Source organism: Megascapheus bottae, chromosome 9 (genome assembly GCF_031878675.1).
Source record: "Megascapheus bottae isolate mThoBot1 chromosome 9, mThoBot2.hap1, whole genome shotgun sequence".
In the NCBI taxonomy this organism is placed as follows: domain Eukaryota; kingdom Metazoa; phylum Chordata; class Mammalia; order Rodentia; family Geomyidae; genus Megascapheus; species Megascapheus bottae.
In genome coordinates this window covers 2264595-2336683 of record NC_143517.1, presented here as the reverse complement: position 1 = coordinate 2336683, position 72089 = coordinate 2264595, and positions in this window count along the sequence as shown.

Below are 72089 nucleotides of genomic sequence, written 5' to 3'. Positions count from 1 at the left end.
AGGCACCACTTCCAGCTCCCTCACTATATTCTAAAGTTCTGGAGAATATAATTATGATTGACATAACATTTTATACTTACTTTTCTGCCTAGCCTAAGCCTTTACATATAGAAAGTGCACAAAGAGAAGAGACTAAAACTTAATTTTCAATTGCAGTTGTTTAGAAATTAGGATTTATTATTGATAAATATGTGCAAACTTGAATAAAATGTGACATGTCATTTAAACCATAAAATGATGTTGGATTTTATACAGATTATGTACATATATTATACATGAAAACATTTATCTATGTAACCTAAATTCAGTTTACTGAAAATTGAAAGGATTGATGATAGTATAATCTTGACTGGGCTTGTACTTTATAAAACTTTATTAAAAACTTATAAAAGCTTTTCAAGTACAACTCAGATTTCAAATTTGCTTAATAAATGCCACTATGCACTGATACATCAGCAAAAACTTAATCTTAGGTTGATGTTAAAATTTTGATTATCTTTTATATTTTTACCAGCGTTTAGGCTGGAATTCAACTCAGATTCATTCCTATAAGCACATATTTGAAAATAATTCTCAAAGTTTGAATGTCTCTTTAAGTTCTTCAAGTTTTCCAGCTTTACACAAAACCACTCTGTCCTGGGAGTCAAAGGGACATGAAAGGTGATAAGAAGGGAAGCTCAGTTTTATGTGTGATCAGGGTAACAGGCATCATGTCCCTGCCTATGCCCTGGGTCTATATCACTGCATGATGCTGTGCCTCTCAGGGTTCCTGGTCCTTAACTATGAACTATTGCTGAAATGGGAGGAGAACTCTGCCTATCATATTTTCTTCCAGGACTGGATTTCTAAAATGTTCTGGTTAATTTGGGTAAGTTTTGTTAACTAAAGTTTCAAAGTTCTTGGAAAGAGACCTTGAAATATACATGGGGCATATTCAGTCCATCATCTCTATGATTCATATCACTAACTGGACGAGTGAGACAGGGTGAATCTCCTGGGTGCCTCCATGTACACAGTTGCTTTTCCTCTGTACATTTTCTATCTTTTTTGTTTTAATGTTAGTGTAATATAGAGAACGATTACAGTTATATTCATCAGGTAGTGAGTATATTACTTCTTGTTTTTCTCCCACTTTGTCCTCCCCCACCCACTCCCACTCATCTTGATTTTCCCTCCCATTTCCTTTTTCAAATAAAAAAATAAATGTGTAAGCAATATACCATATACCAAAGTCAGATACAGTAATGACATGAGATAAACCATAAGAGGAATAAAAGAGAAAATAAATAACTTCACATCGTACATTAAGAAAAACAATCACAAAGATAAACCTCTTGTTGCCATATCCTGGAGTACATGTCATTTAAACTCATCCTAAATGGTCATATGTACACAGCTTTTAAACTCTTATGATCCTCTGCTAGGAAAATCCTAGATATACACGGATTGTTGCAAATGAGGGAAACCCTTGAGCCTATGTTTCCTTGAGTCTGGCTTACTTTGCTTAATATGATTTTTCCAAGTTTTTCCATTTCCTTACAAATAGGGCAATCTCATTCTTTTTTGGTGGCAGCATAGAATTCCATTGTGTGTATATACCAGACCTTCTTGATCCATTCATCTTCCAAGGGGCATCTAAAGTGGTTCTACATCTTAGATATGGTGAATAATGAACATGGTTATGCTGGTATATTTGTATTCTAGTATTTTTTCCCTCTTTCTTTTGTATTTACTGTTCCTTAATCTCTATTTTCTCCTCCCTCCTCCTCCTTTCACTACTTCCTCCCTCTTCTGCTTATTCCTTAGCTAGAAGTGATGACCTACCTGAGCCATACTTCTAGGTATTATTTTTTGAGGGAGGGAACATTGTAAGTTATTTAGATTTATCTCCAGGTTCTCTCATGGATTTGGTTGTTTTACTGGCTTTGAAGTGAAAACTTCAGATCTCAGTAGCCTGAGTAACTAAGATTACAGGTATAAGCCACCAGGGCTCAATTAATTATGCTTTCTTCTTGCATCGGTATTTAAGCGTTATCTGTCTTATCAACAACAACAAGAAGCCTGGCTTTGAAACTTCATTCCCTTCCCAGTCTCTGTTCTGATTTTCTCATTTTCTCATTCTTAGAAAAGACAGTCTACTAATATTTAATATAAGCTAGTATGAAAAGACAAAAGAAAAAATTTAAAAAGAAAGAAGAGAAAAAGAAAAATGGGCTAGGTGTGGTTCTATAATCTTAGCTACACAGGAGGCTGAGATCTGAGGTTCACAGTTCAAAGCCAACCCAGACACTGAAGTCTATGAGATTCTGACTTCAAATTAACCACTAGAAAACTGGAAGTGGTGCTATGACTCAATGGTTAGGGCAGTAGCCTTGAGCTGAAGAGCTCAGTGACAATGCCCAGGCCCAGTGTACGAACACACAAAAAAAAAAAAGGAAAAAAAGGAAAGAGAAAGGAAGCAAGATACAAAGAAAGAAAGAGGGTGAGGGAGGAAGGGAGGAATGGAAGAAGGGAGGAAGGACTGTCTAAACTGTTGGTCTTTCAACTTTATAGTCCTAGGTTTCCTTATACACATTAAAATTATTAAAATTGAACATTAGGAACCAAAAGGAAACTTATTTACCTGAGCTATAGCTACTGATACAGATTTAAAATTTACAAACTTATGGTGTGTGTGGGCAGAAGATGGCAGTGGTTCAGTGACAGTTGTTCTGAGCTCCCACCAAGATACAAGTACTGGCAGCGTAGGGGACAGTTCTTTAAGAAAAAATAGAAACATAAGCCATATTATGAATGATTGTTGTTCTTAAAGTACTATGTTATCTCTCATCTCTTTTGCTGTCCCTTGGTTATCTCATATTGTTACAGTATCTCACTTTGTTACCTGATATACTGGATGTATTTGTATTTGTTTATTTGAAATTGGATAGGGAACAGGGAAAAACAAGATGAGGGGTGGGGGTGGGGGGAGGGAAATGGGGACCAAGACATGTGAAAGGGTATCATTGTATGGGAATTAATGCACCATCTATCTGGCAAATATCATGTAACCCTTCTATTAATTACAATAAAAAATGGTAACTAATCACAAAAAAAAGAAAGAAAAATTAATCCTAAGTAAGCTTTAGCACCACTGAGATCTCAGTCACAGAGGAAAAAGGCAGAAAACCCACTCGAGAAGACAGAGTGGAGCTGCACGCCAGCCGCGGTTTGGCCGTGGAGACAAAGCTTCTCTTCTGAATCAAAGCAGCAGTGCTTCTTGGCGGCACAGACCCGCTGGCTGCAGACAGAGCCACACAGAGCCTGCGCGAGCACAGAGCCAACACCCGGCTGTGCACAGACCGCCAGCTTCACGGGACTGGAAATCCAGCAATTTGTGAGTATCTCTGAGGAGAAGTTTCCACTTCTGCTAGTGGAATGGCATTTGGAGGGAGCCTCTCCCCCACCAGCTGAGAGCAGCACCATCTTGACCGCTGGCAAAAACCCGGCCAAATTAATTGGAGCCTGAGAGGTGGCGCTGGCAGTGCCATCATTCTAAAGGGCAAAGGATTTCCCAGAGATCCCTTAGCCAGAAATGCGGCCCCAGTGCTGCTGAAATCTATCCCCTATGCCGAGCCACACACCTGGTAAACAAAGCCAAATGCAAATCTTACAGCTTCGTTTTTCCAATCACGCAATCTGATCCGAAAAACCACAAAGCCAAATAGCAAGAGAAAAAGACTTTGTGGAGTGTTTGGATCCTGAATTTAGTGGAGACACAAGTATCCTATCTTGCCCCCCCCAAAAAAAACTGAAAAATACCCTTTTTTGTTGTTGTTGTTCTTTGTATTTTTTTTCTTCTACCCCTTTTCATTTGCATTTTTAGGTGTTCTTATGTTTTCTTTCCATTTTACCTACATTTTTTTTAATGATATGATTCTTTCCTTTTTTCCCCCCTCTTTCTTTTCCCACATTCCTTCTGTCACTGTGGTCGTTCCTAGAAACACAGTGACAGCTCTGGGGACAGTCTGAATAAAAATGATTTCAATATTGATACAATTGCCAGCTTTTTAATCTCCTAGTTGTCAACCCTAGTACTTCTTGGGTAAAAACGCACAATAGTGAGGAATCTCCCCACAACTTTTTCTGTTGTTGTTGTTGTTTTTTTGTTTATTTGTTTGTTTTTTATTTGTTTTGTTTTTTGTTTTATTTTGGTTTGTTTTTGTTGTTATTGTTTTGTTTCTTATTTCTTTTTAAAATTTTTATCATAAAATCTGCTATATCTACTTCCCTCTTTTCTCTATATATTCTCCATCTTAGATTTGTCTGTAAGTGCACACAAAGAGAGAGTGATAATACCAATCAAAAATTGTGAACATCTATTGTCAGTCAGCTAAACAGGCCAAGGTTGGTTATATCTGAAAAATTATAATCTTCTTTAGTATTAATCTTGTTCCCATTTTCAAATGGGCAGAACAAGAAACTCAAGAAAAATGTCAAATCAAGGAATAGCATCTCGCACTCAATATAAACAGGCAATGGAGCAGTCAGTGTCAAATCTAGAGGAGAGTCTTCCAAGTGCTATACAAATGCAATTGATAAACATCATTAATGAAAAATGTGAAAATACAAAGAAAGAGATAAGGGAGGAAGCCATAGCTAAACAAGAGTAAACCATAAGCAAGGTGATAGGTGAAAAAGGAGAAACCATGAAGAAGGCCATAATAAAGGTTTTTCAAAGAAAAATAGACAAAATCATAGAATCCACAAAGAAAAAGATGACCGAACTCCAGCAAATGTCCAAAGAGAATAAAGCTGCTGAGCTAACCACTCAAATTGAAAACAAGGAGTTAAAGAAATCCATACATGATCCAAAACAAGAGATGCAAGGCATCAAAAACGAGCAATTAGAAGCAAGCTAGATAAAGCATAAAGTAGTTAGCTTTGACAGGTTAAACAATGCAGAAGAGAGAAATTCCGGGGTTGAAGATAATTTATTTATTATAGAGAAAGAACAGAAATGAGTCAACCCAAATCTAGGAAATATATGAGAGAATTCTTCAGGAAGTCCAAGATACAATTGGAAAGCCTAACAAAGGCTAATTGGTATTGAGGAGGGTCTGGAGAAAGAGGTCAATGGTATTGGAAATATACTTCAGGGAATCATCTCAGACAACTTCCCAATTATCCAGAAGGGCAGGCCCATCCAGATACAAGAAGTTTTTAGAACCCCAAACAGACCTGACCAGAAAAGGACATCCCACTGCCACGTTATAATCCAAACAGAATCAATGGAGACCAAAAAAAGGTTCCCACAAGCAGCCAGGGAGAAGAGAACAATCACCTACAAAGGCAAACCAATCTGAATAACCCCAGAATTCTCAGCAGAGACCATGCAAGCAAGAAGAGATTGGAAGGATATATGTCATTCCCTGAAGTCAAATAACTACCAACCAAGAATACTGTGATCACCTAAGCTCTCATACATAACTGAGGGATCAAAACATTCCATTCATGGAAAACCTGCAACATTACATAGCAACCAAACCAACAATACAGAAAATTCTCAAAGATGTTGTGCACATAGAAAACCAACACAAATGTAATACAGAGAAAGAAATGACACCTAAAAATCATACCATCTAAGTACCACAAGAACTATCAAGACACAGACCCTAATGAAAGCTTTTAAAAATGGCAGGAAGTAATAAATATTTCTCAATCCTGACTCTCAATATCAATGGACTTAACTCTCCAATTAAACGGCATAGACAGTCTAGTTGGATCAAAAAGCAAGGTCCACCGTTCTGCTGTCTTCAAGAGACACATCCTGCCCAAAAACACAAATATTTTTTGAAAGTGAGAGGTTGGAACAAAGTTTATCAAGTTAACGCCCCCCTATAAACAGGCTGGAGTTGCCATCCTCATATCAGATGAAATAGATTTCAAACTAAAATTAGTGAGAAAAGACAAAGAAGGTACTACATACTACTAAAGGGATCTTTCCTCCAGGAGGACATAACCATACTAAATATCTACACACCTAATCCTGGAACACCAAACTTCATCAAGCAAACTCTACATTCACTGAAACCATACATACATCAAAACACAGTGATTGTTGGTGACTTTAACACACCACTCTCACCTATGGACAGATCAACCAGGCAAAACTCAACAGAGAAACCTTAGAGTTGAACTGTTGCTCCTCTCGGGGCAACAACACAGGAACGGGGAGGGACACACAGGGCCAGCCTGTAGTCCCCCGGGAGCCGAGCGAGATGGTAAGTGTCGAAGACCCAGCCCTCCCCCAATCACCAGGGAAGAAAAAACCACGCTGAGTCAGAAGCAGTGTTAACCATGAAAGCGCATCAGATCTCTCTGCTGATCTCTGCTGATCTCTGATGCTCTCTGATGCTCTCCTTCTTTATTGCGTCCGACAATTAGTTATATACTGTTAGGGTAGGAGAAGGTGGGCACTGGGAAGCTAGCCAATAGGAAGAGGGCCCCTGTGCTACCACTAAGGGTCTGGGTGGGGCTTTCAGGTAGTGGGCAGGACAGGTGCAGGAAAGCGCGCGAGACTTGAGCTGCTGCGAGACCCGCGAAACTGCGGGGGGTTCAATCGAGTCACGTACACAGAGATGCCTTAAGAGAGGTATGCAAAAGACCGAATGCCTGGACAAAGCCCTTTAATTGCAGCTGAGCCAGAATCAGGCCTCAGAGATGGAGGCTAGGCCCCAACAATTCCCCCTTTTTTGTTTATTAGAACAGGGGGGGACAAGCGCGCAAAACCCCTGTCTTAGGTCGTCCCCTTCAGGGGATCTTACCCGTCATTGAGCGCTCTGCGGCCTTCTGTCCCACAGTACAGATCACCCCCGGGCCTGTCTTAGGTTGTCCCCGCTCCAGAGATCTTACCCGTCATTGGCTCTCGGGGAGACATCTAAGGGGAGTCGAGGGATCCCTCCTTGTCATTGGGCTCTCCTTGGTCATAGCGGTCATTGACATTGGTAGCAAGCCTCTGGTAATGCACCTGTACGTTCATCAACTGAATGGATTCGTTCATCAACTGAATGGATTCTATCCTGCTTTGAATGAATTGTAACCTTATTGATAACACAGGGCCCAAAAGTTAAGAGTAAGAAGAAGAGGAGTATAGGGCCAAGGAAGGACATAGGGTAGCCATCTGTGCAGTCCGGTCCAGAGGATGTTGATGATGGGTATCTTGACTCCAAGAAGAAACAGGATCAGCACTGTAAGGTCCATCATTTATTCTGAAAAAGAAGAGAGAGAGAGATATCCTCAGGAGGCAGAGAGCCTTCTGGGTGTTCATCAGTATTATTGGGGTCCCTCCATATTTGGGGACAATATTTAAGATCCCTTGTAGGGACCCAAATTGGCTTTGTTTCATCAGTGGGGAAAACACAACCAAATCCTCTTCCAGCTGTAATGAGGGGGTCAGGGCCCCTCCACTCCCCATTAAGGGGGTCCTTCCACCGGACATAGACAGTTCGATAGGGAATAGAAGTTGTCCAATGTTTCTGGAAGGGTGAGAGATGTTCCCCTTTGGCAAAATTTAAAATATTGAGAGTAAACAAGGCCATCTTTAGCTGATCATGGGGGGGGAGTGTATTCCCCCTTTTTTGTTTTATTAATTGAGATTTAAGGACATGGTTATATCTTTCTACTATTGCTTGTCCTCTGGGATTATGAGGGATGCCAGTAGTATGGGTAATTTGCCATTGTTTAAAGAAGTCATCAAGAGACTTGCTTACAAAACATGGACCGTTATCGGTTTTTATTTGGTCTGGCAATCCGAGAGTAGCAAAACATTGAAGAAAATGACTGATAGCATGTTTAGCTCTCTCCCCGGAATGGGCTGTAGCCCAACAGGCATGGGAAAAGGTGTCTATTGTTAAAAAAATGTATTTAAGTTTTCCAAAAAAGGGAAAATGTGTAACATCCGTTTGCCACAGATTATTAGGCCTAAGACCTCGAGGGTTAACACCGCCCATTTGGAGCGGTGGAACCTGTAAGAAAGGGTGACATGATTTGCAGGTTCTAATAATCTTTTTTAGGTCCTTAATAGCAACTTGGGGAAATCGGTGGTGTAGTCCCCTCCAGTTGGCATGCGTGAGCCGATGGAAAGAGATAGCCTCCTGTAAAGTGTAACATTCAGGATTAGAGGCTAACTGGTCAGCGAGGGCATTGCCTTTGGTCAAAATACTTGGAAGGCTTTGATGTCCCCTCAGATGTTGAATAAACATAGGCGCAATCCTTTGTTTGAGCAAATTTCTAGCTTGAATCATCAAAGGAGTGATGGGGTTACTATCAAGTTTAATATGAGCTTCTATGAGGTTAGGTAACAAATTGACCACATACAGGCTATCTGAGAATAGGTTAAGAGGACCAGTAACCTCATATAGAGCTAAGACCACCGCATAAAGTTCCTTAAACTGCGCTGAGCCCTGTATTTCATGAGACAGGGTCACTGCAGGAGAAGAATTGCCTTTACCTGTGGGGAAAATAACAACAGAAGCCCTCTTCTTGCCTCCATCCGTGAATACGGTGGGGAAGGAGGGATCAGCTTCACCTAGAAAAAGTTTTGGAGGTCGCCACTCCAGCTGACTAAAGGAACGCATCCATTTATGGGGACCATAATGACAATCCACTTTACCTGGAAAGCCTTCCATGGCTATTGCAAGTCTAGCATTATTTCTTTGTAGCCAAGAGAAATCATTAATCCTAAAAGGGACGATAAGAGAGTGGGGTTCACTCCCAAAAAGACGAGTGGATAAGTCTCGTCCTTTGACAATGCAATCTGCCATCTGGTCAGTCATGGAGTAAACTCTAGGTGTTCCTCCGACTGACAGGTGAATCCAGTGAAGAGGTTCCCCTTCCTGGCCTAAAAGGGCAGTAAAGAGAGTCTGTCCTGATAGGACATAGAGCGTTAGGGGCATAGCAGGATCATACCTCTTTAAGGCTGCTTCATTGATAGCTAATTGAATTTTATTTAGAACCTCTTTATGATCAGCTGACAATGTTACTATGGAGGTCAGATCAAGAGCCTTTAAGAGATCAAAAAGAGGTGTGAGGGTTGCAGTGGTTATAGGGATCCATGGTCTCATCCAATTAATTTCACCAAGAAGTTTTTGAAGTTGGGGCAGGGTATAAGTATCTTGGATAGATAATTGGGGTTTTAAAGGAGACACAACATCCAGTGTTAGGACAGATCCCAGGATTTTAAAGGGGGGTATCTTTTGGATTTTTTCTGGGGCAATCTGGAAGCCATTAACTTTTAACAGTTGGAGACATTTATTAAAAAGACAATCTAAATGCTGAGTGTCCGGGCTTCCTATAATGATATCATCCATATATACATAGAAAAGTGAGCCTGTCTCCTCGTTAAGAGGGGATAAGACTCTAGACATATAGTCCTGACATATAGGAGGACTATTGGCCATACCTTGAGGTAGAACTGTCCATTCAAAACGTAAATCAGGGCCCTTATAATTTAATGAAGGAAGGGAGAAGGCAAACTTCTCAGTATCTTCTGGGTGGAGAGGAATAGAAAAAAAACAGTCTTTGATATCTATGACTATGAGATATTGGTCATTAGGAATGGCAGGTATCCAGGGCATCCCCCTTTGGGGGGGTCCCAAAAAGTTCCATCCTCTCATTTATTTTTCTCAAATCTTGGAGTAGTCTCCACTTGCCATTAGGCTTTTTAATCACAAATACTGGGGAATTCCAAGGGCTCAGAGAGCGTTGGAGATGTCCCAACTGGACTTGTTGGTCAACCAAATGGTGAAGTTGCTCTAATTTTTGGCGAGGCAACGGCCACTGCTCCACCCAGACAGGGGGACCCGAGATCCAACGTATTTTCGGTGTCCCCGGAGGAGCAGTGGCCCTTAGGATTGGGGGTGAGGCCGAGAGCAGCAAAGTAGTTGATCCCTTCTGGCCAACCCAAATGTAGGGTGGTTTTTATAACTTCTTTGATCTTCAAGAGAGTATTGCCGATATTCCTCATCATCCAGACCATTATCATAAGAGGCTTTATGGTCAGTGGTAATAAATGCCTCTGCTTCCCCTAATACATCTTGACCTAGCAAATTGGCGGTTAAGCCTGAGGCCACTAGGGGGCGAACTTCTCCTGTATTGCCATCGGGATCCTCCCAAGTTACCCAATCAGCTGTCTGCTGTGATCCTGTCTGTCCTCCAACCCCCAACAGAGGTGGGCCGGCAACCAGCTTCCACTGAGCGGGGATCTCCTCTTTCCTAAGCACTGTCCGATCCGCGCCTGTATCAATGAGGCACTTGAAAGGCTTTCCTCCTATAATGAACACCATCTTAGGCCTAACCCCAGACACGAGAGGCACCGTCCAATGCGCACGCGCTGGAGTTTTCCCCTTATTTAACGGGGCTGGGGTACGCCCCCGTTGGAGTTTAAAGGCCTGCCCTGAATATCAGTTTTGGATCGGCAGTCTCTAGCCCAGTGAAATCCTTTTCTACACCTAGGACAGGGGGTCCGAGGCAAAGTGGAGTCTTGTGATCTATTAAATGGAAGCGGCGGCGGTGGCAGCGGAGGCTTATTGGGACAGTCTTTCTTAAAATGTCCCTCTTGACCGCATCCAAAACAAGTACGCCCTCTCCCAGGGAGTGCCTGCCTGAGGGTGGAAGCAAGGGCGGCCATATCATCTCTACGGGAGGCCTGAAGCACAGCCGCCATCGTCTGTGCCTGGTGGGAATGAGTACCTATGTCCTGGGAGGCCACGATCCACCTCTCCATGGATCTGCCTTTTAATCCTGAACAAGCCATCTTGTGCTCATTGTTCATACCCTCCCAAACCATCTTAACAAACTGGTCCCTAAGATCTCCAGGAGGGAACTTTCTTTTTATACTCCCCTCAACTCTATCAATAAAAGTGGACAGGTCCTCTTCTGGTCTTTGGTTAATTCCTGCTATTGGAGACTCAGAGGGACCCTCCTCCAGTTTTCTCCAGGCCACTAGGCCCAAAGCTCTAATCTGATCCTGATAGGGAGGGGGGATGGCAGCCTGCTGGACCCCCGTAGAGTATTGATCAGAGGTCCCTGTCAGCATCCCTAGAGTAATGGGGATCATAGGTTGAGCATAATGGTTCCTCTCTGCCTGCTGGCGGCCTTCTTCTTTATACAGGGCGCACCACTTAATGAAAAGCGAGCCTGGAAGGACTACCTTGGCCAGGGCCATCCAATCGGCCGCGGTACATGGTTGATGAGCAAGGCCTTGGAGGATGGTTTCCATCCAAGGAGCATTAGGGCCATCCTCTAAAACAGCCTTCTTGAGTTCCTTAAGGTCGCTAGGTTCCCAGGGATACCAGGCTGCAGGGCGGTTACCGCCTGGGTTGATATTAACAGGGAAAAGCTGGCAGTACTCTGGGCCATGTGGTGGATAGAGCTCTGGCACCGAGGGGGTTGGGGAACTCGCAGGGCCGCTCAGGCCCAGGCCCCCCTGGGAGACTACAGAGGGCTCATAGCCTGGGTTTAATGGGGGAGGGGTAAAGGGTGGCTCCTCATCTCCCTGAGGGGAACTTGGCCTTTCAATAGATAATGAGAGACTAGCATCTCCGCAGGGAGTAAGGGAGGCATCTGGCCTCTCTTGGTTAACTGTGTCCCCAGGGGACCCAGCCCTGTGGTTGGAATGCCCAGGAGAAAAACTAGACTTTAGAGCATACAAGACTGAATAAACGCCTCGTGGAGGAATCTCCCCTTGATTAATCTGGGCTTTTCTGATTAGATGCTCAATTTTGTCCCAAGTATTCCAGTCTACCAAGTTGCTAGTTGGCAGCCACAGGGCGATTTTAACTAAAGTATCCCAAACTTTACATGTCTGTGCAACTAAAATCTCTAACCCTCGACTTTTAAGGAAGAGCTTAAGAGAGTCGAGGGAAGGGTCATTCTTAGAAAGGTTCTTTCCCATATTTGATGGGAGTACACTTACCCGCAGTCCGATTAGCTCGTCGGCGGTGAGTTTCTTGAGCACGTGGAGCCCTCACACGGGCGGCAGTTTCCTCACACAGGGCACCAGCTGTTGCTCCTCTCGGGGCAGCAACACAGGAACGGGGAGGGACACACAGGGCCAGCCTGTAGTCCCCCGGGAGCCGAGCGAGATGGTAAGTGTCGAAGACCCAGCCCTCCCCCAATCACCAGGGAAGAAAAAACCACGCTGAGTCAGAAGCAGTGTTAACCATGAAAGCGCATCAGATCTCTCTGCTGATCTCTGCTGATCTCTGATGCTCTCTGATGCTCTCCTTCTTTATTGCGTCCGACAATTAGTTATATACTGTTAGGGTAGGAGAAGGTGGGCACTGGGAAGCTAGCCAATAGGAAGAGGGCCCCTGTGCTACCACTAAGGGTCTGGGTGGGGCTTTCAGGTAGTGGGCAGGACAGGTGCAGGAAAGCGCGCGAGACTTGAGCTGCTGCGAGACCCGCGAAACTGCGGGGGGTTCAATCGAGTCACGTACACAGAGATGCCTTAAGAGAGGTATGCAAAAGACCGAATGCCTGGACAAAGCCCTTTAATTGCAGCTGAGCCAGAATCAGGCCTCAGAGATGGAGGCTAGGCCCCAACATTGAACAACTGTATATACCAACTAGATCTAACAAACATCTGCAGATTATTCCGCCCAACAACAACACAATATACATTGTTGTTGTTGTTTTCCACAGCACATGGAAAATTTTCGAAAACAGACCATATTTTGGGCATATAACAAACCTGGGCAGATTCAGAAACACTGAAATCATTCCCTGCACTCTCTCAGACCAAAAGAGCATCAAATTGGAACTGAACCCCAATCTCCACCATCGAAAATCCTGTAACTCATGGAGCTAGAACAACACATTGTTGAATCACCAATGGGTCATTGAGGAGATCATAACAGAAATCTAACAATTTATGAAATTTAACAAAAAAAGAGCACACAAAATACCAGCTCCTTTGGGACAAAGCAAAGGCAGTACTCAGAGGAAAATTTGTAGCTCTGAATGCCTACAATAACAAATTGGAAAAATAACAAACCATCAATTTAATTTGATACCTTAAACTCCTGGAAGAAAAGCAACAAACCAACCCTAATCCCAGTAGAAGGAAGCAAATTATTAAATCAAAGCAGAATTAAATGGAATCCAAAAAAACTATAGAAAGAATCAACAAACCAAAGAGTTGGTTCTTTGAAAAAATTAACAAAATTGACAGACCCTTGGCAAATCTTACCAAAAAAACAAGGGAGCATACCGAAATAAACAAAATCACAGATGATAAAGGTAAATTACCAAGATCCAGAGTATCATGAGGGAATACTTTTCAAACTTTTATGCCAACAAGTTTGAGAATCTAGAAGAAATGGATGAATTTCTAGCCAATATTAACATACCCACACTGAACCAAGAAGAACTAAGCCAACTAAACAGGACTATTTCAAGCATTGAAATAGAAATGGCAATAGAAAAGCCCAGGGCCAGATGGATTCACAGCTGAATTCTGTAAGACCTTCAAAGCAGAGCTCACACCAATACTCCTCAAGCTCTTCAACAAAATTGAAAATGAAGGTTCTTTACCAAACTCATTCTATGAAGCCAGTATAACCCTCATCTCCAAACCAGACAGAGATTCATCAAAGAAAGAGAACTATAGACCTATTTCTTTGATGAACATCGATGCAAAACTTCTCAACAAAATATTGTCTACAACAACTCATCAAAAAAATTATACACCATGATGAAACTAGATTCATCACAGGGAGGCAAAGCTGGTTCAACATATGCAAATCAATTAATATAATTCAACACATCAACAGGAGCAAGGATAAAAATCACATAATTGTCTCAATAGATGCAGAAAAAGCGTTTGACAAGATCCAACACCCCTTTATGCTAAAAATTCTGGAGAAACTAGGAATCCATGAACATTCCTCAGTATAATTAAGGCTGTGTATCACAAACCCACAACTAGTATTATTCTTAATGGCGAAAAGCTAAAGCCATTCCCTCTAAAATCAGGAATGAGACAAGGATGGCTTCTTTCTCCAATCCTCTTTAACATAGTATTAGAATTCCTAGCCATAGTAATAAGGCATGAAGCAAGCATAAAGGGAACCAGAATAGGGAAAGAGGAAATAAAACTATCCCTCTTTGCAGATGACATGATTCTGTATTTAAAGAACCCTATAGACTTCACTCCCAAGCTCTTTGAGCTGATTCAAAACTTTGGCAAGGTAGGAGGGTATAATATTAACTCTCAAAAATCAACTGCCTTCCTCTATGCCAACCGTGAAAGGAATGAGGCAACTATTGGAAAGCAACTCCTTTTGCAATAGCCTCAAAGAAAATAAAGTACCTAGGAATTAACTTAACTAAGAATGTAAAGGACCTTTTTGATGAAAACTTTAAAACCCTGAAAAAGGAAATTAAAGCAGAATTAAGGGAATGGAAAAACCTCCCCTGCCCCTGGATTGGAAGAACCAACATCGTGAAAATGACAACTTGCCAAGTGGTATCTACGAATTCAACGCAATACCCATCAATATCCCAATGTCATTATTTAAAGAAATAGAAGAGGCAAATGCAGATTTCATATGGAATAATAAAAGACCCTGCATAGCAAAAATACTTCTTAGCAGAAAGAACGGGGCAGGAGGAATTTCAATACCAAACTTTAGACTCTATTACAGAGCTATAATTATCAAAACAGCTTGGTACTGGCACAAGAACAGGCCTAAAGACCAATGGAATAGAACTGAGGACCCAGATATTAAACCACAGACCTATGGCTACCTAATCTTTGACAAGGGAGTTGAAAAAATAGAATGGAAGAAAGACAGCCTCTTCAACAAGTGGTGCTGGCAGAACTGGTTAAGCACCTGCAGAAAACTAAAGTTGGATCCTTTTTTGTCGCCCTTCACTAGAATTAACTCCCAATGGATCGAAGACCTTGAGGTATGAGCTGACACAGTGAAAACTTCACAAGAAGGCACAGATGGAAACTTCCTCAACCAGGACCAAGCAAAACAACAAATCAGAGAAAGTCTGGATAAGTGGGACTGCATTAAACTGCAGAGCTTTTGTATGGCAAAGGACATAGCTAGTAAATTAATTAGGAAGCCTACAGAATGGGAGAAGATCTTCACTAACCATACAATGGACAAAGGCTTCATATCTAAACGATCAACAGCTCAAAAAATTGAATCAATCCAAAACTAATCTCCAAAGAAACAACCATCCCATTAAAAGATGGGCCAAAGACTTAAAGAGTGTCTTCCCTGAAGAAGAAATAAAAATGGCCTATAGACACATGAAGAAATGCTCAACATTTCTGGTCATAAAAGAAATGCATATCAAAATAACTCTAAAATTCCACCTCACTCCAGTTAGAATGGCCAGGATCAAGAAAACTAATAACAACAGATGCTGGAGGGATCACTACTACACTGTTGGTGGGAGTGCAAACTTGTTCAACCACTATGGAAGGCAGTATGTCAGTTCCTCAAAAGACTAAACATAGAGCTCCCTTATGACCCAGCAATTCCACTACTTGGCATTTACCCAATCATCCAGAAACAAGGGCATACTAAATCCACTAACACAATGATGTTCATTGCAGCACTATTTACCATAGCAAAGATATGGAACCAACCCTGATGCCCCTCAGTTGATTAGTGGATCAACAAGATGTGGTATTTATACACAATGGAATTCTATGCTGCTGTCAGAAAGAACGACATCGACCCATTTGTTAGGAAATGCAAAGACTTAGAAAAGATCATGTTAAGTGAAGTAAGCCAGACTCAAAGAAACATAGGCTCAATGATTTCCCTCATTTGTCATAATCAGTAGAAACCTCTGGCTCTCCTAGCAGAGATTTACAATAGAACAAAATCTAGAGACATTAGGCCAAATAATATGACACTAAATATATGGAACTCCAGGATAAGGAAACAAAAGCCATATAATGAGTGACTGTTGTCCTTAAGGTCCTATGTTATCTCTAATCTTTTTTGCCATCCCTTGGTTATCTCATATTGTTACAATTTTCCACCTTGTTATCTGATATATTTTATATGTGCTTAATTGGTTTTTTGAAATTGGATAGGGAAGGGGGAAATCAAGGTAAGTGCGGGAGGGGGGAGGGGAAGTGGGGCAGGAAATGGGGACCATGTCATGAGTAAGGGTATCAATGTTTGTGAAGGGTATCAATGTTTATGCACCTTCTATCTGGTGAATATAATGTAACCCTTCTATTAATCACAATAAAAAAAAGAAAAGAAAACAACACCAAATTTACATACTGCTTAAGCAATTGTAGGCCAGGTATTTCTTATCCAAATCAAATTTCACAGGGATGTGTGGCCATTTCAGATCTTTTCTTACTGGTGCTGACAATCTTCTAATGATGTGTAGCTTATGTCTGCATAAGCAGGAGCCACAAGAGGCTTATCATGGACTCCTACCACAGCAGCAGCAGAACCAGTGCTGCAGGGGTAAACAAAACAAATCCATAGATAAAGCCTACTGATTCAGAGAGTACAGAGCAAGACTTACCCCGGGAGTTATCAGGGAAATGGTGAGGTTTTGCGCCTCTATTTGTTGTGGACCATGAATGAAGAGTTTTCTGCAATCTAAAGCAATGTAGAAGATACAGCTCATACCTTTAATTCTACTTTCTCAGGGATCTGAGTAAGCAGAGATCTGACCATTGTAGTGTGAACTTGGTCAAGGGAGACATAACCAAGAAAAGCTTAATCAGCAAAATATCCAAAAGTTTAGACATGACTCAAATGAGAGAACAATCTGTGAATGAAGCAAGGTTCTGATTTCAAGCCATATTACCAGCACAGATAACACACACACACACACACACACACACACACACACAAAGGCTCAACTATTTTAAATGGGTTCTTCTTTTGATCAGTAGCAGACTTTTCTAAAAACGCTGCAATAGCCTAAAAATAAATCTAAGATTCTTATTTGCCAGTACAAATTATAATAGCTAATGCTAGTAACAAATGTTTATTCTGCACACTGGATATCCACCTCTGCCCTAGAGCAGCATGCAGTATTCAAAAAGAGCAAACATTCAATATATTATATACTTTGTGGAAAATGAACTATACAACTTGTAGGCAGGGACAGGATGGAGGGCTGGGGAAAATCAAGGGAATTGGTGACACTGTCCATAAAGAATTGTACTCATCTGACTTATGAAATGGTAACCGTTCTGTACAACAGCTAACTAACCACAATAAAATTATGTAAAGCCTAGTAAGCAGAAAAATGTGGCTGAAGGTACATGCAGGGTGGAGGGAGGAAGTAAGAAGCTATGACATCCCAGAGTCAAGTGCTCCATAGAGACCATATTGTGAGAACAGAGGATCACTCAGAAGGTTAAGATTACAGAAGATGTAGAGGTACATTTGGATAGAAGAAGCACACTACATTTGGAATCAAACATGTTAAATAAGGTCATTCAAAAAGAAAGAAAAAGTCATAAATGGAACATATGTATGTGACATATTTATAGATGAAGCCCAAATTTTCTTTCTTGAAGCACTAAAAATAGAGAGAAGGAAAAAACAAACCTAGGGAATCTGCTGTGATCCTGTGTACAAATCATATTCCAAAGAGTGATGTAGAAAGACAAGCTAACCTATGGGTAGATGGTCGACTTCACACTTAAAATGCTGCAAGGTGCAATGATTTGGGGGAGGAATCTTGGAAATGGAAATGTGGTTTTGGTCGCTAACACATTTCTTTGAGCAAATACTGTGATGTTTTGTGGCAAGTACAGAAGCAGGACCAGATGCAATGGGCAAAAGGCTGGTAATTAAGAGCAGGAGTTGGTAATTACCTTCCCCTCTTGTGAGAGGAAAAGAATAATTAAATAGCTATGTCAAGCAGATGCTCAGAGAAAGCTTCTGTTGTGAAGGACAGTCCTGGGCTAATTTGTACTTTAACTCTTGATATTATCAGGGAATTCATTTTTTCCCTCAATTATTTATTATTGTGTGAAATAATGGCTACCAGCCTAAAGTAATTGTGTAATAATCGTGTGGTTTGGCTTCAACAATGCACTGTCAAAGATTGACTAAGTAGCTAACAAGTACCAACGTGTACTAAGTTCTGGTGTTAATATAACTAAGTCCTTGCCCTCAAGTAGCAGCACACAGTCTGTTGTAGTAGAACTATTCTGAGAGCTAGTCAATAAACTTTAGCTGTTGATATTCCAATAATTGTTTTATTTTACTTTGGATTTTTCTTCTCACTCTTCAAGATGAAGGAGTTTTTCTCACCAGGAAAACCTGGTCGGAAGAGTATTGAGGAATGGTGTCCTACATATAGAGAATAAATTGCTCAACAGCATTCTGGAAATGAGGCAGACCTTTTGGAAGAACAGATGCAAGTGTGCAGGATGCATCTGGCAGAAGACGGACTTGTCACACAAAGTAGGAAAGAGATGAGGACAATATGACAAATCCCTTGCAAAACTAGACAAGACCATTTCTCATTCTGTACCAAGACTGCTTTACAACGTGGCTTTTAATACCCCACGAGGGTGTGAATTTTATTGCTTACCTCCTTAAATCTTGAATTGTGTCTGGTTTTTGTAGTTACTTTGGACTACGAATACTGAGGAAATATGCTGGTAACATTTCTAAAATTAGATTTGCATAGTTCTACGTTTTCCAATTGGACACCAAGCACATATTCTAGCTGTCATTCTACCAGGTAAATCCATGTAGAGTAACACTGAAAGAACTTCTCAGTAGACTTTGGTGAAACCCAATGTGTCAGTCCTGGCTCACTGGTTACTATAGTGTACCACTGTGTCCACAAGTGTTTGATGGGATAGCTGTACATGTGTGGAGGCACCAGATACAGGGAAGGATATGTAATTTATCATTCCTTGAGCTGTGACTCTCAAAAGTAAAATTAAATCTGTATTCTAATAAATAAGTATGAACTTGAACATTCATAAACTATCTTCTTATATTTTAAATAGAAAGTGTCCAACTCTTTTCAGATGAAAACCCATTCTCATGTCATTCAATTTCCCAAGAAGAAAATATGAACTAAATAAATTCCAAAGGAATCTATTCATTTCAGCCTAGCTAATCAAATTAATGTATTAAAAATACATCAGTAAGCTAAATTCATTAGAATTTTTCTAATGTTTTCCTCCTTTCTCTTTCTTTTATTATTTCTCCATTTATCTTTTTTCCTCTTTTCTCTTTCTATCTCTGTCTTGGTCTCTTTTTGTCTTTTCCTACAATTTTTTATCCTTTTTGCATTGGCAGTTTTGGAAATTGAACTCATAGCTTTGTGCTTGCTAAACAAACCTCCCATTTTAGTCATGTTCCAGCCTCTCGCTTGTTCTTTTTGTTAATTATAAAATGAATAAGCTGTGGTTATTGAACTTTCTGTATATTTGCCTGTTTTCTTCTATTTCCATTTTTTCCCAAGAGAATAAAATGTCTGATAAAACTTCCAAGACCTATAAATATTTTGTTGGAATAATTTATTTTGAAATTACTTCTTAAGATTAATTTCAAGGAAAATAATACTTAAAGTATTACATGTTAACTTTTGTACTTTAAGCCTGTCTCTGAAGTTCTTGGTCTATTTCTTGTACATCTAAAGGGATCATTTTATTATTGTTACTATAGAGGCACAATAATTTTAAAAGCATCCTAGAACTTTATTATTTAGTATCTTAGAATGTTATGTTGTTATTCTGATGAGAAACATGTGAGTCTATGATTATTTTTCTTTTTAGATTATTATTTCATCTGAACTATAAAATGTAAAACATATGAACTAAAAATTTTAATAAACATTCAAATTTTAATAATTTTGTAATTTAATTGTTTGTTACAATAGTTTGTTCCTTTTATGTACTTACTCTTTCAATTCTTTTTAGAAAAAAATCTCCTATAGATTTTTTCAAGTTAGAAAAGTTTTAAATTATGCAAAACATAAGAATTTTATTTCTTTTTTCACAGTGTTATACTTGGTAAAATGAAAGGCAAAAATGGCTTAAGAATGGCAGCAAAAGGGACAGACAGACAAATTAAGAGAAACTAAAACAGTGCTAGCCTTGAGAAAGCAAAGAACAAAGCTCAGGCCCTGAGTTCAAGCCCCAGGACCGGCAAAAGAAAAGAGAGAGGGAGGGAGAGAGAGAGACAGAGACAGAGAGGGAGGGAGAGAGAGGAAGAGAGACAGAGAGACAGAGAGACAGAGACAGACAGACAGAGACAGAGACTGAGAGAGTCACCGAGAGAGAAACAGAGAGAGACAGAGAGAGAGACAGAGAGAAAAAAATGAAAAAACCAGAGGAACAGTCCCTTGCACATGTTGTGCAGGACTAAATCTAACAAAAGAAAATATTTTCCATAATCTATAAGCAGTATATTACAAGGCTTGAGAAACACTGTCATGATCAGATTTGCTTTTGATCCACTATAATATTTTTCAAGCATCCTAATTTGCAAGAGTTCTTAACAACTGAGTCTGACTAAATTCCTACCAATTGTAGATCTTCCCTTCTGAGTGGAAATAAAAGGTCACTTTCCTTTTGAGGAATAATAACTCTATGTGGAGCTGTGTTTTTTAATTTGTAGAACTATGCTGCACCTCAGTAAAACTAATTGTCTTTTTTTGCCAGTCCTGGGCTTTAGCTCAGGGCCTGAGCACTCTCTGAGCTTTTTCAAGGCTAGAGCTCTCCCACTTGAGCCTCAGCACCACATCTGGCTTTTTCTATGTATGTGGCACTGAGGAATCAAACCCAGGTCTTTGTGCATGCTAGGCAAGCATTCTACCACTAGGCCAAACTTTTGGCCCCCTAATTGTCTTTTTTTACTGTTCGTGATTTCATTATTTTGCTCAACCCATATCTCATTTTCCAGTCATTGTACATTCACTACTTTGTACATTTTGGATTACATTAAAGTACTTGACTTGTGACCATTTAGACTTTTCTGACTTTATAGAGAATCAGTGATGTTTATTATTTATGGTTGCATTTTATCATTTGGTGAAAATCTATGGCTATTGCAATAGATTGCATTTAAAGTTTTGTGATATAAATAAGCTAGCTCAGAGTTATCTCTGAGTAATGCATATATAAGATAATTTCCAACAATGAATTAACTCTTGACTTAATCTTTGTTACCAGAAATTCTGGAATAGAATGCCTATACAGCAATGACATCATATTGATATCTGATGCTGAATAGTATGGAATGAATGATAAGCAAAAAACTCTGTGAAGATCCAATTGGAGCTCCAGAATTAATGTAAAGTTTATGAAGAAGACAAACTCATCAGATGTAGAAAGAAGCCTCCTGGGATTTTCCTTCAAATAGAAGCAGAAACTTCCAAGAAATAAGGATTACCATAAATTTCACCTTTGGGTTGATATTTACTCCCAGAAGATTTCTGGAGAAGATTCCTGGTCATGAAGAAAACAGAAGGCCCACACAATCTTGAATTAGCATTTTTATAGATCCTTACCTCTCAAATGTTCTAAAACTCCTATTTTTAAGGATAAATATTTGCACTTCTTGTGAACACATTTCCTCCAATGTTCTGTTCCTGTCTAAGGTAGGTATATAAACCCCAAATTCTCACCATTTCTTATTTGTCATGGGGCACGCTTGTGCATAGGCACCTTTCACGTACAAATAAACTTCTTTCTCTTTCTAGCATGTTTTTGCTAATTAAATTCACAGGGCTTAACATATTGAACCTAAGAATTTATGGGAAAAGATTGTCTTCCCTAACATTACATTACATTATATTAGTGCCAATATTTTTCTAAATTATTTATTAGACTACATAACAAAGTGTAAATTTATATTACAAATTTAAGAATTAATTATATGCATATTTAATGTTAGAAACTAGAATCTGTGAGTTGTTGCAATAACATTCCCAGAATCAAAGATTAATATTGCCCCCCACTGTGTAGAAAACCTAGGAGACAGAGTTAGTAGAAGGAGATAAAATATTCAAAATTGGATGCAAGAAAAATGACTTGACTTTTTGTCTCAATTTTCCATCTTCACAGATCTTGGGGGTAGGAAAGGGATTTATAAGATACAAACAAACACAATGAGGCAATAGACAGGAAATTTTGTACTATGTGGGGTGCTTCCCAAACATAGGCTCCTCTTTTTCCAAAGTAAATCAAGACCTTGGCTCTCAACCTTCTAGGGCCAGCATCAGCATTTTCTTTCCAGACAAGCACGTGGGAGTTTTAAAGTTCAAGTCATATGAGCTGGAAAGAGAAGGAAGAACTCCCTTACATTTCTATTGCAGCCAACACCGACTCATTTTTTTTTTAACCATCATCAGATTAGACATGACACATGAACTCTAGGGGCTCTGAATAGTGACCTTTGTAAGTTCTTCTTGATCAATGCACCTTGGACATTCTCCTTCCTTTTTCTTCTTCTTCTAAACTATTTTGGGGGTCTGCTGTACTAATCTGAGCTTTTGCCATTTGTCTGGCACAAAAGGCCTTACGCTCTGGAAGCACTCCAGGAATATTTTTGGTTCAAAGGAACCATATGGGCTTTTTCCATTTGTCTGACAAGGACATTTGGATCACTTATTTGGAAGCTTTTCTGAGTATTTGTATTCATTCAAAAACTTTGTGCTAGCAATTAGTAAAGGAGGGATATAAAGTACTGAGAGAAATAGCATAGTGATTGTGCTAGAGATCTCTGTTTCAATTTGCTTAAGGACAAAAAGCGTTACTCTGTCTTTTCCATACTGAGAATTATATCTGATAAATACACTAAAGAGAGAAAGAAAGAAAAAAATGTAAGATGATAGTTTGTTGGAAAGTGTGCTTTGCATTAATGTAATTACTTTTGTATATCATTTTTATTGGCTATTTATCAGTCACTGGTTGTATGAAGGCTGAAAGCCTGATAGCTGAGGCAGAAGTTCTGTTGGGGACTGACACATGATACTTTGCCAGAATCTACTCTTGTTTCAGACATAAAGCTAAAGGGAAAATATAACAATACAACTCAGTCTACTCCTGCAATTTTCAGAAATAAGTGACCAACGTATGTGCTGATCCTAAATTATTTTTTCATTTTCTTTAGCTCATATCCACTTAAGTCTAGGCATATAAAAAGTTTCCTGCATATGAATGCACAACAAAAATATGCAAAGATATTAAGAGTATTTTTTGCCAGTTCTGGGGCTTGAATTCAGGGTCTGGGCACTGTCCTTGGATACCTTTTGCCCTGTCTTTTGAGCCACAGCACTACTTCTGGCTTTTTCTGAATATGTAGTACCAGGGAATTCAGCCCAGGGCTTCCTGCATGCTAGGTGAGCACTCTACCTCTTGGCTATGCTCCTGGCCAATTAAGAGTGGTGGCTGCAAAGCAAGCAATGGTTAAGATGAGAAGTTTGGCATGGGGCTCTTTTGGCAGTTTGGTTCTGTGGAGAGGATCCAGGAGGCAAACTGGTCCTCAGAAACAGAGAGGAAGGGTCCGCTGACTCCTGATACTATCCCTTCTTAGCCAATGCACCATATATACAGATTGGAGAAAGGAGACATCTACGTGATTGTTCAGGCAGGGAGAGTTTTTGATAAGAACTGAACCTGTCAGCCCCTCACAAGATAAGGTGTGCAGAGGCTGCACTAGATGGTGTTGTGCAGAGAGAAGGAAGAGGAAAGGGAGCGGAGCTAGAGGAAGACAGGGGGAGAGAGAGATGCCCAGAAAGATACGTGTAAGAACCTTTCCCTTTAATATTCTTTCCTCCGTAAACTTGGCCAGAAAAGTCTTATTGCTTCTCTTTCTCACTTAACCGGTTTCTTCCCTACAGAGAGGGGGGAAAACAGAACATTCTTGGAAATTTTCAAAGGCTTATTCAATTGATGAGGGACTCTCAACAACCAGAAGGTAGTTAATTAACAAAATCTCATAGATGATGTTTCAGAGATAAACAGTTCAGAGGGAAAAAATAACTGTTCAGAAAAGAGAAGAAACTGGGGCAGGGAGTTTATTCTAGTGGTAGAGTGCTTGCCTAGCATACAGAAAGACCCGAGTTTAATTCCTGGTATCATCTGCATAAAAAAAAGCTGGAAGTGGTGCTGCTATTCAAGCTCTAGCCTTGAGATCAAGGCCCAGGAGTGGCAAAAAAAAGAGGAGAAACTGTCAAATTCAAATAGAATCAGTTATCCAGGTCTGACAAACAGTAACCAAAATGAAGATTTTAAGAAAAGAATTCACATACAATCATAATTTTCTGATATAAAAACCATTCCAGGCACCTGTGACACAAGTAAATTCATAATTTTGGTCTAAGCTTTCCCTTTAAATAAGAATGAATATTACTATTTCTATTGACTCCAAACATATCGTTGTAATCCATGCATATGGAATTATTTAAAAGAAAATCTCATATAAATTTTTAACTGAAGATATTCTGACTTTGACTCCCTCTTGCATTTTACTTTACAATGGTATTTTTGGTTTTAGGTTAACATAAAAAGTACTTTTTACTCATGTATTTGTCTCCTTCTTGTGAATTAGCTTCTCTTCTCACTGGCCAAGAAAACCTCCAAAACTTGATTGTCCACACTCTAGTTACCTTGAGGTTAGGGAAAGCTTGAACCTAGCAGGGAATTTTAGCAAGTGCTTAAAAGCTGCTCTTGCTGAAAAGAGCTGACTCTTTACTTGACTCCAGAAGTTAAAAAAAAGTTAAATTAAATTAAATTTTAAAAAGACAGTAAAACTTTTATTCCTTGCCTCCCATGTTGTTTCTTCCTTTCAATATCCTTGGCACTTCAGGAAGACAGGCTGATGAATCACTTCCTCATGACAAAGGTCTGAAACTTTGAATGGGATGGTTGTTACTTTGGAGATTAATTTTGGAGTGATTCAATTTTTTGAGCTGTTGATGTATTTTAGATATGAGGCCTTAGTCCATTTTATGGTTAGTGGACATCTTCTCCCACTCTGTAGGCTTCCTAATTAATTTATTAGCCATACAAAAAGCTCTGCAGTTTAATGCAGTCCCACTTATCCAGCCTTTCTCTGATTTGTTGTGATTCTTGGTCCTTATTAAGAAAGTTTCGACCTGTGCCAAGGAGACCTAGTGTATCTCCTATTCCTTCTTGTAAAGTTTTCAGTGTGTCAGCTTTTACCTCCAGGTCTTTGATCCATTTGGAGTTAATTCTAGTGCAGGGTGACAAAGAAGGATCCAACTTCAGTTTTCTGCAGGTGCTTAACCAGTTCTGCCAGCACCACTTGTTGAAGAGGCTGTCTTTCTTCCATTCTATTTTTTTGGCTCCCTTGTCAAAGATTAGGTCGCCATAGGTCTGTGGTTTAATATCTGGGTCTTCAGTTCTATTCCATTGGTCTTGAAGTAAGCCAGACTCAAAGGAACTTAGGCTCAATGGTGTCCTTCATTTGTCATAATCAGTAGAAACCTTGGGCTCTCCTAGCAGAGATTTACAATAGAGCAAAACCTAGATACATAAGGCCATATAGTATGACGCTAAATGAAAGGATCTCTAGGATATAGAAACATAAGCCATATAATGAATGATTGTTGTCCTTAAGGTACTATGTTATCTCTCATCTCTTTTGCTGTCCCTTGGTTATCTCATATTGCTACAGTATCTCACTTTGTTACCTGATATATCGGATATATTTGTATTTGGTTATTTGAAATTGGATAGGGAAGGGGGGAAAACAAGATGAGGGGTAGGGGTTGGGGGGAGGGAAATGGGGACCAAGACATGTGAAAGGGTATCAATGTATGTGAATTAATGCACCTTCTATCTGGCAAATATCATGTAACCCTTCTATTAATTACAATAAAAAATATATGAAAAAAAAAGGTCTGAAACTACTAAGAAGCGCAGACCCTTGCAGGACAGACCAGTCTAAATTGAAGACAATTGTCTCTAATGATGAGCTTGTACCCTGGATTGGAAGTCATCATCTCAAAGAAATCTCATTGCTCTGTCCCTCAGGACAGTGAGAGAAACTTCCATAGAATCAGGGAGAACCAGAACTGGAAAATGATCCATTACTGCCCTGGGAACTAGGATTGTTTCTGCACATCTTAGATACTCTGCCCATCAATTCTCTATTTCTCCCTATAGTATACATCTGAATACTGAAAATAGTTGTAGTGCATATTTTCACCTCTGCACATGGTTTCCAATACATTGCAATGCATCTCTTTTCTTCATTCTTCAGCATTATCTCCCTTTCATTTGATATACAGAAGCAAGTGGCCAGATCTGACATGTAGAATTACAATAGTTTGGATCTGGAACCTGAAACTGGTTTCAGAATCATGAAATTTCAGATAGCTTGCACATGGCTTTCTATCTTAATTGGTGGATAAGGTCAGATGGCACAGTCTTGAGGATTTAATGACCTTCGACTGCTGGAGCTAAACTGAAAAGGGCCGAGAGAATTCTGCATCTAAACCTCTCAAAAGTTCGCTAAATGAAAGGACCTCCAGGATATAGAAACAAAAGCCATATAATGAGTGATTGTTGTCCTTAATGTACTGTGTTAATTCTCATCTCTTTTGCTGTCCCTTAGTTATCTCATATTGTTACAGTATTTCACCTTGTTATCTGATATATTGTATATATGCTTATTTGGTTATTTGAAATAGGATAGGGAAGGAAGAAAAACAAGATGAGGGGTGGAGGTGGGGGGAGGGAAATAGGATCAAGACATGAGAAAGGGTATCAATGTTTGTGAAGTAATGCACCTTCTATCTGGTGAATATACTATAACCCTTCTATTAATTACAATAAAAATATATGGAAAAAAAGTTCAGGTACATGACTTTCTTCCATACTAGGGAAGCTACTGAGCAGTCACCAAACTATTTGAAGAGTAATCCTTAAGAGAATGCTCTCAGTTTTACACTTCATTGTATTGCATAAACTCCAAGCCCTTCACATTCTATGAAATTGATCTTTTCCCAACTGTCCGCTTCATGTAGAGAGGGTACCCTACCATATCTACTCAGGCATTTGGCTCTTACCCAGACTACTTGCCTCACTTCCTGACCAGCATGTAATTCCATCATGCTAATAAATTACACATTGCTACCTTTCTACTCTTCATGGTGGTTCTTCATCGTAGACATACCCAAAGAATGACGGGAGCACTGGAGTGCTCACCCGCACAATCCTGACTTAGCCTTTATACAAGACACAGAAAAATTCAGACGCTGAGTTGAAAAATAAAAAGAGTTTGGAAAGTACAGTTTTCATGGAATTTTTTAAAAGAGTTTGTCTCTAAATTCTATTGTCAGTTTCAATAACATAGAGGATAGTTCTTTCAAAGGAAAATTTTATAAATTTTATTTATATGTATATTATGTTGTTGACCATTCTAAAAAAGAGAGGATTAATTATATATTTGAGGCAAAAATTAGAGCAAGGGCCTGGAGTTTGGCCTAGCGATACAATGCACACCTAGCATGCATGAAGCTCTGGGTTTAATTCCTGGGTACCACATACAAAGAAAAAGCCAGAAGTGGTGCTGTGGTCCAAGTGTTAGAGCACTAGCCTTGAGGAAGCTCAGAGATAGTACCCAGGCCCTAAGTCAAACCTAGAACAGGCCAAATAAATAAATAAGAGCAATTTGTGACTTTGTCTCTAGATTTCAGTCAATTTATAAACAAGATAAAGAATAAGAATCATAAAAATTACACTATGGATTTTGATTGAATGTGACCAAGATGTAATGAAATTTTACAGAAATTGTAACCCTTCACTTTTTCATATATTTTTAAATTTTGTTACTATTATTTTAAAGCTGAGATACACCCCTGTGTACGTAAGTTTGAGTTACATAAGTCAGCTAAAGAGTTCATTTCCTAAGAAAATAAAAAGACTTGAAAAAAATAATATTCATGTAGTAAGAAAGACTCAAAGAAACATAGTTTGCACTTTTTTCATTTGTGATAATAATAATTAGCCTATAATTCTATTAATAAACATACTGGATAGTAAAAAAAGATAAACTGAGATATGGTAAATTATACAGGTCAGAGATGTAAGAGATGTGGGAGCAAAATGGTAGAGTGCTAGCCTTGCACAGAAAAGCTCAGGTGCATCATCCAGGTCCTGAGTTTAAGCCCCATGACTTACAAAAAAAAAAAAAAAAAAAAAAACAGTGTGCTGGGCTCCCACTGTGTAAGCCATCCTCACATAACTTTTATATGTGACTAATTTTACTGCATTCAATGTATGTGAATAAAACAACTTTTGATGAAGTATGCCAAACCCAAAAGGATCTCTGACACATTTCTTATTTTGTGTTTGTTTTAGTATCATCATAAGTAAAACCCTAAAATCATATAACAGAAATTTTTGTGTTCATTCTGCTCATGTGCTTCATGTCAGAACTCACTGAGCTACCTACATTAGTATTAAATCTTGTCAATTTTTCCATCAGGTAACTAAGCCTGTAGTTTCTCATTATTCAGGGAAGGTTTCTAGAAATACTACATATATTAAATATAAAATATGGCAACATTAAAAATTAAATATGAGGCCATTAATAATGAGCTATAACCAGGGCACTGTTGACTTACAACTGTAATTCTAGTTTCTCAAGACTCTTAGATTTGATGATCATTGTTTGAAATTATCCAAGGGAGGAAGTCCATGAGATTATGATTTCCAATTGATCATCAAAAAGCCCAAAAGTGTTGCTCAAGTGGCAGAACAAAAACTTTGAGCAAAATGCTCAAGGACAGTGTCCAGGATGTGAATTCAAGCCCCAGTAAGAGCAAAAGCAAGTAGCAAGTTATATATGAGGCCTAATAAGATAGTGTTCGGCCTAATTCCTGCCAGGGAAAGTTCTCTTAACAAGTGGGACATAGTACACTGAAACTTTAACCTTCATTGCTTTGGCATATATGTGTATGTGTGCACATGGCAAAGTTAAAGTTATTTCCCCCTTCTTACAATGTTGTGTACAATGTAACATACTCAATTTTTTAAATCACTGAACTTACAATTGTACTCAGGAGTATTTCAGGCTGATAAAAAGTAGCAGAATTAAGCTTTTGAAACTTTAAATCCAGCCAGTAAATTTTCGAATAATCTCTCAGAGTTAATTTACTAATTTTGTAGGTTTTCCTGTCTTTACTATGGGAGCTAATGATGAATATATAAAAGAGTTTAAATTTTTTTCTGAAAAATAGTGCATGTAGTTCTATATACATTGTTTTCATTTTTCATAGGTTCAATATTGCTAATTGAATTATATAGTCAGAATTAAATTTATTATTATTATTACTATTATGAATTTTGTTGGTTCCATGGCTCAATCCTGTGCCTTAACTCTCACTGGCTATTCTGGGCATGCTTTCTCTATTATCTGAGCTTCACCAGAGTTTTTGCTGTTATTTTGAAGACAAAGCCTCATAGATTTTTCTACCCACACTGAATTTGAGCCTTGATCCTCCATGTTACAGCCTTCTGAGAACCTAAGATTATAGGTATGAACCATCAGTATCCCAAAATATTAAGTTTTGTATAACAATTTAACAATTGTTCTTAGGTAAAGATGGAGTTCCAATTTATTTTTGTTGGTAGAACATTATGTAGACTGAAACATATGACTTTGAATAGAACCATTGTTTTATTGAATAGGAAATATGGTGTTGTATAAAATATAAAATATAAGTCTATGAAGGTTTGAACCTGAGACTCTGCAATTTTATGAGAGCAATATCAAAGTACTGTCATGTAAAAGCAGCATAAGTTAACAAAATTCCAATGATATACTTCTAGAACCAGGACCCCAACAATCCATTCTCTCATAAAAGAAAATGAAAACAGAAAGAAATGTCAAAATAAACTTTTTTTGAAACTGTTAAAACCTCATCAAAGTTTGCAATAATGTTTATACGAATCCATGAATATTCATAAAACAATAAATTAATGGTCTTTGTCCTACTCCAATCTTTTTGTCTTTGAATTTTCAATTTTTTTTTAAAAAGCGACATCTTTACAATTACTCTTACAATAGTATCCTAGCAACCATGAAAGGGAAAAAAATGGGACTTGAAATGACTGGGTGATCTGCACTGAACTAAGTACAACTTGTGGAGCCCCTAAATATGATTTTAAAAATCTGCTCACCAATAAGTTCAAGGAAGTACAAGAGAAATGTCTTAAAAATATCTATAAAACAAAATTTAATTAAATTGCCCATAAGCAAAGACAAAGGAAGCTTGAAAGTAACATGAAAAAGAAACACATCTCATGAGGGAGCTCTGTAGCAAGACTAACAGATGGCTTTTCACCAGAACCATAAATAGCATATGGCAACAGAATGAAATATCCAAAGTAAATGATTGGTAATAATTCATATCCACCTTAAGTGGCCCTAAAGTAACCATTCTAAGATAGATAAGAACATAAGAGACTAATTCTAGAAGCATGTTAGATAAGTATCTTTAAAAGATACTGGAGAGCAATCTGAATCCATGTAAAGAAATGAAGAACAAGAATAAGGTAAATGTCCTTTGCATTCTATCTGACCACAGTGGAATCAGACTAGTTCTGAACAAAAGTATATTGTAAAAACCATTCAAACACATGGAAGTTGAATAACATACTTCTGAATAACACCTGGTTACAGAACAAATTATTGAAGCAATTGAACAATTCCTACAATGCGATGAAAATGAAAATATATCACAAAGGAACTTATGGGACACAGCAAAAGCAGTTGTAAGGGACAAATTTGTCACCCTAGGAGCCCATATTAAAAAGACATAAGAAATTGATGGAAATAACCTAAACAAGCAATTAAAGCACCTAGAGGAGCAAGAAAAACTTTAAAACAACTAGAAAGACAGAAATAACAAAAATAAAATAAGAAATATCTGAGATTGAAAAAGATTTATTATACATAAAATGAATAAAGCAAAAAGATGTTTTATTTTTTAAAAAGTCAACAAATTGGACAGGGCCCGTGCAAGATTAAACAAAAAAAGGACAGAAGAGACTCAAATAAACAAGATTAGAGATGTCACGGGAACAATTACAACCAATATACAAAAAAATCCAGACTATCATTAATAAGTACTTCCAGGGCTCATATTCAATGAAACAGGAAAATTTAGTAGAAATGGATGGGTTTTTACATAAACATAAGCTGACCAAATTGAACCAAGAAGAGATAAACCAACTGAACATTGTCTACCAAAGGATATGTTTAAAGTGAAATGTTAACTGGGTATTAGTAGATAATGCTTTCAATCCTAGCTGATCAGGAAGCCGAGATTTGGGGATTTCAGTGGGAGTCCAGGCAGAAAAATATGTGTATCAGTACTGGGGCTTGAATTCAGGAACTGTTCCTTAGACTGTTTTTATTCATGTCTGGCAATCTAACACTATGCCAATTCTGACTTTTTGGTAGTGAGCTGGAGATAACAGCCTCTCTGATTTTCCTTCAAAACAGGAAAAAGCCTCCAAGCATAGATCCTTAGATTTTAGCCTCACCAGACCATCAACAATTTAAAAAAATAGAAGATGCATATGCTGAAAATTACAAATATTCAAAGAAATTAAAGAAGACAGTAAAAGTTTGTTAATTGGAAGTCTTAAAGTTTTTAAGGTATCATTAGTCTCTCATGTAATTTGTAGATTCAGCATAATCCCTATCAAAATTTTAGCTTTTGGGGGATTCATACAGAAATTGACAAACATCTAAAATTTCACCTGGAAATATAAAAAATTAAAAATAACTAAAGCAATCTCAATGAAATAAAAATTACTAGCTTTTGAGCTTACAAAAATACAATGAAAACATTGTAGTATTAATATTAGGATACCCATATAAATCTGTGGAGTAGATATTAGTATTTAAATATAGCCTCTCACCTTTCAGTTACAGATTGAATTTTGACATGGGTGCCAAGACAGATCAGTGAAAGAAAGGATAATCTTGTTATAATGGATCATATTCTAAAATATGTTAACTCTGTAAAACTTATTTGTCAGCCATCTTCAAAGATTAAAAAAAAGTGTGGCAGTGGGGGTAGCAAGATGACTTTTTTTTCTACCCTGACTATAATATTATTGTTTATCTGGATAACACTACATAGTGATAAGCAAGAAAAGAAGCTGAGAGAAATCTGCAGGCACTGATTCTAAGCCCTAGTACTAGAACAAAAAAAATTTAAGTCATTTTTCTTACCCATAAGGACACATATATGCATATATTGTATATGTAGATAGATAGATAGATAGATAGATAGATAGATAGATAGATAGATAGATAGATAGATTTGTACTATGAAACTTCTCTGGTAGAGATGGCATGGTATGGCTAATTTTAAGTGTCATAGTCACTAAGTCACATGCTTCTTAGATACTTTAGTAGACGTTATGCATTTTCTGTCAGTTGCAGATTTGGATGACATCAGCATTTGGCTCAGTGGACTAATCATTGAGACCTTGCTCTCTCATGTGAATGATTATTGTCCAAACTCTATTTCTTTTCTCCACAGAACACTGAGTTTGAGTAAAATAGAGCTTCTGTGGTCTGTATTATAGCAGACATGATCTTCCACCAGTCATTCTGCTGGATTGTCACTGGTGGGTTTGTCACTGAATGACAGGTAAAGGTTAATGAAGTTTTCCCTCTAAAGTAGGAACTCTTCTAGGAGCCTTGGCTTTGATTGCAGAATAAGAATTTCTGGATAACTTATCAAGTAAGTAAGCAAGTTGGCAAGCAGACAGAAGAATCTCACTCTAGCAGAGTGTGGATACTCTCACAAGGATAGGTATGCATTTCTTTGGCATGAAAAATGGTATTTATATGGTAAAGTCAAGGTGGTCTGATTTTAAAGTTAAGAAAAGATAGATATTTTGCCTTTGCTCTGATCACTCCTGATGTTATACTTCCTGAGGTTCTGGATGTTTGGGGCATTTTGTCCAGGTAAGAATGTATCCTACCATAGATGATTAGCCTTGAGATAAGGAAGGCATCCTGTTGTTTTGGATATGATATTGCTTATGTTTACAGGGGACCATTTCTCCCATGAAGGCATTTGTCCTTCCAAACAAATGTTAATTTGGGCGTGAAAAGTGCATCTCTCAGGAAAGAATACATCCTGTTGTTTTTCTTTGGATCATTGTTTCAGCTTCTCTGTTTCGAAACACCTCATTTCTGAGTTGCCTTCACCAGGCTTCATTTTCCTAATTTATCCTGCCTCATGTTCCTCTAAAATGACTTCGGTCCTTTAATTTTAAGGGAAGTACATGGATTAGACTTAAGTAGTAAATTTAAATATTTAAATATTAGGTTTTTTTTCTGGCAGCCATTTACCAAGTCTCATTTTCCCTAATCTACCTTACCTAAGGGTTTCTGCAGATGTTGTTCTTTGTAGCATTTATATGATGTGAGTCAATTACTTCTCATTAATCGTAAGTAAATCTAGATAGATGGGTGGTGAGCTAGTTAGATGATAGATAGGTAAATAGACAAGATAGACAGGCTGTATGATACAAAGTTAGCTATGGTTGGTAGGTAGGTAGAGTAATATGATAAATAAATAGCAGGTACAGAGAAAATTAAGGACAGCTATGAGCTGGGTGTAGGTGGCTCACATGTATAAGAAATTGCTCAGGACTCTGAGATCTGAGAATCAAGATTCCAATCTAACTAGAAAGTGAATTCCAAGAAACTCTTATCTCTAATTAACTAGCAAGAAGCCAAAGTAGAGGTATGGCTCAAATGCCAGAGAAAAAGGGTTAAAAAATTCAGCAATAGCAGTCACTGGACAGTAATGAAATTGAACTGGACAACATGTGGGTGGAGGGGGGATGGAGGGACTAGGTGGGGAGCATAAGAAAGAAAAGAGAAGTTCACTAGAAATAATTGCAATTTTGTGTGTATGTCTGTGTTTTTGCATGTGCAATGTTTTACTGGTGCTTGAACTCAAGGATCTGGCACTGTCTCTGAGCTTTTTTGTTCAAGGCTAGGGCTCTACCAGTTGAGCAATAGCTTCATTCTGGTCTTTCATGGTAGTTATTTGGAGTCTTGGGGAATTTTCTACCTATGATGATTTGAACTATTATCCTCAGATGTCAGAGTCATGAAGAGTTAAAATTATACATATGGCAAATTTTAGATTTTAAAATTTCAACTTTAATTAGAAAATCAAACTTCAGTTTTTAAAAGAACACTTGAAACTTAAAGAATTTTAAAAGGACATCTAAGCACTAAAAAGTATTCTTTACTTTGGCATAGCTGCCAAGAAGTGGTGATGTAGGCTAAGCTGAAATGAACTTACAGGCTCATTGCTGTGATGTTTTTTTGTTGCCACTAAGCACAATTACTGCTTATACAATGAATCAAAATCTATCTGTCTATCTATCTATCTATCTATCTATCTATCTATCTATCTATCTATCTATCTATCTCAATTCTGGGGTTTAAACTCAAGCCCTGGACACAGTCCCTTACCATTTTTCTCTCAAGGCTATGCTGTATCATTTGAGTTACAGATCCACTTGCAGCTTTGGGCTGGTTAATTTGAGATAAAACCACATAGATATTTCTGACCCAGATGGCTTTGATCATCGATCCTTAGGTCTCAGCATCCTGGGTATCTAGGATCCTAGGTGTACGCCACCAATGACCAACATTCATGTTTGCTTTTAATGGAACTGCGGACTGAAGTCAGAGAATCATACCAGCATATCAATGATGCGTAACTCAGAAAGGTTAAGCAACTTTACTGAGCAGGTGGGTCTGGGAACTGAATGTGTATGTGTGTTTGTGTGTGTGTACATGCACACAAACATACATATGTGGGTGAACACGTGATCATTATACACTATGGATTGAACTCAGGACCTTACATGTCCTCATGCTACCATGGAGCTAAGTGAGAGCCCTAAATTTAAAGTGAAGTAAAACAATGGAAATATTTCTTGTTGACTCTCTAAAAACAAATTTGCATATATAACTATTCTTTTAAAAGATTTTTATCTGATCTTTCACCTAATAAGATATTTGATTTTTTCTCATAAAACAAATAAGCAAAATCTTATTTTTTTAAGCCTGTGGTATATAAGATGATTCTTTTTGAAAATTGCATTATGGAAAGACAATCATATTGAATCTGCCTGAAGGCTTCTATGATAGTACAAAAAAAAAGAGTTGAAAAAACAAGTTTATGACTGTTAACTTCTCAGGAAGCAGAGATCTGAGAATTACAGTTCGAAGTTAGCCCAGACCAGAATGCTGGGTACTTCTTTTATTTGTGTGCTTTTTAATTTGTAATGTTATTATAAAGGTAATGTAAAGAGGAATTACATTTACATAAGTCAGGTAAACAGTATATATATCTTTGGGACCATGTTATCCTTTCCCCCAGTGGCCTTGCTATTGTTTCCTAGTTTTTCCTTCACCTGTGTAATTCTTACCTCCACTCAGTGAGCAATAAGTTTGAAGTAGATCTTTCATTCAAGTACAACTTGATTCAAGTCCAAGGACTGTCAGAACAATAAAGTTAAAAAACATATTGTACATAGATACTCTGGAGAAGTTGAAAAGAATTCACAACTCTGTGAATGGTCTGAATCTTTTACCATCTCCCTCTACAATGAAAAGAACATTTTGCCCTTGGTATTCTAAAATGTGAAGAAATTCTATGCAAAGAATACTGTATTTTTTAGGAAAGTAATTATATTTTTCCAGGCAGTCCAGGAATCTGGCTTTTGTTTATAATGTTGCTAAAAAGCAAATCTCCTTCCACAGCATCACATTTGCAATATTATAGAACATAACTCCTTTTACTCCTGGGTATGGTACTTGTTATCTTTTGCTATGCAAATGAATCCAAACCCTAGTTAAAAGAGGACACCATTAAAATACTATCTCCTTTGAAACAGATCAAAGGAAGTACTTAGAAGAAAATTTATGGCTCTGAGTGCATCCATGAAAAAATTGGAGAAGTCTCAGACCAACAAATTAATGATTCACTATAAGCACCTGGAAAGAGAGCAGGAAAACAAACCCCAATATAGTAGTCAGAAAAAATTAATTAAAATTAAATCAAGATTAAATGAATTTGAGTTCAAAAACACAAAAATCAACAAAACAATTAGTTGGCTATTAAAAAATTAACAAAACTGACAGACCCTTAGCAAATCTTACCAAAAAAAGAAAATGAACCAAATAAACAAATAAACAAAATCATGGACGAGAATGAAAATATCACGACAGAAATTACCAAGATCCAGAGCATCATAAGGGAATACTTTTCAAACTTTTATACCAATAGGTTTGAGAAGGTTTGAGAATCTAGAAGAGATGGATGAATTTTTAACCAATATTGACCTACCCAAACTGAACCAAGGAGATCTAAACTAACTAAACAGACTTATTTCAAGTAATGAATTAGAAGTGGCCATTAGAGACCTCCCAGCTAAGAAAAGTCCAGGACCTCATGGATTCACGGCTGAATATTATAAAGCCTTCAAAGCAGAGCACACACACCAATACTCTTCAATGACATTGAAAGTGAAAGTTATCTAACAAACTCATTCTATGAAGCCAACATAACCTTCATCCCAAACCAGACAAGGACTCTTCAAAGGAAGAGAACTATAGAACATTCATTTGATGAATATTGATGGAAAATTTCTCAACAAAATCTGGCCATTCAACTCCAACAACTTGAAAAAATTATACACTGTGATCAAACAGGATTCATTACAGGTATGCAAAACTGGCTCAATATACACAAGTTAATTAATGTAATTAATCATATCAATGAGCAAGGACAATAATCACATGATTGTCTCAATAGATGTGGAAAAAAGCATTTAATAAGATCCAACACCTCTTTATGATGAAAGCACTTGAAAAACTAGGAATGCATGGAACATTCATCAATATAATAAAGGTTGTGTATGGCAAAAAGTTAAAGCCATTTCCTCTAAAATCAGGAACAAGACAAGGATATCTGCTCTCTCTGCTCCTCTTCAATATAGTATTAGAATTCCTAGCTAGATCAATAAGGCAAGAGGCCAGAATAAAGGGACCTAAATAGGGAAAAATGAAGTAAAACTTTCCCTTTTTGCAGGTGACATTGCTGTATTTAAAGAGCCCTATACACTCCACTCCCAAGGTACTCAAGTTGATTCAAAACTTTAGCAAGACCGCAGAATGTAAAATTAAACCTCAAAAATCAATGGCCTTCCGCTATGTCAACAATAAAAAGAGCAAAGTTGAAATCAGAAACACAAGTTTTTTTTGTAAGAGCCGCAATAAAAAAAAAAAACAAAAAAAACAAAAAAAACAAAAAAAACCCACCTAGGAATTAAAGTAACTAAATGAAGGAACTCTGATGAAAACATTAAAAAGCTAAAAAAGGGGGGAAGGAAGATGGCGCCGAGAAAATAGGGATGCTGCCTAGCTCTCTCTCACAAAAAGAGAGAACCAGGGAGTCCTACAAGTCAATTACCTTAAGAAATCCACAACAACAAACTCAAGAAGCAACGGAGAAGGACTCAAACTGGAAAAGAAATCCAGATAAAGCTTACATCCAACTTTCTCAAAGAATTCAGAACGCGAAGACCCCTCCCCCACCTCTCTCCGCCAGCTCCAAGCCTAAAAGCAGCAGCGGCAGAGGGCCTCAGGCCAGGAGCCCGACTGTGGCAAAAATGAGCATACAACCGGGCCAGCGAACGGCGGAAACAGCTGAACCCAGACGCGGAACCAGAACAGCAAGCAGAGGAACCCAGACACGGAACACAGGTGGCAGCACAGACCCGAGGGGAGTGAAAGACTCCCCACCACTGTGGAACACACACAGATGGAACACAGAGGCGTGAGTTACACAACGAGTCCCCAAACCCATCGGGAAAGCAGAGCTGGTGCCAAGCAATAGAACTTAACTCAGACCCCTCCACCCCGCCCAAGAAAGACTGGCAGGAGCAGGGGGGCAAGGAATTTAGTATTCTGTCCCTTCCCTCAACAGTCCCCTCCCTCAGGCCATTGACCGGAGATTGACAGGCAGGCTACCCATAAGACCCAGCACCCCACCAAGGGAGGCAGAGACCTATTTCTTTGATGAACATCAATGCAAAACTTCTCAACAAAATACTGGCCAACCGTCTACAACAACTCATCAAAAAAATTATACACTATGATCAAACAGGATTCCTCACAGGGAGGCAAAGCTGGTTCAACATACGCAAATCAATTAACATAATTCAACACATCAACAGGAGCAAGGACAAAAATCACATGATTGTTTCAATAGATGCGGAAAAGGCATTTGACAAGATCCAACACCCCTTTATGTTAAAACCTCTGGAGAAACTAGGAATCCATGGAACATTCCTCAATGTAATAAAGGCAATGTATGACAAACCGACGGCTAGTATTACACTTAATGGTGAAAAGGTAAAGCCATTCCCTCTAAAATCAGGAACGAGACAAGGATGCCCACTCTCTCTACTCCTCTTTCACATAGTATTAGAATTCCTAGCCAGTGCAATAAAGCAAGAAGCAAGCATAAAGGGGATCCAAGTAGGGAAAGAGGAAGTGAAACTTTCCCTCTTTGCAGATGACATGATTCTGTATTTAAAGAATCCTACAGACTCTACTCCCAAGCTCCTTGAGCTGATTCAAAACTTTGGAAGGGTATCAGGCTATAAAATTAACCCTCAAAAATCAACTGCCTTCCTTTATGCCAACAGTGAGAGGAACGAGGCAATAATTAGGAAAGCAACTCCTCTCACAATAGCCTCAAAGAAAATAAAGTACCTAGGAATTAGCTTAACTAAGAATGTAAAGGACCTTTTTGATTAAAACTTTAAAACCCTAAAAAAGGAAATTAAAGCAGAACTAAGGAAATGGAAAAACCTCTCGTGCTCCAGGATTGGAAGAATCAATATTGTGAAAATGACAATCTTGCCAAGGGCTATCTACAAATTCAACGCAATACCCATCAACATCCCAATGGCATTCTTTAAAGAAATAGAAGAGGCAATCCAAAATTTCATATGGAATAATAAAAGACCCCGCATAGCAAAAATACTTCTTAGCAGAAAGAACAGCACAGGGGGAATTTCAATACCAAACTTTAGACTCTATTACAGAGCTATAATTATAAAAACAGCTTGGTACTGGCACAAGAACAGGCCTGAAGACCAATGGAATAGAACTGAGGACCCAGATATTAAACCACAGACCTATAGCCACCTACTCTTTGACAAGGGAACCAAAAAAATAGAATGGAAAAAAGACAGCCTCTTCAACAAGTGGTGCTGGCAGAACAGGTTAAGCACCTGCAGAAAAATAAGTTGGGTCCTTCTTTGTCACCCTGCACTAGAATTAACTCCAAATGGATCAAAGACCTGGAGATAAAAGCTGACACACTGAAAACTTTACAAGAAGGAATAGGAGATACACTAGGTCTCCTTGGCACAGGTCGAAACTTTCTTAATAAGGACCACGAATCACAACAAATCAGAGAAAGGCTGGATAAGTGGGACTGCATTAAACTGCAGAGCTTTTGCATGGCAAATGACATAGCTAGTAATTAATTAGGAAGCCTACAGGGTGGGAGAAGATCTTCACCAACCAAATAACGGACAAAGGTGTCATATCTAAAATATATCAACAGCTCAAAAAATTGAACCACTCCAAAACTAATCTCCAAAGTAACACCCATCCCATTAAAAAATGGGCCAAAGACTTAAAGAGAGTCTTCTCTGAAGAAGAAACAAAAATGGCCTATAGACACATGAAGAAATGCTCAACATCTCTGGTCATAAAAGAAATGCAAATCAAAACAACTCTAAGTTTCCACCTCACTCCAGTTAGAATGGCCAGAATTAGGAAAATGAGTGACAACAGATGCCTGAGGGGATGTGGCCAGGAGGGATCACTACTACACTGTTGGTGGGAGTGCAAACTCATTCAACCACTATGGAAAGCAGTATGGCAGTGCCTCAAAAGGCTAAACATAGAGCTCCCCTATGACCCCGCAATTCCACTACTTGGCATTTACCCAACCATTCAGAAACTAGGGCATACTAAATCCACTAGCACAACAATGTTCATTGCAGCATTATTCACCATATCAAAAATATGGAACCAGTCTAGATGTCCCTCAGTTGATGAGTGGATCAACAAGTTGTGGTATTTGTACACAATGGAATTCTATGCTGCTCTCAGAAAAAATGACATTGCCTCATTTGTTAGGAAATGGAAAGTCTTAGAAAAAATCATATTAAGTGAAGTAAGCCAGACTCAAAGGAACTTAGGCTCAATGGTTTCCCTCATTCGTCATAATCAGTAGAAACCTTGTGCTCTCCTAGTAGAGATCTGCAATAGAGCAAAATCTTGATACATAAGGCCATATAGTATGAAGCTAATTGAAAGGACCTCCAGGATATTGAAACAAAAGCCATATAATGAATGATTGTTGTCCTTAATGTACTATGTTATCTCTCTTATGTCCCTTGGTTATCTCATATTGTTACAGTATCTCACTTTGTTATCTAATATATTGGATTTTTTTGTATTTGGTTATTTGAAATTTGATAGGGAAGGGGGGAAAACCAAGACAGGGTGGGGGTGGAGGAGAGGGTAATGGGGACCAAGACATGTGAAAGGGTATCAATATGTATGAATTAATGCACCTTCTATCTGGCAAATATCATGTAACCCTTTTATTAATTACAATAAAAAATATTTTAAAAAAGAAAAAATAAAAATCTAAAAAAGGAAATTAAAGCAAAACTAAGGAAGTAGCAAAATGTCCCATGCTCCTAGACTGGGGGATTAACATCAGGAAAACAGCAATACTGTCAAAATCTATCTACAAATCTAATGCAATATCCATCAATGCCCTAACATCATTATTTAATGAAAAAGAAAAACTAATTCAACAATTTGCATGGGATAATAGCAGACTCCAAATAGCAAAAACAAACCTTATCAGAAAGAACAGTGCTGGAGGAATTTCCATACCAAAGACTCTATTACAGAACTATAGTAATAAACACATCTTGTTACTGGCACCAGAACAGGCCTGAGAAGCAATGAAATTGACTTGAAGATCCTACCAATGGCCATCTAATCTTCAAAAAGGCTGCCCAAGAAATAGGATGCAAAAAGACAGCCTCTTCAACAAATGGTGCTAAATAGAAGAAATAGGAGAAACAGTAGGCCTCCTTGGCACAGATCAAACTTTCTTAATAAAGGCCCAGAAACACAACAAATTAATGAAAATTTGGACAAATGGGACTCTATTGAACTGCAGAGCATCCACATGGCAAAGCATATAGCTAGCAAGTTAAATAGAAAGCCTACAGAGTGGGTAAAGATCTTCACTAGCCAGACAACAGACAGGGGCCTCATATCTAAACTATTCTTGAAACACATAAAAATTTCCCAAAAACAAACACTCTAAGAAACAAGCATCCCATTCAAAGTTGGGCTAAAGACTTAAGAGAGACTTATATGAGGAGGAAATAAGAATGGCCAGTAGACACATGAACAAATGCTCAATATCTCTGGCCATAAAGAAGTGCAAATAAACCAACTGAGATTTTACTTCACCCCAGGTAAAATGGCCATTATCAAAACAAAATCTAATAACAACAGATGCATTTTGGTATATGGCCAGAAGGGAGCACTACTTCAATGTTCGTGGGAGTGTAAACTTGTTCAACCACTCTGGAAAGCAGTATGCTGATTCCTCAAAAGACTAAAAATAGATCTCCCCTGTGACCCAACAATCCCACTTCTAGGCAATTAACCAAATGACCACAGACAAGGACATTATAAGGCTACCATCACAACCGTGTTCATTGCAGCATTATGTACCATAGCTAAGCTATGGAATCAACCCAGATGCCCCTCAGTAGATGAATGGATCAAGAAAATATGATATATATGTGTGTGTGTGTGTGTGTGTGTGTGTGTATATATATATATATATATGAATTCCGTGCTGCCATCTGAAAGAATGTCATGACCACATTTGTAAGGAAATGGAAAGACTTGGAAAAAATCACATTAAGTGAAGTAAGGCATATCAAAAAATACAGACTCCATGGTTTCTCTTATTTGTAATATTACAGATATTCACAAAAGCTCAATAGCTATGTTCATATGATCATATAGGATGATGCTAAGCAAACTGAATTCCAGGATACTGAAAAAAGGTTATTGTTTTTAATGTATTATATGAAGTTTTTCATTTGTTTTCCCCCTTATTGTTTATCCTGTTTTCACTGTACCTGATATTTGCCCCTGTTGTATTATACACATGTGTATTTGAATTAGGGGAGGGAGGGGGATCAAGAAGTAGATGAGACAAAGGGTGCACTGAAGTCACATCGATAATCACAAGACCATAGGTTGAAAATGAATTTTGGAGGGAAAGTGGGAGACAAATGTGGGAATGGATAACAGTGTTCAAGATGAAATGTACTCACTACCTTACAAATGGAACTGTAACCCCTCTATATATCACTCTGACAATAAAATCAATTAGTCTTTCATAAGACTACAGATGAGATTTGGTGATGGGAAAGTCTCTGAAGTTTGAAACATCTGCTTTCATCCTGATGTTCATGCTCAGGGTGGCTGCCAATCTCTAAAACTCCCTGGCTGTAGTATGGAGCTGATGGGCCACTTTCCCCAAAAGGCCTGTCCCATCAGGCTGTTCTCACCAATGGCAAGGTGTCTTGGGGATTGTGGCAAGGGTTCCAAGGCAAATGCCACTATCTTTTTATAACAACTGAATCAATGACATCCCACATTTCTGGTGTTTTCTGTTCCTCAGAAGTGAGTCTCCAGGTCCAGCCTCCACTCTTAACAGAATTGACAGCACAATATCAGAGACTCCAGAGATTAGCCAGAGAAGATGTCAAAGAGGCTACTAATCCAGGCACTGACCATGTGGGAAAATAAGACATTAATTACAGATGGCATAATAGTGGAACTGATATCAGGCTAGTTTCATCTTCATACATTCTTTGGAAGATGAACTTGAGATGTTATGTGACCTGAGCTACTGTCCTCACAGCAGGGGTGTTATGAAGCATTGTTCTATTCCATGGTCCTTGTCCAGCAGACAGCACTTAGTGGAGAATGGCTGGAATGGGTTCACTCTTATCACCCTCAGCTGCTTGCTTTCCATGGCCATAGATTCTTACACAAATGTTGGTGTAATTTATTTTCAAAACTATTAGGCTTGAAATTCCTGATGTAAAGAAATGACCTCTTAAATTTTTGAATTCTTTCTCTGTCTTGCCAGAGGTTCAACAAAGGTAGCTGATGCATAGTCATTTAAAGGAGTTAAATTTAGTCTTTTATCCTCTATTCTGATTTTTGGTATTTGGTGACATTAGTCTTTGACAATCTCTGACCTATTTAAGTAGATGGGTATTCAAGCATTCATGAATATCCCTCTCCTCCTCCCTCCTTCTTCCCTGCTCCCTTTCTTCTTCTCTCTACTAGGTGTGTTCCGTTCTAGCCTCCATTTCTCTCTCCAGATGCTCACACCTTTCTGGACTACTCACAAACCACAGTACATAACTGACTTCCCTCACGACACATTCCACATACAGCTCCTCCTCCCTCATTTCTTCTTTCCCTTTAGACGGCTCACAGCCTCTCCATTTACCCAATTAATTACTTTGAGCATATAGCCTTAATTATTTTTAATACTATATTGAATTTTCCTTTCCTGTCCCTTAATTAAATCCTATAAAATGTCCATAAATTTTCAGCAGTCATATTCAATTATCCAGAGCCTAATATAGTTCAAATATTTAACCTTCAACTTAATTTAAATCACATCTTACCTTTCATCCAAACCAGGCTACACTTGTGTCTAGGGACTTGAGGCTGAAGAGATGGGGTAAAATTTCCTTTCCTCTGGATCCTCTCAACCTTCTGTAAGATTAAGTGGAATGAGACCGCCCCTCCCCTTTCCGGCATGGTTTAGGCAGAAAACAGTTCATTGGGTATGGGAGAGCATACTGCCAGCCCTCACAAGGGAGAGAATGCAAAGGGTACTAGGGAGAGAGGATGGAGAGGAGGTATGGCCGCACTGATAACCTCTAAGCCTGGGCGACCTCCCACTGCCCCCCGGGGCGCCAGTTACCTGGGTTACAAGAGCTGGGCAGAGACTTCTAGGGAGGAATATGGACATGTGGAGGGATAACACAATGCAAGGGATCCATTTTTCCTGAGCAGACTTAACATGCCAGCCTTTGATAGTTATAAAGGGGCCATTGATTCTCTCCGGCTACTTCCTTCTGGCAAGGGGAATCGGCTGTAGGGGTAGAGGCCAAAGATGTTGTCTGGTCTGGGAGAAGGCAGCGGTAAGAGTTCTTTGCTGGTAAACACTGTTTCCATGGTAAATGGTCAACTGTTTTCTATGTTCAGGCCTTTTATGTCCTACATACTAGTCCTTTTTCTCTGCCAGTCCTTCCAATCCTTCTGGTCTTTCCCTGTCCTCCTTGCCTATCCCTGCTAAGAGCCCAGAACCTCCTTCTGAAGTGCCTAATTCTCTATTCAACAATGAAGACTCTGCCTCCCCTTTCCCTATTATAATCATTCTCGGTGATTAGTCCCTCCTTTCCCTCTCCTCTCCTCTCCTCTCCTCTCCTCTCCTCTCCTCTTCTCTCCTCTCTTTCTCTTCCCCGTCCCTTTCCTCTTCCCTCCTCCCTCCCTCCCTCCCTCCCCCCCCTCACCCTCCCCTTTCCTCCCTTTCTCTTCTCTACATACTCTCTGGACACTTCTATCTGGCGCAACCTTTGCACACTACATCTTGTGAAGGGCTGGCAGGTACAGTTTTTACAATAAACTTTCTGCTGCTTGAGCTACTATGTGGAGGTCTTCTTTATCTAAACTTTAGAAATGATGCACTCACAGGAACGGGATAATGTCAGGAGTTGCTGGACTCCCTACTTTCTCTTTCAGTCTGCCACCTGGATCCCCAAAGGAGTGCCACACTAGACTGCTAGAGAAGGGGCTACCTGTGCACAGAGGGGAAAGGAAGGGGCAGTTTTTCCTTGGACAGACCTAACACCTTCCACCACCCATACCTTATCTCCTCCATTAAACAATGTATCCAAAGGGCTATAAATACCTTTCAGAAATGTTTTGTGGTTAGAAATTTAATTGAAAGTAAATTTCAAAGATCACAGCCAAATATCAAAATCCACATAACTTCTTACATGATCTACAGAATCCCAAGAATTATTTTATGATTATTTCTGAAGCTGTCCTGAAACCAAATTGATCAATCTCATTTTCGAGAAGGTATCAAACATTATGCTTTTATTATTTTCCTAGATGTATATGGTCCATTGCCTCTTGTGAAAAGAACGTAGGAAAGGGAACAAGCTGAAGACTACAACTTTCTTTCTCCCTTCAAATTTTTATTCTGGAGAAGTATTGTTGCTGTATGGCTAGCAGCCCAAAGACTGTCAAAAATGTCTATATTGGGGATTCTAGAAATAGATCAACCTGGATCTGACCAAAGCAATTCCAGACTTTCTGAAGCTAGAGGCGAAGGCAGAGTAATTTCAGGCCCAGAAGAACAAAAATAGGCTGGTAACAGTTTTTAGATACTAAGTATGTGACAATATTTTTAGTATAGCCATAGGAAAGGATTGTAGTGGCCTTTGTTTCAGATTGAGGAAGCTTCTGCATTACATTAGAACATACAGAAGTGACAGGACATTCGTTTGGTAAGGAGAAATGGGACAACATTCTACTTAGAAAATATGTTTATATATTACCAAATAATTAGATATGATTAGAAATTCCATGTCATACACATATTATTTAAGGCAAATGACAATGGCTTAGTCAAAATATGCATCTGTAAGTTTCTTCTCCAAAGGACTTTTCAGCTTCACCCAAATGTAAATAGTCAGAGTCTCCCCAGGTCTCATGGTGTTTGGTTTGGTCTTTGTTGAATGAGATGTGAGCATCTAGGAAGAAAGGTTCAATTCACACTCATCCTGAATCTAAAAATATGCATTTGGCAGAATTTGTTGGGTAGTCACAGAGATTGCATGTATCCCATCTATAGCATAGGGCCAAGTTTAGCCTACTCAGTCCTGCATCAAACAACTAAAGCTTACAATAGCTGTTGGAGGAAAACAACACATTTTGCTTTTGGAAGTGAGTTTTGGGTTGTGAAAAAATAATATTTTAATTTTCTTTCTTTTTTTTTGCTGGTTCTGGGATTTGAATTCAGGTTCTGGGCATTGTCCCGTCTTTGAATACTTTTTCACTTAAGGCTAGTACTCTACCATTTTAGCCACAGCACCACTTCTGGCTTTGTGTGTGTGTGTGTGTGTGTGTGTGTGTGTATGTGTGTGTGTTACTTAGGAATCAAAATAGGGATTCATGCATATTAGGTAAGCACTATACCACTAGGCCATTCTTCCAGCCAATAAATAGTATTATTAAGACAATTAACGATACAATATTTTATAGACTTAATAAGTGCACAGACTTGTGGAAACATGCACAAATTCCCAAGTATTTAACACATTCACAGATAGCTTTGTAATTTGCTTCTGAAGATTATTTATTATTTCTTGTGCTGGTGCTAGACTTGAAATCAGAACCTCTTATTCTTGCTTGACGTTTTCAATTTGAACCATGTCTCTACTTGTAAGTTTTTTGCTAGCTAATAAGAGTCTTGGATTTGTCTGCCTGAATTGGTTTGAAGCCTGGATCATCAGATCTCATTGTGTAGACTGAATTATAAACATAAACCAACAGTCATTGGCTATCATAATTTTCTTCAAGTATTTTCATTTTGATGGTATTAAGCCAATAACAGCACTGGAAGTGTTGGAAGTATTTGGAAGCTCTTTAATGTCAGTCTGTTTTCCCCTTAGGTGAAGAAATGAAAGTAATTTTAGGAAAACCATGGAAGAAAAGCACAGGCACATTTCAGTCAAGATTTCCTGACAAGTTCTCCACTATACTGGAAACAAACTGTTGTAATTTACAGTCTTGTCACATAGTATAGTTACATTCAGGCAGCGTGGCTAACATTCAAGAAAAGTTACCAAAATAGGCACATGGAGTCACAAATAGACAGCAGGCAGCAATTCTGGGCTAGGACGCAGAATGAAGCCCGGCTAGTTTCCAGGGCACAGAAAGGTTTCATCTTGTTTTGTGATGTTTATAGATTACACTTTCACAGGTGTTGTGAATACATCTAGACGTTTTACCACTCCATCTGTCATGATTTCATAACTTGAATATTTCTCTTCCAAAGCATTGCATTCCTCATAACTTATTTCTTCCCACAAATCAATTATACCACCTAGTATTTCGAAAGTAGTATAGATTGTCAGGTCAAACAAATCTAGTCCGCTGAAGAGAAAAGGCACTAAATTGTTGCCCCTGAACAATATCTATCATTTGTGTCATTCCATTGTTTGTTTGATGCTTTTGAAACAGAAGAAATGAGAACCCTTGAGACAGTGTTAGGTGGAATGACTATTGTCATTCTAATATTAAAAAAAAATAAACTCTTAATCAGGCACCTGCAGCCCATGGTTACAATTCTAGTTAGTCAGGAGACTGAAATGTGGAGGATTATGGTTGGAAGCCAGCCCAGGCAAAGTTTTGTGAGACTCCATCTCCAAATACAGTAAAAGACATGGCTGGAGGTGCTTGTCTTCAGTAATTTTAATTAATTATCCTTTACTGGAACACTCTCACAAGGTCACTTTCTTGTCATTTCTTTGTCTGTACATTCATGGTTGCACAAAATATTTAATTTTCCTTTTTCTGACAAATTTTGCCCATTCTTACACAATATTGACTTCAGTATACAGATTTCTTCTTGTGGTTGTTGTTGATTAATGAATTGTGTGAAGGTATTTCTTTGCTCTTTTTTTCTTTTTCTTTTTTCCCCCCTTATGATTTATCCTCTGTTGTTTCTGTATTTAATATTGGTACCTGGTTTACTGTATATACATTTATTTCTTTATTTGAATCAGGGAAGGGAAGGGAAGGGTTTAAAACAAGATGATAAGACAAAGGACAAAGGATGAACCAGGATAATAGTGATATTCATAGGAAACTGGAAATGAACTTTACAACTTGGGAGGAGGTGGGGGAAGAAAGTTGGAGAAATTATGGAAAGGTGTAACAATATTCAAGAAGTAATGTACCTTGCAAATGTACCTGTAGTACATTTGTTGCTACTTTACAAATGTAACTGTAGCCCCTCTATACATCACCCTGATAATAAAAAAATTAATTAAACATTAAATCTAAAAAAATAGCTGCAGCTGAGACTGAAAATGTCAGTGACATATTCATAGAGACTTGAAATGAAATACTAGTCATTATTTACAAATCAACTTTTTGTTGTCTGGTTTGTTCATTTTCCCTTTTGGCATTCTACCCATTATTGTGTCTTATATTAGAGGAATAAATTCAAATATTTCTGTTACAGTTCCAACAGTTCATAGCTAACAAATTGTCTCTTTTTACTTTTATTTATTTTTTTTTTGAGGCAAGGTCTGTCTACTTCACTAAGATTGGACTTGAACTCATGATCATCCTGTCTCAGCTTCCTGATCATAGGGATACATAGCCATACCCTATTATCATATCATTTTCCATAATGAAAATGTTACCAGGCAAAACCTCTCCCAAACCCTGGGAAATAAACCTTTATTCTAACCAGTATTCCGCTTCAGATTAGTTACATGTCTTGCCAACAATGCAGATATCTGGGCACTCCACTGCTGCAAGTAAAGAAAACACAAGATGGAGCTGGAAAAAACTGACTCCTATAAAGATGACAGGCAAGCTTCTCTTCACCACAGACTCATTATGAGAATTCATCATGCAATGGCCTACAAAAGTTTTACAAGCCAGTGATCCCTTGATCTTCTCTGATGCAGAGTGAAACTAGCACACTTCAGGATTAGAAGGTCAAAAAGAAAGTGCTCTCACATCTCCTAATTCCAATTTACTCCCTAGAAAAAAAAAGTCATGAAAATTACTGTATTAAGAGCAACTGCGTTGGTCCTGGGGTTTGATCTCAGTAGGAGTGTTCTAGGACCAGGAGTGTGGCCTAGTGGTAGAGTGCTTGCTTAGCATGAATGAAGCCCTGAGCCTGGATTAAATTTCTTGGTACCACACACATTAAAAAAAAAAAAAAGCCAGAACTGGGGCTGTGGCTCAAGTGGTAGAGCACTGGCCGTGAGGAAAACAAAACTCAAGGACAGTACACAGGCCCTAAGTTCAAGCCCTGTGACTGGAAAAAGAAAGCTGGAGGGTTCTAGTTCTATTCAACAAAAGCATAGAATTTAAATCCATTTCTATGTCATGAATGTTCGACACTCCCTTTCCTTATAATTTTAATACAAGTATTTCTATCACCACAACAGAGAACTAAATAAATGAGTACTAGTATTTGTTGTTGATTTTTACTTACAGATAAAAGTTGCACTTTGGGATGTACTTCTCTGATAATGAAATGATTGTTTTAATATCTAAACAGAAATAATGAATGCCCACATTTGTTAGAAACAATTTCCCAACTAGCAGATTTCTCTTGGTTGATTGGTAAGGAGAATAATAGTAGACTTTCTTTTCACGTTTTGAATTGAATAGTTCTAAATTACAGCATTCAATACCCTTTGTAATGTCTTTTATTTTACATATTTCTACTGCCAGTAATTTTCTTCTCAAAAATCCATAACAAAAGAAAAAGCATAATAACAAAGGGATTTACAAGATAAATCTGTATTTGTTTTGGACTTATTTTAATTCCAAAGGATCATAATACTTTTCATTAGTGAAATTTGAAAAGCTACTAGAGTTTGTCCTTGAAATTGTAATCACTTCAATGGCCAACATTAACTTAATGTATTGTTCAATAATGAAAAAGTCACTGAATTAACAAAGACGCTACTTTATAATTCAGATATAATATATTGACTTAGTAAAGGGTAGTATTTCTTCAACATGCTTACATTTAGCTGTAGCTTTTCTGATGCATTATAGAAATTCCACTTTCTATGTCCCCTGTGAATGAAATTACAAAATTGTGTGAGGCACTGGACTATGCTTAAAGAGTCTCTATGAGTAGATAGTGTTTCCTTTCACCTCAGCTCAAAGTTGTCTCATGGACAGCTTGCAAGAATACATAGTTGGCATATTTATACCTTGGAAAATGGAAAAATAATTTCAACAAAACTTATTTTTTCAGCACACCAGATTAGAGTTCATAGAAATAAACAAAATGATTCCAACTACTTTTCATTTACATTCAGAGGAAATTTAGAAATTACTAACTGTAAAAATACCAAACATGACAATTATATTAAAATATGTATATCTTGCATGTTTTGGCTTGATAAGTGAAAGTCTTCTGAGCTATTGCAAGAATAAAACTGCTGACAAATTAAAGCCTGAGTATTGGCTATTCAGTTACCATGTTTATTTAATAGACAACAAAGCCTAAGATGCCAAATTGCAATGCCAAAATTAAATGTTCTCTTCTTTAAACAAAGTTTTAATCATTTATTTATGTTTTAAGCTAACTATAAGTGAATCACATTTTGTTTCACTCATCAATATGAGTCTAAGGGAAGAAAAGGACCAAAGTCAAATAAAATATGTATCATCTCATAAATTCACCAATTGACACTTTTAGTTTGCTTTTCTATTTCTAAAAAGATTTTTGGGTTTTTGGTGTGTGTGGGTGTGTGTGTGTGTATGTGTGTGTGAGTGTGTGTGTGTGTGCACGCGCGCATGCACATGGGAGTGGGTGAGTGCACACATCAGTGAGAGAGAGTCAGAGAGATAGAGAGAGAGAGAAAGAGAGACAGAGAGAGACAGAGAGACAAAGGGACAAAGACAGAGAGAGTGTTCTGCGGCTTGAACTCATGGCTCTGGCATTGTCCCTGAGTTACTCTGCTCAAGGCTTGTGTTCCATGGTTTGAATCAAAGATCTTATTGACTATTTTTTGGTTGATTGGAGATGAGAGTCCCATAGACTTTTCTGCCTGGGCTGGCTTCAAGCCACAGCCCTTGCATCACAGCCTCCTCCGCAACTAATATTACAAGCACCCACCCTGAAATGTGAGTTTATCTAGCCCAAAGCAAATATATTTCATAGATAAAGTAGATGCAAATGAAAGATACTTTTGCAGAAAACACACAAAATACTTTAGGTGAAAGCTTTATTTATGTCATGAATAGCTAGGTGGTTCCTCCATTAAGTCTACAGAGAAAAGCTTCCATGACTGACAAGCAATCCACTGTGGACTTAGCTAACTACTTGGATCTATTGTCTAATAATAATAGAATTATTCAGCTGTAACAGTAACTCAATATCAAGAGTGACTGTCAGCCTCCAGCAGCCAATCTTAGAAGGAATGCTCTAAGTACCCATACCTTCTCAGTGGTATTAACTTGAAAAGTCTTACATTATCGCATTTTCTCTGATATTTCATTTTATTTAAAGTGTAGCATTAAGCTACCAAAGATTTTACCAGCATGAAACCACAAAGGGATTCAACAATTATTTAAAAACTAAATATATTCCTACATGTTATCAGAAGGAAAATTAAATTCATCAAATTAGAGTTTTCTTTAAGAATTACCTTTAAGATTACATAAAATAATGTGTTTTTTCAATCCATTATTTCATTTAGTTCATTAACCTTAGAATAAGCTAACAATTTATTTCTAGATCAAGTAAGCAGAAAAGTAATGAATATTATACTGTACATTCTGACAAACCGCAAAGGGATATTATACCAAATTAGAAGCAGTATTTGAGTTGCAGTTACAGCTCTTTGTTTAAATAGCTGCTAATGAGGTAGGAAGGATTATTTATGACCTTTGGTCATATGAGATGTGGACAGAGCAAAATCTCTCCTGGATGTACCAATCTTGTGAGTCATTACTCTCTCACTCAACATCCTGTCTTTGTGGCATTATTCTCTTTTTTTCTTCATTAGTGTTTAGGCCCCGGGAAATAGTAACAGCTAGATAAACTAATAGAGTCTCATCCTCCAGAATTGCAGGCCTAGTCAGGATTTCTGTAACAAATCACCATTACTTTCCATTACGTGGTTGTAGATATGGAGGCCCCCCACAGCGTCTGCTCAATTTTCATAAATTTCTCTAATATCTCAGAAGTTAGAAAATTGCTATACCATGTACAAGAAGATAGATGTAACACTTTTCCTCATTCATCATTGAGCTCACAGACAAAACACAGAGTAACTTGCTAAATGTGTTGATGCATTGCAATTTCAGGTAAGAGAAAATCTAAAGACCACAAGTCCAAGATCAGCCTAGACAAAGGTAGCTGCATGATTCTGTTCCCAAACAAGTCATAATCACCTAAAGCTGAGAATTGAATTGCAGGAGAAGAATGCTAGACTACTAAGCAGAGGACCTTTCTATGAAAAAGAAGTCAGATTACCAAAAAAAGTATATTTACCTTAACACCATTTGATATTACAGAGAAATCTTCATTTGACTGTTCAACTTTTTCTTGTTACATGGGTAATGTTCCTTCCCACAAATTATGGGGCAAGACATGATAGAAGAGAAGATGGTAGATTGAACAATAACCTTTGTAGATTTTATAGTTTATTTTAAGAAAACAGATCTAGTTTTTGTGAGCCATCTACAGAAGATAAATTTTGATTTCTATAACAGTTAAGACCTGCCACAAACTCCTTTCAGAGTTCTATGCTTTTTTCTGGAAAAGCCAGCAGAATCCACTCAAGGTTAGTCTGAAAACAACTTTTCATAAATGGACACATATAGATGCAAATTCTCTAGTCAATGACCAATTGGTATCACATACTCACTGTCTCCTGGAAAAATGTGATAAACCCATGACCCCTGCTTAAAGAAACATGCCATCTGTGAAAAGAGCCATCTACACCATAGCAAAACAACCCTATGCCATCCCCTGATTACCATCCAATCCCCTTTTCACTCTTTATAACAGCTGGGAACTAAGAGGTGGTTTTACAGCTCCTGGCCTCTTTTCTTATTTGATTGAGCTCTTATTTCAAGTAAACAAATGGTAATGTAGTTTTAGGTTTTGTGTATATATGAATATTACTTTTGAAATAGAAAGCAAAGATTGAGATATAATTGTGGCCTCTATAATAAATTTAATGAATTTGTTTCTCCTCTAGGAGTTTGAACCACACTCCCTCCATAAATATTAGGAATAGCACATTATTTTAATGACCAGGAAATACCTGCACAAGTCCTGCAGCTTTGACTTGCCTCTTTTTACTTACCTTTACTGATAGTTTACTGAAGATGGTTTTAATATTGATGACATTTTGACAGCAAAAGCTGTCAGTATACTTTTACAGCTCAAACCATAAGACACATTCACACCTGGGCCTATACAAGTGTCTGTTGGGTTAACTACAAATGCCAGAGGATGAAAAATTCCATGCTTAAATTATTTTTCAACACATTTTTTATTAACAGCCTTCAGCTTTTAACTGCAGGAGATTGGAAAGCCTCAAAAGTAACGAATGCTCTTCTCCCTCTCTGCATTCTGTGCAGAACACCAATCAGTAAATTGATGCATTTAAAAAAAAAAACAAGTTTATTTCTGAGGAACATATTGTACAGATTTTGGAATATGATTTAGATCTGATCACAGGATAACTATTATAATGTGCCTTTAGAATTTTCCTTTATGACATTAATCACAGTTTCTATCAAGCAGAATATATCAAAATTGAGATACGATACATGCATTTGTACATAAGATAGATAATTAGATAAATAGTCGATAGATGACAGAAAAGATAGGTAAATGCAGACATAATGTGATTAAGGATAGTGTATGCGTGTGTGTAAATATGTAAATATGTGGCTTCAAAATATTTTTCTCACAGTCAAATAATTCACAATTACACTATGATTATAAGAAAAGGAACAAATTAGGGAGGGATGTGTAGGGTAGGACCTAGGACTATGAGGTCGCAACAGAGAGGATCCTAGTTGGGGACACAATGCCTTTCCTACACTGGTACCAGTTCCTGGCTCAGCAGTGCAGCCAGCTTGGAAGCTTACTGAGTTCCTTTCATGTCCAGAAATGCCACTGAGGTTCTGTTATCATATCTCAGGAAGTACACACATGAATACATTTAACTTGTAGGTCTTTTCATCTCTCAAGTTTGACTTTTTATTTTCTCAAAGCCCCAAATTGCTAGTCACATGAATAATCTTTCTGGTTTGACATATTTCATATTGTCACCTTGATAGCACAAATTACTATGTGTGGCAGAATAACTGCCCAGGTATAACAAAGATGCTCAAGAAATTCCAATGTTTATAATTAGATCTCCCTTCCATTTCTTGATTCCTCACTTTACAGATGCCAAGGACCAAATGTGTATTAAACATTTTATATCAAGCATACAATTATATGAAATATCAGTTTACAAACATGGAATTATTAAGAACTGAATTGGATGGAAGAAAGGAAAGAAGGAAGATAGAAAGAAGGAAGGAAATAAGGAATCATCTTGCAAACAAAAGAAAAAAAGCTTTATGATGCATACTTCTGAGCTCATATAATAACTAAAAATATAATGTTTTCATCTATAATTACTGTATTAATTACGAGGAAGAATGATATGATTATCCCTTAGCAATACAGAGTACTTTCCTCGTAGACCCCAATTTTTTCATCATAAAAATGAAGACACATTCAAGAACTAATGAGGAGCAATATTTTCAATATTTATTTCAATTATTTCAGTATTTCATTTATTACAATTTTTTATACTAAACACATAGAGGCTATATCTTCTCTACAAAATTCTAATAGGAGTTGGATTTTTTTGTCCAATCTATCACATGATAAAGGCTATGGAGCAAAAATTTACTTTCAGTAGCATTTAAAACATTTCAGTAAGTTATGAAATGGACAATTTAAAGTTTTTAGACTTCATAATAAAACTAATTTTGAGCAGCAAGAGAGAGCCTTAAAGTTAGAGGGCCATTCAAATTCCAATTCCAACCTATTTGATGGTTAGAAAAGCTGCTTAAGCTTTGTGTGTCTTGAAACATTAGTAACTAAAGTATCACATGTAGTAAGTTGTTAAGATCATACCAGACACACAAAAAGCTCCTAGAAATTGGATGGTGTTATAACTACAAACATTTGAGATGACTATTAGAGCATAAAAAGAAAGGTTTTGAAATTTGAACGGTCAAATATATTGACAATTGATGCCTTATATTCTCAAATTTCAAAAGTACTTGTTTTCAAAGTAGATTACTCATGCTAAATGTTGTGGCTTGTGTGTGCAATACTGGCTACTCAGCAAACAAAAATCACAAGAATTACAGTTTGGGTTCAGACTGGGCCAAAAGTCTGACTAAAAAAATTTGTAAAACAACTGGTCATAGTGGAACCCATTCCTGTTATTCTACTTACAAAAATAAAAGCATCATGGTCCTAGAAAGCTCATACAAAAATGCCAAATCTCTCCCTAATGTTACTAAGTCAAAAGACCTGGTGATGTAGTTCAAGAGGTAGAATGCCCATCTAGCAAGCACAGGCCCCAAGTTCAATATTTGGTACCTTAAAATTAAAAGGAATTACTAATTGTTAAATATATCCATAAATACAGTAATTTTTGACCGACTAATGTCTTTCAGTAATACTTTCAAGACACAGACACACATCAGCAGGTGCATGCACATGCACGTGCACACACACACAAACACACACACACTAAAAGTAATAAATGTGATGTGTTCTGTAATTGTAGTGAAGTGAAATAGTTGTGGAGAGATAAAATATCTAAAATCCCACTTGATACCAATTCCAGTTTTAAAAGTTTCCACATTATTAAAATTTATCAAAATTCTCTACAGCTTCAGTAAACAAATTTTAATGACCATGCTCTTCATTTTTCTAATATGACCGGGCTACTTCAAGCTGATAAATAATTCAGTTAAAATTCAGAACATTACAAGGAAAAATACATGCAATTGTAATAAATTAGCACATTTTAGTGGTTTAAAAAATAGAAAATGTAAATTCTTTTTTATTACACTTTTTATTACACCATACAACTGAAAAGTGATTCCATGTTATTTGAATAATTCATCTTCTGAAATAATTTATTTTCTGGAAATATATTTATTATATTTTCAAGACAAAAGAAGATATCAGTAACTGCTCTGAACAACGTATATTAAGAAATAATAAATATAACTGTTGAATTCATTTAGTACCAGTTGATAATCTAGCTGGTTACTCATGCTGTGTAATGTAATAACTTGAACAGCAGAATCTTAACACATTCCTGCTTACACACACACACACACACACACACACACAACCAATTAAGAATTGTGTGTGTTCATTAAGGATCCCTGCTCAATGAATCAATTCCAAGACACTAACCCCTCCATGAATGTGCCATAGAAGAAGGGCAAACAGGTGCTTTCAAGGATGAAGATGAGATAAAGGAAGATGGAATCATTTGTACAGTATTACTGAATACTACCTTATCATAGAGCAACTGTACTCCCAGGATGACAGCAACACTATGCATAAGAGCCAAAACACTCATCCATACATAAATCGTTTATTGTGCCATATTTACAGTGAATGTTATTCAGCTTTAGAAAAGAAAGAGATCTGTTCACTTGTAAGAACATAATTGAAACCAAAGAACATTAGGTGAAATAAGAGGAAGGAATTAAAAAAATAGTAAAACTGTGTGCTGGGAGCTTACTCCTGTAATCCTAGCTAATCAGGAAGTTAAGGATCAGACAGGCTTGGAATGAAAATCTGTGAGACTCTTATTTCTAATTAACTTCCAGAAAATTGGAGTGAGACTGTGAAGCTGTTGCTCCAGTGGTAGCATTATTCTTAAGCAGAAAGGCTCAGGGACAGCTCCTAAGACCTAAGTTCAAGCCCTAAGTTCAAGCATGAGTTCAAGCCTAAGTTCAAGCATGAAACAATGACAGTAAAGGAAAAGGAAAAAATAATAAAACAAGATACATAGAAAGTAAATATAGAAAGATGGCTAGAAAGACTGGGGTATCAAAAGGAGATGATACAAAGTGGGAGTTGGATAGAACTAATTCACACTGATATCTGTACTTAATCATTATTTATGGCAGAACACAATTTACTGATATATTTTAGATACTGGCTATTAAAAAGCAGAAATGATGTGTGGTAATAAAAATGTTAATTGACAGTAACAATCACAGTAATAATCACTTTAAATGCACTTAATGTAATACACATTAAATATATAAAATGAAAAATACATGAGTGCATTTGAAAACATCACATATATATTTGCAAACTATTCAATAATGTATGGCTTTTTTCTATTTCTAAGTAGAAAATGAATGATTTTGACAAACTCATTTAAACATGTTGGGCTCCTGCTTCCTTGTCTGTGACCCTGAGACTCTTCAGTTGAGTAGAACACATGGAAGGGGGGATGAGAAACAATGCCATCCAACGTTTTGTATAAGCAGCCCATCTGTAGATCCTTCTCAAGGATTCTTTGTCCCTCACCCCACCAACTTTGTGAGAAAAGAAGAATGGATCTTATCATACTGTCCTCTTTTTCTTCCACCCCCAGATGGGCTTTTGGTCATTGGGTGGATTAGAAATCTGTTCATGTCACCTACATTAAGCAAACTCTCAAAAGCATGAGCAACTGAAGCCATTTCTCAGCCTACAATGAACTTACAAGGGGTCCTATCTCCTTCTTGATATATATGAAATCACCGAAGATCCAGAGTTTTCTCTTCTTACTGCAGACTTTCCGTTACTTTGTTAGTGTAAAAGTCTATATTTGATTTGATTTCCATGAACTTGGAATTTCTTCAAAGTAGAGCCAAATATCTTTTTGGAAGGAGTGGCCTAACATTGGAGCTTTAGGTAAACCTGTTGCTAAAATGTACATTCTATCATCCTTTATAACTATAACAAGTGCAAAACTTTTAAGTAATGTCTGATTTAGAACATAAATCACATGATCAGAATTATCATGTTTGAATTGTTCTATGTAAAAGATTTTTACACCTGAAAATATATCATTTTGGTGTGACTCAGAACTGACTCAGGTTGGCATAGTTCTACTACTATTATCATTGGCAGTACTGGAGTTGAAATCAGGGCATCATGCTTTCTGAGATTCCTAGTTTGGCTGATATCCTACCACTTAAGCTATGAACTCATTTCTGCATTTTGCTGGTTACTTTGTAGATGGAGTCCCTTCGAATCTCAGCCTGCTGAGTAGTTCAGATTACAGATGTGAGTTATTGACATCTGGTTCATTTTTGATCAATTATTAAAAAGTTCATTAGTTCTCTAATATGTGCAGGGCATGTGCTTGCTTTCTTTCTTTCTTTCTTTCTTTCTTTCTTTCTTTCTTTCTTTCTTTCTTTCTTTCTCTCTCTCTCTCTTCCTTTTTCTTGCCAGTCATGGGGCTTGAACTCTGGACCTGGGCATTATCCCTGAGCTCTTCAGCTCAAGTCTACCACCCTACCCTTTGAGCCACAGCACCACTTCTGGTTTTCTAGTGGTTAATTGAAGATAAGAGTCTTACAGTCTTTAGTGCTTGGACTGGCTTTGAACTGCAAACCTCAGATCTCAGTCTCTTGAGTAGCTGGGATTACAGGTGTGAGCCTCCATGCCCAGATCATAGCAAAAATTGACAAGAGAAATTGACAAGTATAATTAATGACACATGAAAATGCTATGAAAGAAGTCAAATTCAAATGGATAATAATGTTAGCTGTGCAATAGGAATGCCACCGTACTAATTGGATTAAAGCATTAAATATCTCTCATTCTCAGGCCCTCATTCTTCCTTCCCATATCACTTCCTAAGACATCACAACTCTCAATTACACTTAGCCATGATATCTTTAATGAAGAATGAGTCTGTCTACTTACCCTGTTAAAAGTGTGGCAATTTTCTCAGTCAGAAATAATATGGAACTAGGCGGAGCTAAATTCTATTCATTCTTTTGTAAAAATATATATGTGTGTGTGTGTGTGTGTGTGTGTGTGTGTGTGTGTGTGTGTGTGTGTATTTGTGTGTGATTGCCAGTCCTGGGGCTTGAACTCAGTCTGAGCCCTGTCCTTAGGCTTTCTTAAGACTAGAGCTCTACCACTTGTACCACAGCAGCATTTCTGGCTTTTTCCTAAGTAAGTGATACTGAGGAATTGAATCTGGGTCTTAGTGCATGCTAGGCAAGTACTCTACTACTAGGCCAAACTCCCAGCCCCATAAAAAATATTTTTATTATTATCTTTAAGTATTTGTACAAAGGAATTGTACAATATTAAGATCACAATGGGAAGAGGATAGTGATGATAGCCGAAAATGAACAGAGGACTGACAGAGCTCTCTCCAAAGAAGCAGAGTTTTACAGAATTATCTATGTCTAGAAAGTCACAAGCAGCCTGCTTAAAGGAGGCAGATTTAAGCACCCATCAGCAGTGGTGGTAGTTGCTGTGGAGGTGGCAACCAGAAGGATCAGGGACAAAATGGCAGAGACAGCAGATTTTATAACACAGAAGATGGAATATCTTGAAGATTCTAGATTTTTTTGCCAGTCCCAGGGCTTAACCTCAGGGCTTTAGCCCTGTCCTTAGCTCTTTTTTTTTTTTTTGGCTCAAGGCTATCCCTACTTGAGCCACAAAATCTCTTTCAGCTTTTTCTGAATTTGTGGTCCTGAGGAATCAAACCCAGGGCTTTGTACATTCTAGACAAACACTCGACCACTAGGCCACACTCTGGCCTGATATTCTAAATTTTATAGAGAAAAAAACAATGATTAAAAACAAATACAAGAAACAAGGTAAGTCAATAAAGGGTCTGCACAATTCAATTAGAAGACATAATGTAAAGCTAATAGGTATTAAGAGGATAAAAAGAAGGAACCTAAAGAATTAGAAAATATATTTTACAGATTTCTGCATAGAACTTCACAAACGTCCAAAAAATAGTCCCATTCTGATACAATAAGCCTTCAGAACTCCAGACAACACCAGAACAGAACATCCACATAGTAATAGGATAAAGAACAACCCAGGAAAAAAATCTTAAAAGCTGTCAGGGAGAAAACCCATCAAAATAGATAAAGATTTCTCAGCAAAGACCGGGAAAGCCAGGAGAACCTGGAATGAGATATGCCATTCTCTAATGACAAGTACCAACTAAAAATAGTCTACCAAGCTAAGCTCTCATTAATAGACTAGGGACAAATAAAATTTTTCCAAATGCAGGAAAAATTGAAACAATTTATCTCCACCAAACTAGCATTACAGTTAATACTTGAAGATATTCTACACATAGGAAGAGAAATGGCCCCTAAATAAAGAACCAGATAATTACAATAAGAATTGACATGTCACAACCCCTAAGAAGATAAATAACTTGGCAGAAACTACCAAACACCTCTCAATCCTAACTTTCAAAATGAAATAAATCCCCCAATTAAAAGACATAGATAATCAATGTAGATCATTAAGAGAAAAATGCATCCATCTGCTGTCTTTAAGAGATACATCTTGCCCACAAAAACAAACATATTGTGAAAGTGAAAGCCTGGAATAAAGTCTGTCAAGCAAATGCCCTTTATAAACAAGCCTATGCTGTAATCCTAATATCAGATAAAATAAACCTCAAATAAAAATTAGTGAGAAAAGCAAAGAAGACGTTACATGTAAATAAAGGGAGATCTCCTGTAGGAGAATTTCACAATTCTAAATATCTATACACCAGATGCTGGAGTACAAAACTTCATCAAACAAATACTACTTAACCTAAAAACACACATAAATCTGAACACATTGATTTTTGGTGACGTTACCACAACACAATCACTGCAAGAGTGATCAACCTAGAAAAAAATTCAACAGGGAAATATTAGAACTAAATGTTGCATACAGAAACTAGTCTTTTTTTTTTTTGCCAGTCCTGGGCTTGAGCTCAGGGCCTGAGCACTGTCCTTGGACTTTCTCAAGGCTAGAGCTCTACCACTTGAGCCTCAGCACCACTTCCGACTTTTTTCTATGTATGTGGTACCGAGGAATCGAACCCAGGTATTCATGCATGCTAGGCAAGCACTTTAACCACTAGGCCAAACTCCCGGCCAGAAACTAGTCTTAACAGACTTCTGCACAATATTTAATGTAATAGCACCAGAATACGCATTTGTTCTTCTCAGCAGCAATGCAATATTCTCCCAAACAGGTCACATTTTAGGCTACAAAACAAATCAATGCAAATTTAGAAATATTGAAATCGTTACCTGTATTCTTTCAGACTAGAATGGAATAAAGTTAGATCTCAAAACTACAACCCATCATAGAAAATTCAGTAACTCATGGAAACTGAACAATACTTGGTTAAATGACCAATGGGTTATTGAAAATATCAGAATGGACAGTAAAGGCTGTTCTCAGAGGACAATGTACAGCTCTGAGTGCCTACATCAACAAATTGGAAAAATCTCAAACCAACAATTGACATACCTTAAGCTCCTTGAAAAAATGCACCAAGCCAGATCCCAAACCAATACACAGAAACATATTATTAAAATTAAATCAGAATTAAATGACATAGAGTGGAAAAATCCATAACAAAGTCAATAAAAGGTGTTCCATCGAAGAAATGTCCAAGACCAGATGGATTCACAGCCAAGTTCTACAAAACCTTCAAAGGAGAACTCACTCAAATAGTCCTCAAAAATCTTCAATGAAATTGAAAGCAAAAACATAGAACTCCCCTATGACCCAGCAATTCCACTACTTGGCATTTACCCAACCATCCAGAAACAAGGACATACTAAACCCACTAGCACAACCATGTTCATTGCAGCACTATTCACCATAGCAAAGATATGGAACCAACCTAGATGTCCCTCAGTAGATGAGTGGATCAACAAGTTGTGGTATTTGTACACAATGGAATTCTATGTTGCTGTCAGAAAGAATGACATCGTCCCATTTATTAGGAAATGGAAAGACTTAGAAAAAATCATATTAAGCCAGACTCAAAGGAACTTAGGCTCAATGGTTTCCCTCATTCGTCATAATCAGTAGAAACCTTGGGCTCTACTAGCAGAGATTTGCAATAGAGCAAAATCTTGATACATAAGGACATATAATGTGAAGCTAATTGAAAGGACCTCCAGGATAGTGAAACAAAAGCCATATAATGAATGATTGTTGTCCTTAATGTACTATGTTGTCTCTCATCTCCTTTGCTGTCCCTTGGTTATCTCATATTGGTATAGTATCTCACTTTGTTATCTGATTTATTGAATTTATTTGTATTTGGATATTTGAAATTTGATAGGGAAGGGGGGAAAACCAAGATGGGTGGGGGGTTTGGGGGGGAGGGATACGGGTACCAAGACATGTGAAAGGGTATCAATGTATGTGAATTAATGCACCTTCTATCTGGCAAATATCATGTAACCCTTTTACTAATTACAATAAAAAAATAAAAAAATAAAAAAAAGAAATTGAAAGCAAAATAACCACTACCAAACTCAGTCTATGAAGCCAGCAAGATGAAGGGTGGAGGTGGGGGGAGACATGAGAAAGAGTATCAATGTATGTGACATAATGCACCCTCTATCTGGTGAATATAATGTAACCCTTCCATTAATTACAATAAAAATATATGGAAAAAACTTTTAAAAACCCTTATCTGAAAATCACATAGGGACCTATCAATTAAAGAGAAGTATACACCCATTTCTTCAATGAATATTGTTACAAAACTTCTCAATAAAATTCTGGCCAAATGACTTCAAAAATAAATCAAAAATCATAAACTATGATCAAACAGGATTCAGTCAAGAAATACAAAGCTGATTTAGTATACACAAGTCAGTTAATGTAATTCAACACATCAACAGAAGGAACAACAAGAACCAATAGATGCAGAAAAAGCAGTTGGCAAATCCAACATCCCTTTTTGATAAGAGCTCTGAAGAAGCTAGGAATTCATAGCACATTCCTCAATATAATTAAGACTGAAGATGACAAACTTATAACCAGTACTATACTAATTTGTGAAAAGTTAAGGTCATTTTCTCTAAAATCAGGAAAGATTACAAGAATATCCACTCTCTCCACTCCTTTTCAATGTAGTACTGGAAATCCTAGCTAGAATATAGAACAATAAGACAAAAGACAAACATAAAGGGGATCCAAATAAGGGGAAAAAAGAAATAAAACTTTCTCTCTTTGCAGATGACCTGATCCCATATTTTCTTAAAAAAAAATCATTGATTCCTCTCCTAAATTACTTGAGCTGATTCAAAGCTTGGGCAAAGTAGCAGGGTATAAAATTAACTCAAAAAAACCAATAGCTTCTCTGTATGCCAACAATGAGAAGAGTGAGGCTGAAATCAGGAAAGCAACTCTTTTTGTAGTATCCTCAAAAAAAAAATATCTAGGAATTAGTTTCATCAAGATGTGATGAAAATTTTATAAACCTGAAAAAGGATATTAAAGCAGATTAAAAGAAGTGGAAAAACTTCCATGATGGAAGTTTCATGATGGAAATATAGAAACTTCCCAAAGCTATCCACAAAGGTATTTCAGTATCCATCAAAATCTCAACAATGTTCTTCAATGATATAGAAGAAGAAATCCAAAAATTCATATGGAATAACAGAAGATCTGAAGTAGCAAAATTAATCTTGATCAAGAAGATCAATGCCCGAGGAATATCAATACCAAACTTCAAATGATTACAAAGTCAAAGTAAGAAAAGTAGCTTGGTTGTGGCACCGGAACAGGCACCGGAATAGAATCAAGCACCCTGAAAGAAATCCACAGACTGGTAGTCACATGATCTTTAATAATAAATCCAAAAACATAGAATGGAAAACAACCAAAAAACCCAGTCTTTTCAACAAATGGTAGTGACAGAATTGGCTATAAACAAACAGAAAACTGAAGATGGATCCTTATAGATCACTTTGTACCTAATGGACCAAAGACCTCAATGAAAGAATCAGATACCCTGAAAATATTACAGTAAAGGATAAGGGAAACACTAGGGATCCTTGGCACATTTCAAAACTTCCTAAATAAAGCCTGGCATAGTGGCTCACACCTGTAATCCTAGCTATTCAGTAGGCTGAGATCTGAGGATCATGGTTCAAAGCCAGCCCAGGCACTAAAGTCTGTGAGGCTTTTGTCTCTAATTAACCAAGAGAAAACCAGAACTATCACTGTTCAAGGTACTGGGCGGTAGCCTTGAGCTGAAGAGCTCAGGGACAATGCCCGGGCCCAGAGTTCAAATCCCACTACCTACAAAAAAAAAAGAAAAAATTTCCTAAATAAAAGAATAGAAATACAACAAACCAAAAAAAAAAAGGCTGGATAAATTGGATTACATCAAACTGAAGACTTTATGCATGGTAAAGGACATAGCTGACAAGATAAATAGAAAGGTTACAGAATGGGAGAACATCTTTACTATCTAAGTATCAGACAAGGTGCCTCATGTCTAAAATATACTTTGATCTCAAAAACTTAAAACCTCCCAGAGAAAGTCATCAAAAAAACAAAAACTCCATTAATACATAGGCTAAAGACTTAAACAGAGATTTATCAGGAAAAAAGATGGAATGGCCAGTCATTAAACGAAGAAATGTTCAATATATTAAAAAAAAATGCAACTCAAAACCACATTGAGATTTCACCTCACCCTAGTTAGAACTGCCATTATCAAGAAAACAAGAGATAACAGATTCTGGCTGGCATGTGGCCCAAATGGAATGCTGCTACACTATTGGTGGGAATGTCAAGTAGCTCAACCAATCTGGAAAGCAGTATGGAGGTAGTTCAAAAGACTAGACATAGAGATTTCCCTATCACCTAGAAATCTCATTCCTGGTCATTTATCCAAATGAGCTTATACTAAAGCCACCAACAAAAACACGATTGTTATAGCATTATTTACCATAGCTAAGATATGGATTTAGCCCAGATGTCCCTCAGTGGATGAATGGATCAAGAAACCGCAGTATGTATACAGAGTGGAATTCAATGCTTCCATCAGGAAGAATAACATTGCCCCATTTGTAAGGAAATAAGAAAATTTGGGTACAAATATTAAACAAAGTATCCCATACCCCAAGATACATAAGTTTCATGGTTTCCCTCATTTGTTAGAACTAGAATATGTCTAGGATATTCTTAGAAGAAGATTACAATGGCTCAATAGCTATGTTCATGTGACCATATAAAAATGATGCTTATTGAAATGAACTGCAAGAAATAGAAGGAAGAGGTTTATTTTTTAATTGTACTGTTTGTGATTATTTCTTTTTCTTTTCTTTTTTTCCTCTTTGTTTTATTCACTGTTGTCACTGTTTTTTATTTCTGTACCCCTGGTCTTGTATATAAGTCTTTCTGATTTAGGAAAACAAAGAAATGATTCAATAAAAGGTAAACTGATGTAACAGTGACATTCACTGGACACTATATTGGAAATGAATTATATAACTTGCTGGGGGGAAGAGTAAGAGGAGCAAGTGAGAGAAAATGAAGGAGGGAGCAACACTGTTAGCAAGAAAATGCACTCATTACCTTACCTATGAAACTGTACCCTCTCAGTACATCACCTTTACAATAAGTTTGTAAAATAAATTACAATGTTTTTACATTTGAAGATAGTAAAGTATCCACGCATGAACATCACCAAAGTAACACTATCATCTAACATTAATCTACCGTTGAAAATAAGAAAATAAGACAGAACAAGAACCACAACTAAAACCCTAGTTACTCCAGGTTTAATTATGTAACCACTTTGCCCTAAGTAGAAGGAACATAGAAGGAAAAATAATACCTAATCTCACTTATAAAGGAAATAAAACATGAATAATAAAATGAGAAGCATAGAAACATACAGAAAACTAGTTATCAGGGATGAGATATATAAATTAGGTCTGATCAAATTTATATAGATTTAGTTTATGGTGACAGCTCAGTTTATAATTTTGCATTCTGAAATAGGATCTGATCATTGATTTTACGTATTCTGAATACCAAAAGAGGAATGCTAAGGATTGTGATTGTGAGAATGTTATTTTACTTAGAGTTATTAAATTTGATTTATTGAGACTTTCTGCATTTATTAAAATGATTATACGAATTCTTTTCTTTTCACTACTAATATGCTGAATTTCAGCTTTAGCATTCAATTGATCAATTTTGTACTTTTTTTTTCTTTGCCAGTCATGGGGCTTAAACTCAGGGCCTGAGCACTGTTCTTGGACTTTTCTCAAGGCTAGAGCTCTACCAGTTGAGCCACAGCACCACTTTCTGTTTTTTTCTATGTATGTGGTACTGAGGAATTGAGCCCTAGTCTTTGTGCATGCTAGGCCAGCACTCTACCACTAGGCCAAACTCCCAGCCCCAATTTTGTATTTCTTAAATAAACTTTTGATCATATGTGCACTCTGAGTTTGCTGATTTTAAAGCATCATGATCCAGAGAGTTTTGTCTCTTTTATTTCCTTTCTGTGTTTCTTTTCATTCCTCCAGTTGCATCCTTCTTTTCTTTGTTTTTCTTTTTTTTTGCATTTTTGCATTTTTTATTGTAATTAGTAAAAGGGTTACATGATATTTGCCAGATAGAAGGTGCATTAATTCACGTACATTGATACCCTTTCACATGTCTTGGTACCCATTCCCCCCCACACACACACCCTCCACCCGTCTTGGTTTTCCCCCCTTCCCTATCCAATTTCAAATAACCAAATACAAATAAATTCAATATATCAGTTTTTCTGTCTTTCAAAATATCATGGCATTGGAAATATAAATTACACTGATGACATGAGAATTTGGGGCCTGGGCTCTCCTAGACTCTGGAAAAATTTGTATGAATTAAGCGTAGCATGTGTGTGTGTGTGTGTGTGTGTGTGTGTGTGTGTGTGTGTGTGGACGCACGCATGCTATTCTGCCATTATAGAACTTTAGCTTAGGGCTGGGAGTTTGGACTAGTGGTAGAGTGATTGCCCAGAATGTGTGAAGCCTTGAGAAAGCCCAAGCACGGTGCTCAGGCCACTGAGTTCAAGCCCCTGGACTGGCAAAAAGAAAAAAAAAACCACCTTCGAATCAGGGCTTAGTTTGCTTCAATTTAGCTATTATGCTACAGGATAATAATTTACTACTGTTTTTTGGCAGTTACTTAGGGATAAAGGTCTTATGGACATTCCTGTCTAGGCTGGTTATCAACTTCAGTCCTCAGATCTTCGGCTCCTGAAGAGCAAGCACTCCACTTGATGCCAACTCCTAAATGCAATTCTTTCCTCATTTTGCAAAACACATCTGGAATGGAGAGTACATTGAAGGAACTTTTCTTTGCAACTTCAAGGTCTTTATTTATTATGGCAAGTTTTAATTTTTTCACTTTGTTTTCCTGTCACTTGAACTGTTGTTTGAAGCTTAAAACTTTATCCCAGTAATCAAATTTACTGATAACAACTTGTTTAGAATATCATGTCATTAGGTACATGTCTATTAAATTCAATACTTGTCTTTTATTCATGATCAAGATAATTTCTGCTTTTTATTATTTTTGCCTTTATATTTTTCTTTATGTTGTCTAAGTTTTGTCTTTATATTTAATTCCTGTCTATTTCTATTTAAATATTTACAGGTCTTATTTTTGTAATCCTTTCTGAAGAGGTTTTGAATCTGAATTACATTATGTTCAGTAATATCTAATGTAATCATTGCCATTTCTGTTGTGTTCTCATTTGTCCTTTGCACTATTATTTTCTTAATTCCTCCTCTTTTGTCTTTTTTATATCATTTACAATTGTATTCATTATTTCCTTTTTGTTTTCTCTGTTTCATCTTGAGAAAGGGCCTCGACACTGCAGACTTGTTATCTCAACATCCTAAGTGATTAAAATATGTAAATGGGAGTCTAGCTAAGAGAAATTTCAATATACATGTCCTAGCCATTTAATTCTAATATACTAAATAAAATATTAGAGTGTCTCATTCATATTGCAGAAAGTGAGCAGAAAGGATTTCAACTCATACTCTGGAAATAGGTATAAACTGTAAGTTTAAATAGAAGACTTATGGCAGGACAAGAAGAATGCATAACTATTAAACACCACTGGTCAAGTATGGCCAAGTGGTAAGTACTCAGAAATTTAATCCAGTTGATTAGAATTGGTCTGGATAAGGAGTCATTCTTGCCTTTGGGGAAGCTTCAGCTCTCATCATAAGATGTTATAGATTAGTCATATTTTCCTGAATTCCACAGTGAATTCCAAGTGACTGCTCAGAGCAGACATACAAACATGAAGGCTCCTATTATTCTACTTCAAGTTAACTTGTGTTTTAAGTAAGGAGTCAGGACTGTTTAGAAAAAGCAATTAATTCTGTTTTGATTATGTTTTATTATAGTAAGAACTAAGTACTGGGGACTTGAGAGGCAGACACTGAACTACTTAAGACCTGACTGATTTTTATTGAGATAGGTTCATTTTTGTGATAGTACATGACTTTCTGTATTTCAGACTCCCATATAGCTAGGATGACAAATGTTTCACCATACACAGTCTATTGGTTGTGATAGTCTTGCAAAAATTTTGCCTTGGCTGACCTAGAAAGATAATATTCTCAATCTCTGCTTCCCAAGAACCTAGGATTACAGGCACCTTATCTAAAAGTAGCTTCTTCAAGAAGGCCTGTGCATCCATACCTGGCCCTTCTTACTCTTCTTATTCATCAAATACATTGATATAATTTTTGTTATAGAAGTAAATGAAGCATATCCACATGAGAAAAACAAAACCTGTTCTTTTGTAGCTGACTGTACTAAAGGAAGCAGTTGCCTGCTTCAGATCGTCAGAGCTTTATAGGTAGGCGTAGTGACAGGACATTTGGCAGACAGGGAAATGGCTGGTTCAGAATAGCTTCTCAGAACAGCCCATCTATAAAACTGGCACCTGCTGATTTTAGGACAAAATAATATTTTGAATTCTACAGGTAGCAGATAACATATTTCACCACTTTTATTTTGGCTAACAGAAAACAAATAAGGGAATAATCAACTTCATCATGGATTGATAGAGGGAAGGATTTATTTCATTCCTGTTGTCGCTGCCCACCACAACAACAGGTCACTCGGAGGAGGACTGGGAATAATCACAGACTCAAATCGCTGCAAGCAGAGGTCTTTTATTTCTCCTTTCTTCTCTGCCTCTCTCCTTTCTCCTTCTCTCTTCTCCTCTCTCATCTTTTCTCCCTTCTCCCACCTTCCCCAGAAACCCCACACTATTTATATCCTTAAGCAGCCAATCACAGTAAAGGTCATCTGCAAAGCAGCGAACAAACCTGGAAGAAATCTAGTGATCCACTCTATCCACAAGCGTGGAAGAAACAAATCAACAAATGCAAAGAAGCTTCCTGGTCAGCAAGTATTGACTCATTAGCGAGCTGCCAGGTGCCATCTTATAATCTTACTTCCTCAGGAGACTGAAAGCAAAGGTCTCCAAAACCTGTCAAATGGAAAGCCTGTGATGTTCCTAATCCCCAGAGTTTGATCTCATGTTTTTATGATAAGTCTGGTTCCCTTCCAATAGGAAAGGATATGAGAGAGCCATCCCTGCCTTGGAATCTAGCTTAAGTATTTCTTCAGCCTCTCATCATACGTAGTTTAAAGTAGACAAAGATCTCATGGAGGAAATGGAAGTTTTCCATTCTTGGCTCCTCTGCGGTTCCTGGTTTTAGTGAGTTCTCAGGGAAAGTGGACCATAGCACTGAGGTCTTACAAGCTTTCTTTATCATACCTTCTCAATCACAATGCAAACACTTCCTTGATTTCTATTTCTCCCAGAAGAACACTTGCATCTTGAGCAAACATGTTTATCTCTACAGAGAATAAAGACAGTACACACAGGAGACAAGTAACCAGATATTTCCAGATTATCACACTAATGTTACCTATTGTTTGTTCTTCAAGGCTGAGGCTGAAATGAGAAACATTGTGTATTTATTCTTTTACCAAGGAAGAGCAGTGTATGATGAGAATCCAAAACATAAAAGGTGGCCAAGTATATTCTGCTATTCAGAAGGAAAAGAACTGGTCCCTTTGCAGTGTTGTAGATCACAGGGATGGCTCTTGTAGGGCTGTCTTCAAAGCCCAGAAAATTCTTTGGCCAAGAGCTTTAATTCATCTTGCATTGCTTCAATTTGTTTGACTGGATGCTCAGAAGCAGACAGGTTATGGACAACTGCATATTCCTCCCAGGTCAAGGATGAACAGTCATGAAGGAAAGCCACTAGACTTGTGATATCAGGAGCTCCAGAAGGCATTAAAGCTATCATTTGATGATCATTATTTATTAGGGCTACCTGAGTGAAAGAATTTGTGTAAAAAATATTATACATTCATATCGCTATAATTTTGTGGATATATGAGTATTTATGTAACTACGAATAACTCTGTATATACCACTTTGATTCAAATGAGTTAAAGGACAGTTTCTCACTTTTTTCCAAGTATTGAGCTATCTGTGAGTTTCCAGGGCCCTCTAGTGACTTCTATTTCTAAAACTTTTATTATTTCTCAAAATAGGAAATAATGTGGTTACATCAAGAGCAAAACAGAGGGGAAGAAAAATGTAATTAATGGAAAAATCAAAATCGTAAGGATTGCCTTTGAACTGTTAATGGTGAAGTGCAACCAGTTAAGTCTTGCTCTTGGAAGAATAAAGAAACAACAGCTGCCTCCCATTTTCTAAGCAGTGATGAGGCCAGGTGGAAAAAGCAGACATTCTGCCTAAGATCGCTTTCAGAGATACTGAGAATACAAGTTCTGCTGAACTGAAATTTCATGACTGAGATGATACTTATGCTGATTTTCATTGTGAAGTTCTTTTGGATCTGAACGCCTCTGACTCTTTTAAATTGCTTGTGTTTTCATTTATTCCCAGTTACAGAACCCTGGTCACTACATAGATGTAAATGTGTGATCCAACGGTACGGCCACAAATATATATTTCCTGCAAATACACTTAGTGAGGAGAAAGCAAATAGGAGAGCCCATTCTTATTATTTAAACTGTTCCTTTCAAAGCACAATGGCTTTTCTGAGTCAAGATTATAATGTTAAAAATAATTGAACATTTAAGACCTACTCCCCTCTATTTCTGCAACATTCTTGCCAGTTGAGGTTATTCTGGCTATTAGACAAATGGTGATAAAATTTCTGGTTCTGCAGGGAATCACAGCTTGGACTTGGCTCAACTATTGTGTCCTCTCAAAGGCATTTTTAGAAACAAGGATCAGAAAATCCTTTTCCACAGAACACCAGAATTTGAATTATCAGGAGAGAAAAAATTACTTTGATGTATATTAAATAAATAACATCAAACATCATAAATCCATATTCCAAAACAATTCAAACTTTTCAGCCAGGTAATAAATCAGGACACTATAACTTTGACACTATTTGGAATGTTTCATTCATTTATAATAATCATTACTGAAAGACCAAGCTTTTGTACCTTTTGTGTCTGTACCTTTCATTTAATATGAATAAAATTATGAGAAATGATTCAAGAATTTGTCTAAGGCTACTCTCTTTAAGTCAGATACTCACATCCACACATGTAAGAAACACAAAAGATTAGCCTAGAAATTACCCTACATTAACCTTCATTTTCCATTTGTGGCAAATGACAAGAAGAATAAATAAATGGTGCTCCAGCGACATGAGTCAGTAGACCTGGAGAGAGAACCCCAAACTCATGAGCCTCGTAGTCATACATCACCTATGCTTTCCTTTCCTTTTTCTTTTTAAAATGATCTTCAAGTAGTTGTACACAGCGATTTCAATTCAACAGCTCAGTTTGTAAGTATGATACGTCTTTATCAATGTCCACTTTTCCATCATTCTCCACCAGTACCACAACCTTACCCCTACTCTGTTTACCAGATTCCATAT